Genomic DNA, 72,089 nt, shown 5'->3' on the forward strand with positions numbered 1-72,089 from the left:
TCATACTAACAAATTAAATTAAAATTGTATGGGTCTGCATGGTACACTGACCAAGATATTGTGATTTGCTTTTCCAAAAAGGTAAAAATATGCACAATATCAGCATTCCTTGCCAAATATTTAATAATGACTTTGCTATGCACTATCAACAGCTACACTGCTGGAAAGGTCAGTGTATGCTGAACAACTTTTGTGTTTACATTTTTAGTCTAGCTCTTATAGTTAAAGAGTTATGAACATTTGTTTTCTGTATGGTATTACAATTGGATTTTCTGAAAATGAGCTCAGGCTGCACTGTTGTTCCTGTCGTAGAATTAAGCAGGGAGCTTTTTCTGAGCTGCTCCAGAGTGAATGAGTTAAAGGAATACTGCAACAGTGATGTAAGGAAGGACATCTTGAAAAGTACCATTAGGTCTCCTAAAGCTAACCAAGAACTTTGCTTCAGATGCTAACCCAAGGACAATTACAAATCCTTCTTTAACAATATTAAAAAAACTAAGAAATAACACCAAACTCTGCTCAGAACTAGTTCAAAATGGCACCATCTGCTCTGAGCTGATACTGCCAACATACTAGAAAATACATCTAGTACAAATTTTATCGCATAGAAGGCTATCCAAAGTCTATTTATCCCTGAAGTACATGTACTGAATGTGCTTTCCAAGACCAAAAATACTTCTCTGGGACCTGCTAATATACCTGGCACTTCTACTGAACCCGAGTAAAGCCACAGGCTTTACATCTGAGGTTTGGTGAACAGCAGTGGTAATGCCACTCCAAAAGGATGGGCCTGTCACTGACCTCAGGAATTATAGGTCCATAAGCCTGACAAGTTATTTGCAAAGCCATGGCATGTATAAATTTATCTGATAAAATAGGATAGCAGAAACCTCATCAAACTAGAATTGCAGCAGTTTAGCTTTGCCAGTAATAGATCCTGCCTGATGAATGCATACAATGTCTTTGAAAGGGTAACACAGGCTGTAAACAGCAATCACACAGTCCACAGTGTACCTTCACCTTTGCCAAAGCATCTGACATTCCTCATGCTAACATACTTAGCAAGCTTAAACATTAAAAAGAGATCCTCCATGTGGTAAGATTGATAGCAAACTGGCTGAAAACACATACCCCATCAGAACATATCAAGGTGACCACTGCTTTCCTGAAGGGCAAGGGCTCAGCATTTAATTAATTTTTCCAATCTCCAGAACATGGCAAAGTCTGCTCAATTTCTCCCTTATCTCTCCAAGTTCTCTCCTCTCCTGCACTTTTACTAGTTTATTAGTCTAGCACTTTACCAGACTTCTAATAGCACTTATTGTAGCAACAAAAGTGGTGCCAGCACTACACGTTCTACAAGGAAAAGGCTCCAGTACTTATTATTAATGCAAACCCCTTCAGTCATGTCTACAGGTCAGTTCCCTGTGCTTTCTCCTATTAACCTGGTGAACTTGGGCATTCTGAGGCAATGTAGCAACTACCTCATGTACACAGACAACCCTCTCCTCTTACCTCCCAACACTCAGACTTGCGAGAGATGCACTTAAATATCTGAATTGGAAGCCACGCACTCTCCAGCCAAGACAGGAACAGCTGGTCAAGAGGAGAAGGTCAACACTTGCACCACACCACATGGAACACATTGCCCTCCAGAACACACACCAGCACTGTCTTCACATAAAAACAGAAACCACACATCCACCTTTGCAGAGGCTCTCAATACAAGCCTACCCAAACAGCTGAGACCTCCAAGGCAGAAACAATCACCACAACACAACACTAATCACGAGACACATAACTCTGCTAAACAGTGTGCCACTCAACCAAAGTCTCTAAGGCAAAACAGCATGCCCAACACACTAGTCACAGGTGACTTGATAGTGAGGCACACTGATGTCCCACTCACTAGGCTGAATAAGGAGAAAGTAATAGTTAGCTGCCTGTCAGGTGCCAGGCTCCACCACATAACGCACGCATTCAGGTCCCTCAACAACAGGTACAAATATGACTCGGTCAATGTACATGTGGGTGTGAATGACCTAAGACATAACTCCCTGGACAACATGAAAAGAGACATGGAGGAGCTCTGAGCAGCATCCTACCATCACCCAGAAGGATACCACAGTACAAGCAGAAAATTATTGATTTCAACAATTGGCTAAGTTTCTGGTGTCATTCTAAGGGGATCCAGTATCTGCCTGGGATGACATGACTGACAGTCCTCGATGCTTTGCCAGAGATGGCCTGCATCTGTCACCCCTGGGTTTCCGGATACTGGCCAAGGCTCTTACCACCCCTATAGTGCCCTTTTTAGGTCCTATTCCAAAGACCAAATTACCACCATAACAGCTAAAAACAAATGCAATCTGAGGGTCATGCTGTCAACGCTAGAAGTCTAAATATCAAAATATACTCGCTCAAAGCACTCCTTAAAATGGAAAACATCGACATTTGTGCTGTAACAGAGGCCTGGTTCAAGGCAGCAGAAAGCACCCCTGCACTACCAGGTTATAACTCATTCCACACCTTTCGCCCCAGAACTTGGACCGAAGCTCCAAAGGCAGTGGTGTTTCCATATTCATAAATGATGCACACACCTCCAGAATGGTAGTCCAACATAATGCATTAGAGATACTTCAGGTGCAGCTAACATTGGGTGAGACAGCGATTCACATTGTAGCTTGCTATAGGTCCCCAACCATGTCCCAAGACTCACACTCCATGTTCCTAAGTACCCTGGAGAATATTAGGGTCCAACCTAACACTCTCATACTGGGTGACTTCAACTACCGCTCCATTAACTTGGAAAACTACTCACGTACCAATACACTTGCCCAACGTTTCCTGGAATTCATTAATTCCAATGCCCTGGACCAGCTCGTTCTTACCCCCACTAGAGGTAGCAAAATCCTTGACCTGGTCATTAATAACATGGGCGACCATTGCTCTACACCAATAGTCAACTCCTCCCTGGTTAGATCCAACCACAAACTAATCACCTTGGAAATCCACATCCCTCCCACTCCTCCCCTGCAAAAATAACCACCATGAAACATTTCTCCAAAGCTAATTCTGGGATCCAAAAACAAAGGTGGCTAACTTCACGGCACCCATGCAAATGGAGAACAGTTGCATGACTGCCGAATCATACACCAATACACTGTACAAACACATACACAAATGCATGGACCTCACCATACCCAATAGAGCCAAGATGTTCCCCTTCAAAAAAAGGAAGCCAATCTGGTGGTCCCCTGCCATAAACAAACTACAATAGAAAGAGGAAACTGATAAGGTGAAGTCCCAAGACTGGAAAAACTCTCTTATCAGCCTCAACAAAAAGTTGAGATCCCTCATCAAATCCTCTAAAGCTAGCTACGAAAACAGAAATGCAGCAGATAGTAAAGACACCCACAAGGCCTTCTATAGTTATGTAAAGAATCTCCACAGCAATATCCAGATTTGCTCTGAGCTACTGCACAATGATACCTCCTATACCAAGCCAACAGATGCCAATATACTGGCTGACAGATTCAGTGCTAACTTTACCCCTCCCCCCAAAGGACCAATCACAATACCAGTAGATTGCCAGGCACCCAGTATTACTGCTGCCCAGGTTAAAACAGCACTATCCAAGGCCAAGAATACAGCGTCTATTGGACCTGACAATATCCCTGGCTGTGTTCTACATGAACTACAGAGTGAACTGGCACCTCACCTGTGTGCCCTGTTTAATCACAGGCTCACTTCAGGCTTTGCCCCTACCGAATGGTGCACTTCTACAATCATCCCTCTCTACAAGGAGGAGCGACTACAGACCCTGGGAACTATTGCCCCATTAGCCTGACGAGTCTGATATGCAGAGCTATGGAATGCATCATGGACCTAATAAACAAGGACATAGGGAATCTCCAAACTCTGGATCCCACACAGTTTGGTTCTGTGAAGGGTAGATCATGCCTGCTGAACTTGGTCGACTTCTTTGAGTCAGTCACCAGAGCTGTGGATGAAGGCAAGGAAATTCATACAGCCTACCTTGATCTGGCCAAGGCCTCTGATACCATTCCCCACTCAGGAATCATAGAAAAACACACTAAGCTAGGCATCAACCCCTATATCACTAGGTGAGTTGCAAAGTGGCTGACAGAACCCACAGTATGAAAGTAGCTGACTCCAAGTCAGACTGCTGACCAGCACGAGTGGAGTCCCACAGGGTTCGGTCCAGTGTCCTCTCCTGTTTGGTATCTAATTCTCTGAAGTCTGGGACAACACGAAGGGACTTTGGCTGACAACGTTTGCAGACGATTGCAGGTTGGGAGCTATTACTAACTCCCCAAGTGATGTTGGCATCCTATAGAAGGGCCTCACTGAGACCAACAATGGTGTCAGAAGCATGCCCTTAAACTCAATGCCAAAAAATGTGTCATCATCCCATTTGGGAAAAACTCGGTTCCCATGAATTACTACATTGATGGTAGTTCACTGAACACAGAAGGTGTTATTGACAGCAACCTCTCTTTTGACCATTACATTGCCACTGTGGTCAGAAAGTCCTTCTATGTGGCACATCAAATTACTAAGAGTTGTGCATCCAGAAAGAAAGAGGTCATTGTCTCCCTCTACACTTCCCTCACTAGGCCAGTCATCGAGTACAATGCCCCATTTGGCATGTACCTCACTAGACACCTGCAACAACTGGAGAGGCCGTAAAAGTACCTCTCAAAGAGGATCCTAGGCCTTAAACACTTGCCTACATGGATAGACTCAAAAAACTCCCAACTATTCTCTGTCTCATATTGCCTACTTAGAGGCTATCTTTGCTTGACTTACAAAGCCATGTCTGACCCAGCTCTGTTAGAAATGCTCCATCTAAAGAAATCCCAATCCCTCCACATCATATGCTCCAGAGAACTCAACCTCATTACCACAATCAGCAGAACATGCTGGAGGTACAGGTTCAAAACCCAGAGACTGCCCATGCTCTGGAACAGACTTCCCATACATGTCAAACAGAGCACCTCACTGGCTCTCTTCAAGAGAAATCTTGATGAGTGGATGGGAAATAGAAATTTCACCCCAGGGATCACTCCAGTGGCTCTATTCGACAGAGGCACTGGGAACTAAGGTAGGTGGCATGATGCCTGGGTAATCCTATGGGCTAGGCTTGTAAAGGCTCCAGGGCCATTAGCCTAGAACACACCTATGAACCAAGTCCTATGGTTAATGAAGTATCAAGATGACTGCAAACTGGGAATCATTTTAAATCCCCCTCCCCCAGTGACACTAACATTTCAGCAAGAACTTGAATTTGTATACTTGGAGTGTTAAAATGGGTGCAAATTAAATGCAAAAAAGTGATATATTGTTACATTTGGCAGACAATTCCACAGCATAATGAGAATGTTGTTAGGGACGTTCAAACTTGTGGTGATAATTACTTTTCATTTGAATATCAGGCAATGGCATTAGGTCAAGAAGTCCTTCCACTTAGTATGGCTAATTGCTAGGGGAATATCCTCTATATCTAAACAGGCCATTTTTTTCCTTATTTACACCATTATTTAGGCCAACTACTGAATACAACATCCCCTTTGTGATTAGATATTTCAAATGACTGGAAAGAACCCAAAAATTCTTACCCAAGATCATCACTGGCCCAACCCCCCCCCCCCAAAGCTATTAGAAAAAGAGTGGAACCACTGTCACATTATTCAGTATCTGCAAGGGAAGACCTACACCTTGCCCTCTGAACCACTGGAAACCCAGTGGTCATGAATGTCTTATATCTCTACAAATTAAATAGTACCAATAATACCAGAAACAGGGATCTAAATCTTAGACAAATAAAACGCGGCAGAAAGATTCATCACTCATTGTCTCCCCCACTTCTGGAACAGACTACCCCATGCAGATTAATAAATCAAAGAATATTTGGATGATTTGATGAGTATTCACAAATTCACCCCAGGCTTGGCTTGACAAACCCAGCATTACTCAGACTGGAGGTGGGGTGGGTAGGATATGGTCTAAGGGTAGGTACTGGCAAGATGTAAATGTTCACAAGACTCAAGTAACCTTTAATTTCCTACAATACTATGAAGAAGAGATGCCAACTGTCAGACAGCTAGTTCAGACAGAGAATGGATAAGCCTGATAATCATATTTCCCAAGGAGAGGAAGGGTTAATAGGGTGATTAAAAAAACAAAAGGTACAGTTGTGTACCTACCATAAATGTAGATGTTCGAGTGTATTCACTGTTGCAGTCATTACACTTGGGTTATCCTGCTGGCAGGCGACCCGCAGTCGGCCCGAGTTCCAAAGTCTTGGTCCGGTGTCGGTTGCTGTCGCATCTTCCCTGACGTCAGTGTGCCAGGGGTATAAAAGTTGCAACCGACACCATTTTCTTCAGTTTTTCTTGCCCCAGATGTCAGGTGCCCCCAGATAGGAAGGCTGAAAAGATAAAAATATGCCAAACAACCATGCATATATTAATATAAACATTTCCTTCATCTACAAGCAAATACACTGCATAGGTTGTATACAGTTGAAAAGTACAGAATAGTCCTAGCAAAGAGGGGGATGGTGGGTGGGTAACCTGGACTACAACATTGAATACACTCGAACATCTACATTTATGGTAGGTGCACAACTGTACTATGTTCATCGTGTTTCACTGTTGCAGTCATTACACTTGGGTAGAATTCCAAAGCTGAGGTAGGGTGGCTGGGTCTAGATTGGATTTGTGAGGCTAACAAGCCCTGCAGAACTGCAGTGGCAAAGCCTGCTCTGGAATTGGAGTAGAGAGGTAGGTGGTAGTGCTTGGTAAAAGTGTGCACTGAGCTCCAGGTTGCAGCTTCTAAAATGTCTTTGGTTGGAACCCCTCTGAGGAAAGCTGCTGAGGTGGCTGCTGCTCTGGTGGAATGAGGTCTAATGCCCTTAGGCACAGATTTGCCATGTTGTGCATAACAGATGTGGATGCAGTGTCCTATCCATTTGGAGATTGTCTGCTTTGTAATAGGCTTTCCTTGTGATCCTGCAGCATATGCTACAAACAGTTGCTCAGTTTTTCTGAAAGCTTTTGTTTTGTCCAAGTAAAAACGTAGCTGCCTGTGTATATCCAAAGCATGCAGAAGTCTTTCCCCTTTATTCTGGGGATTTGGGTAGAAAGTAGGTAAATGAATGGGTTGATTTAAGGCCACATTGGAAACCACTTTTGGCATGAATGTTGGGTTTGTCCTGAGAGAAACCCTGTCCTGATGAAAGATGAGGAAAGGTTCCACAGCTATCAATGCCTGTAACTCTGACACACTTCTTGCTGAAGTTATTGCTAAGAGCAGAGCAGTTTTCCATGACAAGTATTTTAGATCAGCTGTGCTGGCTGGTTCAAATGGAGGCAGTGTTAGGTTTTCTAAAACAAAATTGAGGTCCCAAGTTGATACTGGTGCTCTCCTAGGGGGTCTTATATTCTTTGCCCCTCTGAGGTACTGTCGTAGTAGAGGATGTAAAAAATAGGAGGATCCATATTGTAATCAGCTGAAATGGCAGAGACATGGATTTTAATAGACAAAAAAAAAATAGGCCTTTGTACAACATTTCAGTCAGGTATTGCAAAATCTGAGGTATATTAGGGACCAGTGGGTCGAGCCCTTGTGCCTGGTTCCAAGCACAGAATCTCTTCCATTTTTCTGCATAAGATTTCCTAGTGCTGGGCCTCCTGGCTTCCAAGATTACATCCATAACAGCTTTAGAGAGAGGTGCAGTCTGAGTGGCTACATTATCTGCCATGCTGCCAGGTTTAAGGTTCTGAGTTGACTGTGCAGAATCTGATTGTTCTGCTGTGTCAGAAGATGAGGAATTTGAGGTAGAGGCCAAGGTGGTCCTTGGGATAAAGTCTTTAGGATTGGGTACCAGCACTGGTGTGGCCAGTCTGGTGCAATCAGGATCATTTTTGGCCTCTCTTGTCTGACTTTTAGAAGAAAAAAAAATTAGGTTGTTTTTACAATCTAATTAAATATATTTTAAACTGCTGTCTTCGAGTGCTGGTCCCTTCATTTTTGTTCATTGATGTGGTTTGGACCGAGCACCAACAGTCCTACGTGCGTGCCTTGTATGCTGGATGACTTTTAGAAGCACCTTGGTGAGAAGAGGCATCGGAGGGAAGGCATAGACTGTCAGGTTTTTCCAGCTGAATGATAGAGCATCCACTTTCCATGCTTGAGAGTGACAAGCCCTTGTGCAAAATTTCTGTATTTGGCAATTGTGAGGGGAGGCAAAAAGATCTATGTCTGGCCGTCCCCATTCCCTTGCTATCATGTTGAACAACTGTGGATTTAGCTTCCATTCGTGAGGATCCATGAAATTTCTGCTTAGTTCGTCTGCCAGTGTATTTTTTGTTCTTGGCAGGAATTGTGCTTGTAGATGTACCTGGTAGGTCAGTGCTGTGTTCCACAAAGTCATGGCTTGTCTGCATAGGGGGTAGGAATGTGTGCCCCCTTGCTTATGTACCACATAACTGTGGTAGTGTCCATCTTTATTAATAGTTGTCCTGGATGTATTAGGTCCTTGAAGGCTGTCAGGGCATTCTGTACAGCTAGCATCTCTTTTTTGATTGATGTGAAGATGCATTTGTTCCTTGGGCCATGTGCCCTGAATACATTTTCCTGCCATATGTGCTCCCCAGGCATAACCCGATGCATCTGTTGCTATTGTCTGCCTGGCTGTAGGTAAGGTGAAAGGCTGTCCCTTGTTGTGGTGACAGGCCTGGGACCACCATCGAACCTCCTGTTGTAGGCAGGGAATTAAGGTTATGATTGTCTCTAGGCTGTGACAATGATGAGTCCAAACACTTTTAAGACACCATTGTAGTTTCCTCATATGCAGTTTTATATATGGAATTAGTAGAATGCAGGGTGCCATGAAACCCAGGGCTTGCAGAATTTTTCTTGCAGGGAGCTGGGTCTTTGATGTCATCATTTGAAAGTAATGAGTCAGTTGCCTTTGTTTGTTTGGCGTGAGATAAGCCATCTGGGCAGTTGTATTTAAGCTTGCACCCAGGAATATTATCTCTCGAGAGGGCACTAGTTTTGATTTCTTTTTGTTTACTGTGTACCCTAGGCAAATTAGCAATCTTTTTACAAACACCAGGTGCTGTAGAAGAATGTCTTTGCTCTCTGCTTGAATAAGGCAGTCGTCCAAGTAGGGATATATTTGAATTCCTTTTTGTCTGCAAAATGCAATTACTGGTGCCAGGCACTTTGTGAAGACCCTGGGCACAGTAGATAAGCCAAGGGGCAGTGCAGAGAATTGGTAATGCATTGAACCTGCTACAAATCTGAGGTATCTTCTGCACAACTGTCTGATTGGGACGTGCAGGTATGCCTCCTTGAGATCCAAAGTAACTAGCCAAGCCTCCTTGCCCAGCATGGGCAGAAGTTGTTGTAGTGTTAACATTTTGAATTTTGGAACATCAAGGAAAGTATTTAGAATTGACAGGTCCAGTATTGGTCTCCAGGCTTTGTCTTTTCTGGGTACTAAGAAAAGTCTTGAGTAAAATCCTTGTCCCTGTTCTTCTTGTGGAACTTTTTGAATAGCTCCCATATCCATAAGAGCAGCAATCTGTTTTTGTGCCTCTGCCCATTGGTTTTGTGGCAGGTTTGGCATACCTTTTGGTTTTGGAAGAGTGTGGAAGTGGAACCTGTACCCCTGAGAAACTATATTCAGCACCCATTGATCTTGGGTGATCATGTGCCAATTTTTTGAGAAAAGTGCTAGCTTTCCCCCTAGGGGTGCTGTCAACTGGTAAGAGCTTGGCATTTACAGAGGGAAGTTATTGTGATGGTTTCCTATAAGGTTGTGATTTGTCTTCTCCTCCTTTGGGGGCTGAAGCACCCCATTGTTTAGGTCTGTAGGAGCCTTGGGGCTGAGATCTGCCTCTTGTGAGTCTGTATCTGCCTCTTTGTGGCCTGTCTGACACTGAAAAGGACCAATTTTTTGAAGGCCAGTTCCTTCTAAATCTAGGTGGTTGAACCTGTAAGAAATATTTCACCGTTTGCATTGACTTTGTTTTGTCCTCCATTTTCTTTAACACCTCTTCTGCCTTAACACCAAACAAAGTATCATGCTGTAGTGGAGCATCCAATAATTTTGCTTTAACATGGGCAGGTAATCTTTGTTCTTTCAACCAAGCATATCTTCGAATAACTGAGCCTGTAACTGTGGCTCTACAAGAAGCCTCTATTGAATCAAAACCACATTGCAAAGTATGCTTCCCCACTTGTTCAACAGCATGCAACAAATCCTGCATTTCTTTACTGTCAGGACTTTGTATATTTGTAACCATTTTCTGCTTTAACAATGACATGAGGTACTGTTGATATTTAAGCATGTGGAATTGACAGTTTAAAGCTCTTACAGCTAAAGTAGCAGAAGTGTAAACTTTTTCCCCCATCTGTCCAGAGCTCTGGAATCCCTATCTGAGGGGACTGGATTTTTGGCAGTGGAAGCCTTAACCCCCTTAGGACCCTGTGAAATTGTTTCTGGGTCTGCAGCACGGTTTTTGTAAAGAAATGTATGAGAGTCAGGGACCCTGTAGTACCTGTCTGGCTTTACTGGTGCAGGGGATAAAGAATCTGGAGACAGACTGGATTCAGAAAAAACATCATCTACAATATCAAGCACAGGGGGGATAGCCAGGGGCCTGTGCTGAGGCAATAAAAGGAAATCTCTGAGCCTTTTCTTGGATTCTGAGTAATCCTGGCTCTCCAATGGAAATGCTCCCTCGTGGTGTGCAGGGTTTCCCCAAAGGAATAATCCTGAGGCGGTGAGGCTGAAGGAATGGACTCTTCAGCATCAGAGTCCTCACAGGGAGGGAGAGAATAGCCCTGATCATAAGAAGAATGTGAGGAAATGGAAACCTGATCAGAGGAATCATAGTCAGTGTCTTGCTTAGGCCTTTTGTCAGGAGGGGGATGGGAGCCCCTGATTAAAGTAATAAGGTCTTTGGCCATTTTAAGCATCTGTTTCTTTGGCATGGATGACTGTTCTGGAGAATGCTGCACTTGTTTCCTTGTCTTTAATGGTGTTCTGGACTTTGCCTTTGCTGCTGTAGTAGCCTTAATTGTAAGCTGTGAAGGTCTGGAAACACCCTCAGAAGCCGGTGCCTGCTCAGCGGCTTTGGACCCATCTGAGGGTATAGTTTCCATAGGCCCAATACCCTGAGCTTCCACAGGCGTCGATGTCTCCGCGTGGCTGTCGGTTATGGCCTGTGGCTCTGAGGTACCGGGTGTCAGGGGCTGTGAAAGCGCCTCACTGAGAACCGGCGACTGGCCTAGAAGAGGCTTCGTCGTCAGTTTTGGACCTCAGATGCCTGTCTTTTTCTTTGTCTTTTTTATACATTCCGGTCGTCGGTTGTTCAGATGGCATTATATAATTAAATCGTCGTCCAAAATAATGTAAGGGAAAATCAAACCGACGTTTAACAGTGCGTTTATTGAATCTAGCACAAAACCGACAACTAGTAATGTCGTGGTCAGGGCCTAGGCAAGGAATGCAGTAAGAGTGAAAGTCCTTATGAGGTATTTGCTTCCCACATGAAATACAATTATTAACTTTTACTGACATCGGTCTGGAGTAAGAAAAAGTTTCTCCAACAGGGTACTTAGCTTTATTGAAGACTTCGGTTCTGAAATCCAATTTTGAAAATCTCAGGAGTCGGCCGACTGGCACTTGCGAACTGCTTTTGCATCGGGCACCGCACAGCAAGAAAGACTGAAGAAAATGGCGTCGGTTGCAACTTTTATACCCCTGGTGCACTGACATCAGGGAAGATGCGACAGTAATCGATGCCGGACCAAGACTTTGGAACTCAGTCCGACTACGGGTCGCCTGCCAGCAGGATAACCCAAGTGTAATGACTGCAACAGTGAAACACGATGAACATCCCATTTTAAGCAACTGCTTACTCATTTGGTGCCAGACTTCAGTTCTACCTTCCACAAGACTATGATATTCAGAGACTTTTAGAACATGCATCATAACCATGGAATAATCTAACTCAAGTCATGAAGGTGTCAGAAATAAGGATCACATGCACGCAGACAGACTGAGGTGGCAAACAGTAACCCTTCCACTAACAGCTCATCTGAAAATAGGTTTCCTGGCTATTTCCAACATCTGAGTCTCCTTCCAAATCATCATGTGGAAGGAGAGTGGCTATACTCTATGGTAGAGATGGGTATTACCCCGACTCAGAAGGGACTCCTTAGCTTTTATAGTGACAGTTTCTTGTACTGCCAGGCATAGACAGCATGAAATCAAACCTTCATGGCCTCCATGAGCCAAAGGAGAATTTTTTTTTAACTTCTCTGCATGCTGTGATAAGGCACAGAACTGTAAGAAAAGCGAATAGGAATCTTGTTTAGAAAGGGATGAAGAACATGTGCACTATTAATTCCCTTCCTTCTTGAATCAAGTAAAACATGGGGAAGTCAGCAATCTTCCAAATGATGACCAGTTCAGTCTCCTGAGTGCTCTACCACAAAGTATCTGGACCAGACGCTTCCTTCGTCTTCATGTTCAACAAATGAATTTAGCTGTAACTGAAGGTAACACCTATATGACTACTTCCCTTAGGTTGTGAATAGCTGTTAAGATGTTGCCTCGATCAGCCTATGGCACACTGCAAGACACACTATCTACCTAAACAAAGGTTAACTACTTGCCAGTATACTCAAACTACATCAAGGCATGTAAGTCTTTCCAAAGCAGCAGGGGCTCTAATTTCAATTTCTCCAAAACTTTTTTAGAGTTAAAAGCAATGCCTTCAATTCCATTAGATATATGTATATTTCCCCTTCTTCTTGGGGCATCTACAATATGAGAAGGGGGGTTCCAAATCTGGAAGCTATAATCCCAGCGTCAGGACTTACGATGGATTCTGCTGTTGGAAGAAGTCAACACCAAGAATTTCAGGGACCATTAACTACTGTACATCTTCATGCCAGTGATGTAGGAGAAGCCACCCTGCGCCAGTGAGGAGGGTTATGCTTTAGTTCTGGAAAGTCTTATGGGAGCATGGTAATTATGGATGCGCAGGAAGGTAGTATTAAAAAATTCAACTGCGTCATCAAGACTGAGGTACTTTAGGGGATGCCAGTTACATTCTTTGAGGGATGAGATGAATGTGAGTGGGTTAAAGTTTAGTTTTTTACATATTTGACAGTAGATGACCGGTTTAGCTTGGTATAGGTATTTTTTGAGTAGGAACGTTGGGGAGTGATCACTGAGGCTATCTGATAAGCAGCCTGTTGTATATGACTGGGGGCTCTTATTGACTAGTATCCAATCCAGGGTAGTGTGCTTGCTGGAGTTTTTATTTATCCTGGTTGTCGACTGGACTAGTTGGGTGATGCCATGAAGGTTTATATGATGGGTTGGATTGTTGCCAGAACAGGATTGCCAGTCAATATTGAAATCACTTAAAATGATAGTTTCTTGGGGGAGATGATGGGTAGACCAGCTGAGGAGGTTTTCTTGTGGAGGGATGTTTTGGCCCGGTGGGAAGTAGCATCCAATTATGTTGATGGTTTTGTTTTTGTTTATTTTGAGGTTGGTATGCATTTCTTCATTGCTTATTTGTGGAGCTGATGATTTTAAGATTTGGATGTTTAGATGCTGTTTAAATATTATAGCTACACTGCCTCCTTTCTTGTTTAGCCAGTCTACTACTTAGTATGCCATAACCAGTAGGGAGTATTTGCTCACTGGTAATGTGAGGTTTTAGCCAGGTTTCTGTCAGGATGACTATATCTGGGGAGTACAAGTCTATGGTGGCATGGAGTTCATGGACTACTTTGGATATACTTCTAATATTTAGGCTTAGTCTTATGAGGATTGGGGTTGGAGATGGTAGGGCTAGGGTTGGGGTGGATGTCTCCACTTAGGGCTAGTTATGATATGCATGAGGTTATTAGTTTTCTCAGTTTTTGAATGTGTTTATTAGGGAAACTTTGTGCTCTGTGGGTAATTGGTATGGTGGGAGGGTTGCTATGTTAAGTTGTAGGGATGCTTTATGTTTGAGTAGTATAGTTGGTAGAATATGCGGGGGATGCATAGGGATGGTTCTTGAGTTGGTGGGAGGGGTGCTAAGTGAGGGTGAAACATGAGTGGTGGTGTGAGTAGTACAGTGGTAGTGGTTGAGTGGGGGAGTGATGGAGCTTTGGTAGGATGTAAGATGCAAGGAGAGTGCATGCAGTGAGCATAGGTAAGGTATTCTTGTACATGTTAGTTGAGGAGGTGTGATAGTGGGAAAATGGATGAGGTAGTGTTGGGTTAGCGCTGTGGTTGGCTATTGGAAAGATGAGAGGGGTTTGAGAGTGTAATAAAGGTAGGACCACTGGGGGTGGGAGTGAATAGGGGGCAGGGTGGGGAGCAAAGCGGGTAGAGACCTTGTTTCCAGCCCCCTCATAAGAGCAACTAACAGGTAACAGAGTAAACTGATAAATGAACATATAGTGACTAAGGGTGGTCTTTCAGCTGATATAATTTAGCTAGTGCTGTGTCTCCTTTTAATTAACAACCTGTATTCAAACTGGAACCTTAGTTTGAGAGACAGCCTTACAGAACTATCTTCAAGTTTATAGAGCTGAGTATATTTTCTGTTCTGTATTATACAGCTAAATTGTTTGCTTGATATCTGTGTCTTACTGCTCTGCAAATATATAGTAAACAGTATATATATTTTTTTATAATTTGCACATTCCTTACATCTGTGTTGAAACTGTTCCCCCCCTCCAATTTTGGTTGTAGTTTAAATTTGGTGGTGCTTGCAGTGCCCGCCCCACTGTAGATTTGATCTAAGACACTCCCCCAGGACATCTCTTTACCGTATTCTACCTAATAAACCCTTTCTGCACTTGCTTTTAGTCCTTTTTAATTTAATTACATTTTTTCAAACTGTGTGGACTAATATTGCTACATATTCAAGTGTGCCAGCTTGCACTGCATGAGAATTGTATTTACTACTGCTTTTGCTACTTTTCAAAAAAAAAAAAAAATTCTTCTGCTTTTACTGTACTTGTGTTTCTTCTTACTTTATTTTGCTTTTGCGTCATCTTAAAAGTTTTCAATTGTATTTATTACTGCTTGGTGTAACTCATTCTAAGCCTTTTAGTTTAAACACTTGGGCTTCAGACCAGTTGTTTTACATTGAGAGGGGTTTGTGGTCTGCACTGTAGTGGCAGAACAGGTAGCTTACATCCTTCTAAGTTGGGAACTGCTGAGTGAGGGCTCAGTGTCTGTTATTCTAAAAGTATATTAATTCTGGTTTAAGCACTTGGGCTTTCAGGCCAGTTATTTTACATTAAGAGGGTTCGTGGTCTGCACTCTTGTGGGAGGAGAGGCTGGACTCTGCCCTTCTGAGCTGGGAATTTCTGGTTGAAGGCTTATAGTGCATGCATATCTGAATTTCTTCTTACTGAAGTTGGTACACCTTGTTTGCTGTAGCATACACTAGATCCAGGCCTGCTGAATCTAGCTTTGTTTGTATAACTTGAGCACTAATCCAGGCATTATTTAAAGTATTCAGTTGTATTTATTACTGCTTGGTAGTAACTTGGTTAAAGTGTAGCTATCATTCTAAGTCTTTTGGATTAAGCACTTGGGCTTCAGACCAGTTGTTCTACATTAGGAAGGTTTGTGGCATGCAATGTGGTGGCAGGACAGGTAGCTTTCATCCTTCTAAGTTGGGAACTGCTGATTGAGAGTTCAGTGTCTGTTATTCTTAAAGTGTATTAGCTCTGGTTTAAGCACTTGGGCTTCAGGCCAGTTATTTTACATTAAGAAGGTTCGTGGTCTGCACTCTTGTAGGAGGAGAGGCTGGACTCTGCCCTTCTGAGCTGGGAATTTCTGGTAAAAGGTTTATAGTGCCTGAATATTTGAACTGTATCTTACTGAAATTGGTACACCTTGTTTGCTGTAGCATAGACTAGATCCAGGCCTGCTGAATCTAGCTTTGTTTGTATGCTTATTTCCCTGGAACGCTAATTCCACCTAAAATGTGGCTTCTCAGCGCTTCTGTGGATCCCTAGTGATATCTGCATTGCTTACTGTACTTATTTCCTTGCTTCCCTTGAAAGAAAGTTACTGTTTGTCATGTTTGCATTTAAGTTACCAGTAACACATTGCACTTGTTACCTGGCACTTGCTCTTGCTCACTAAAGCAATTATAAGTCAGCACTAAAAATTAAAAGCACTACACCCTCGCTCCCCATTGGCCCTTGTTTTCAATTATAAAGGAATTCCCAATATTATTCTAGCATGTCCAAAGGTCAGTTGTCAATCTCCTCTCCGGTCCAGCTGGTGAATATGGGAATCTTGAGGCAATGTTACAACTGCCTCATGTACACAGACAACCCTCTCCTCCTCCCAACAAATTCCAACACATGTGAGAGATGCAACCATATTGCCAAACTGGAGGCTAAGCTCTCTCAACTCTGTACTGGCATAACCAGTCAGGAGGAGAAGGAAACCACACTCACTACAATTCCAGTCTCACATAGACCTACCAGGACAGCAAACCAAACACATAATCACACAAAAACATACTCGGAGGCTCTAAATAAAGATCTGCCTAAGCAGCAGAGACCTCCAAAGCAGACACCCAAGCAGCCGCTATCCCAAAACAAAACACGTGCAACACATATCTCACAAAGCCAGTGTGCCGAACAGTCACAGCCCTTGAGGCTAAACACACCTGATACACTTGTAATAGGTGACTCTATCGTCGGGCACACTGACGTCCCGCTCACCAGGCTGAACAAGAAGGTCACGGTGAGCAGCCTGTCTGGTGCTAGGATCCGCCACATAACACAAGCACTCGGGTCACTCCAAGGCAAGTACAAATATGACTCTGTCATTGTCCATGCTGGTGTGAATGACCTGAGACGTACCTCCCTGGACTACATGAAAAGAGACACAGAGGAGCTCTCTGAGCATGTAGCCCAGGCTGGTATGACCCTGACCTTGAGCAGCATCTTACCCTCACCAAGAATGATGCCACAATATGAAGACAAGATGATCAATTTCAACAATTGGCTTAAGTATTGGTGTCATTTAAAGGGGATCCAATGCCTGTCAACTTGGGATGATATGCACGACAAGCCACGATGCTTTGCTAGGGACGGCTTGCACCCGTCACCCCTGGGCTTTCGGATATTGGCAAAGGCTCTTGCTACCCCCATAGTGCCTTTTTTAGGCAAGGCTCAAAAGATAAACCCACCTCCATAGGTATCACAAGGGATAAGAAACTAAGAGTAATGCTACTCAATGCCAGAATTCTAAACCTCAAGATGTACGCACTCGAAACTCTCCTTAGCATGGAGAACATCGATATCTGTGCAGTAACAGAAACCTGGTTCAGGACTCCCGAGAGCACCCCAGCACTGCCAGGTTATACCTCATACCATGCTTTTCGGCCCCAAAACTTGGACCGAATCACAAAAGGAGGCGGAGTATCGATATTCATCAAAGATACCCACACCTCCAGGTTGGTGGCAAAGCACGAAGCATCAGAGACTATCCATGTGCAACTAACAGTGGGTAAAACTGCCTTCCAGTTTATAGCCTGCTACAGACCACCCTCCCAAACCCAGGAACCCCACTCGGCCTTCCTGAGAACACTGGAAAATATGAAGGTCTCTCCGAACACCATTATATTGGGCGACTTCAACTACCCAAACATAGATTGGGAGCATTACTCTAGCTCCAACACCCTTGCTCAAAGGTTCCTAGAATTCATAAACTCAAATGCTATGGAACAACTTGTTACCACTCCCACAAGAGGGGAAAACATACTGGACCTGATCATTACCAACATGGGGACTATATGCTCCAGACCAGAAGTGTATCCCTCACTGGTAAGATCAGACCATAAACTTATCTCACTGGATATTCACATCCCGACCCCACCCCCTGCCCAGAAAACCACAGTGAAAAAATTCTCTAAAGCAAATTTCACACTCCTCAAAATCGAGGTGGAATCCTTCAAAGCCCCCGGGCCTGTGGAAAATACGGCCCAGACTGCAGAATCCTTTATAAATGCATTCTATGAACACCTTCAGGAATGCATGGATCATGCAATCCCAAATAAAACCAAGACCCAATCCTCCAAAGGCAGACTACCTGTCTGGTGGACCCCAGCCATAAACAAACTATACAATAGGAGGAGGAAGCTACTACATGATAGAGCAAAATCCCATAAAGGGAAGGCATCTCTGATCAGTATTAGCAAAAAACTAAGGGCACTCATAAAATCGTCAAAGGCCAGCTTCGATAGAAAAATTGCACAGGACACTAAGGATAATCGCAAGGCTTTCTTTAGTTATGTTAGGAACCTGGGTGGGAATTCCCAGATATGCTCAGAATTAGTCCAAAATGACAAAAAATACACCGATCCCACAGACATTGCCAACATCCTAGCTGACAGGTTCAGCGCAAACTACTCCCCCCCCCTCCCCACCAAAAGGGCAAATATCTATCCCAGGAGAGTGCTGCTCCCCTGACATCTCAGATGCTCAGTTTGAAGCCGCCCTCTCCAAAGCAAAAAACACAGCATCAATGGGACCAGACAGTGTCCCAGGCTGCGTCCTACATGAACTCCAAGAAGAGCTAAACCCAAACATAAAACTACTGTTCAATCTCTGCCTTACTACAGGATATGTACCCAAAGAGTGGCGTACAGCAACAGTGGTCCCTCTCCACAAAGGTGGTGCCTCAACGGACCCTGGAAACTATAGCCCCATAAGACTGACTAGCTTGGTCTGCAAAGCTATGGAAAGGATCATCATGGACCTCATAAATAAAGATATTGGGGACCTACAGACACTGGATCCTACCCAGTTCGGCTTTAAGGGCAGATCCTGCCTCTTAAACCTGGTTGACTTCTTTGAAACAGTCACCAAGGCCATTGACGAAGGGAAGGTGGTCCACACAGCCTATCTGGACCTCACAAAAGCCTTCGATACAATACCCCACTCGGGCATTATAGATAAGCTCACCAGCTTAAATATAAACCCCTATGTCACTAGATGGGTTGCAAACTGGCTCAAGGACAGAACCCACATGTTAGAATTGCTGGAGCCATGTCAGACTCCAAACCAGTTACAAGTGGCGTCCCACAAGGCTCAGTCCTGGGACCTCTCTTGTTTGGTATATATTTCTCGGAGGTACAGGCCAACACGGAAGGACTGTGGCTGACCAAGTTCGCAGATGACTGCAAACTGGGTGCCATAATCGACTCCAGCCGACACAAGCATCCTACAAAAGGGCCTCATAGAAACAGACAACTGGTGCCAGAGCCATGGCCTCAAGCTAAACGCCAAAAAGTGTATAGTCATCCCCTTTGGCAAAACAAAGTGCCCACAAATTACCACATAGGTGGTAATCCATTAAGTACAGAAGAAGTAATTAGGGACCTGGGGACCCAAGTTGATAGCAATCTCTCATTTGACAACCACGTGGCCAAAGTGGTTAGAAAAACATTTTATATAGCCCACCTAATCATGAAGGGATTCACATGTAGATTAGGGGAGGTCATCGTGCCTCTTTACTCATCCCTCATCAGGCCCATAATAGAGTACAATGCCCCTTTTGGGATGTACCTTACCAAACACCTGCAGCAACTGGAAAGACCCCAAAAGTACCTCACTAAGAGGATCAAAGGGCTCAAAGAGATGCCATATGCTGCCCGGTTAAAGAAACTCCAGCTCTACTCAGTGGCATACCGCCTGCTCAGAGGTGACCTGTGCCTGACGTATAAGGCCATGTCCAACCCGGAATTAAGGGACATGCACCTCAAAAAATCCAAATCCCATCGAGCTACACGCTCGAGAGACTTGAACCTCAGCACTGAAATAAATAGGACATGCTGGAGGGACAGATTCATAACCCAGAGGCTCCCTTCACTCTGGAATAAAATCCCAGTCCAGGTTAGGCAGAGTCCCTCATTGACTCTCTTCAAGAGGAATCTTGATGAGTGGATGGGAGATCGTAGGTTTACCCCGGGTATCACTTCTGTGTCACTGTTAGACAGAGGCACAGTATACTAACCTCGAAAAAGGGCATAGCAAAATTAATTTAAAATGGGTGGCGAAAGCCAAACACATTCTGGCTAGGCTTATAAATGCCCTAGGGCAGATAGCCTAGTATGAACCTATGAAAAGAATCTTCTGTTTCAGAATTAACAGTTCTACAACTCGAATCACCGTAGTTTATTTCTCAACTTCATGAAAATGAGAAGTTATATACCTACCATAACGTTCCATGTTAGTTGTCTTCTCTCGCCTTCTTTCTTGCTTGATGGGTTCGGAGCCGATCCTCGGCTCGGCACTTGCTAAGCTCGAGAGTCACTTTTACCAGCTCGAGGCAGCCCCATATCCCATGATGCAAGGCGGTAAGTACTCAGATCTCGTTTGATGACAAAAGGGCAATAGCACCTAGCATAAACACTTCCCAAAGGAAGAAGGAAAAAAGAAAAACCTGCAGGATGGAAGAAGGACCAGCTCTGTATGGTCTTCAGCATCATAATTCCTTGTAGAGAAAGGTCTGTCCAGGCCTGGGGGAAGGAGGGAGGGTCGCATGAAAGAAGGCGAGAGAAGACAACTAACTTTTAGTTATGTACTCACCATAACTTCAGATGTTTGGGATCCATCTCGCCTACATTCTGAATGATGGGTTCGGAGCCGATCCCTCGGCTCCGACTCGGCACGCTTATGCCAAAGAGCGAAGTCTCTTATTGGCTGAGCTTACTATATCCCAGGATGCACCACCACCAGTCCCCCAGATCTAGTTTGTCCGCATACATGCACACATGCATACCCTGCTTATATAACATCGTCAGATGAAACAAGATAAAAACAGTGGAGCTCAAAACCGTTCAATCTCTTCTGATCTGCAAGGCAGGGGGAAGGAGGGTGGGTATCAGGAATGTAGGCGAGATGGATCCCAAACATCTGAAGTTATGGTGAGTACATAACTAAAAGATGTTATGTGATCCTATCTCGCCTACATTCTGAATGATGGGACAGCGTCCCTAGCACCTGAATCCTGGGTGGCTCACTGGAAAACACTCCTGAGTACTGTGGAACCAAATGAAGCTCGTCCTTTAGATGCCACATCCAATTTGTAGTGGGAAATGAAAGTGTGCGGGTTGGACCAAGTAGCCGCAGCACAAATTTCGAAATAGCGAGCTTGGAATGAAAAGCTATAGAAGTAGCCATAGCTCTGGTAGAATGAGCTTTGATAGATGATGCAAGTTGCTTATTCAAGAAGAATAGGCCTGAGTTATGCAATCTCTGATCCATTTTGAGATTGTAGCTTTTGTGATGGTTTGGCCCAATTTATTATCTGAGAAGGACACAAACAACTGGTCTGACTTACGAAGTTGCTGAGTCCTGTCTAAATAGAAGCGTAATTGCCTGTGAACATCCAATTTATGGAGAGTGTATTCTGCTTCATTAGAGAATTTTGGAAAGAAAACTGGTAGTTCTAGAGATTGTTGAAGACAGAAACTAGAGCAGACCTTTGGGACAAAGGATGGATTAGGCCTAAGTGATACTCTATCTTTGTGGAAAATCAAATACGGTGGTTTAATAGACAGGGCTTGAAGCTCTGAGACTCTTCTTGCCGGAGTAATAGCCACTAAGAATGCCGTTTTCCATGACAGATATTTTAACTCGCATGTAGCAGCCGGTTCAAAGGGGGGAGATGTTAATGCGCAGCACCAAATCAAGATCCCACGGAGGTGCAGGATGAAAAACTGGTGGTCTTAACAGGCTCGCACCTTTAATGAATGTTTTGCATAGTCTGCTGCTCATCAAAGGAGGATCCGTGGATTCATGGAATTTAGAGATAGCAGCTAGTTGAACTTTAATAGTTGAGACAGAAGATCCCTGATTAAATAGGGATGTTAAGAATTTCAAAACCTCTGGGACAGGAACAGTGATAGGGTCTAAGCCCTTGAGTTGAGCCCAGATAGCAAACCTCTTCCACTTACTGAGGTACAATTTGTTAGTGGTGGGTTTGTGGGTCAAGATAAAATGTGAACAACTTCCGGGTCTAGTGTGTGACTTCTAACTAAGGTTGGAAGTGGAGGAGCCAAGCTGTCAATTTCAGAGATTGAAGGGACTGATGCCAATGTCCCGACTGATGGATTAGCAAATCCGGGATCAGGTCTAAGGTCCACGGATCGTCCACTGCATGCTTTTCAGGTAAGGAAACCATATCTGACGAGGCCAGTATGGGGCAATCAGAATCATTGAAGACCCTAGCTGAGAAGCTTTTGAATAACTTTGGGAAGGAGTGGAATTGGAGGAAAAGCATAAAGCAACCCTGTTGGCCAAGGTTGTGCTAGAGCATCCATGGCTGGTACTTCCTGATGTGGAATCAAGGAGAAGAACCTTTGGCACTTGGTGTTTTGTGGAGTCGCAAATAGGTCGCAGCACGCGTCCCCATCTCTTGAAAACCTGGGCTGCTACTGTGCGGTTTAGAGACCATTCGTGAGGAGAGAGAATTGTCCTGCTTAATTTGTCCGCCAATACATTTGACTTTCCCGGGATGTGGGTCGCTACCAAGAAGCGGTTGGTAGCTACAGCCCATTCCCACACTCTCATGGCCTCTCTGCAAAGGGGATACGATCTGGTCCCTCCTTGTTTGTTCAGATACCAAACCACCGACATGTTGTCTGTGTGGATGGCGATGATGCCCTGAGGAAGGAACTTGTGTAAGGCCTGTAGGGATAGAAGTACAGCCCTCATCTCCAACACGTTGATGTGGAGAAGAGCTTCGTCCTGAAGCCAGGAGCCCTGAACTAGCCTGCCCAGACAATGCCCCCCCCACCCTATCTGGGAGGCATCTGTCGTCAGGGTAACCACTGGAGGGGGGAGAACAAAGGGTTTTCCCTGATCCAAGTTGGATGTCTGAAGCCACCAGCGAAGGTCCCTTTTGCATATTTCCGTAATCATGATGTGATGATTGAGGGGAAGATCTTGAAAGGACCATTGAGTTGATAAGAGCCACTGAAGAATCCTCATGTGTAACCTTGCTAGAGGAACTAAAAGTACCGTGGCAGACATTGAGCCTAGAACCTGTAGGACCATCCTGGCTGGGGCTTTGGATCTCGAGATCAGAGCTTGAACTTGGCCCTGTAAAGTTCGGATCCTTTCTGCAGGAAGAAAGACACGCATCAATCTTGAGTCTATCTCTGCTCCTATAAACTTTATGCGCTGAGAGGGCAGCAAGACAGACTTTGACCAATTGAATGTAATCCCTAGGGAAACACCCAGGGAGATGGTGGCTTTGAGGTTGTCCATAAGTAGATGCCTGGTGGTGGCAGTCAGGAGCCAGTCGTCGAGATAGGGAAACACTTGGAATCCAAGACTCCTCAGGTGAGCCGTCACTACTGCCAAACACTTGGTGAACACCCTGGGGGCTGTGGTGAGACCAAAGGGCAGAGCACAAAATTGGTAATGACTGGCTCCCAGGCTGAAGCGCAGATACCTTCTGGACGCCTGATGTATCGGTATGTGATAATAGGCGTCCTTGAGGTCTATGGAGCACATCCAAACATCCTTTTCCAACAACGGGAGAATGGATTGCAACGTGACCATTCGAATTTGGATTTCGTGACGGATAGGTTCAGTCTGCTGAGATCCAATATTGGTCTCAGGTCCCCTGTCTTTTTTGGCACTAAAAAGAACCTGGAGTAATTTCCTGATCCGATTTGGTCTGTGGGGACCGGTTGGATGACTCCTTTTCTAGCAGCTTTGAAGCTTCTGCGGCTGCTATTTCCCTTTGACTGGGTGGTGGGTCCGGGATTCTCTTGGACGGAGGGGTGAGTATTTGAATGGGATGGTGTAACCTCCGGCAATTATCCGAAGCACCCATCTGTCCTGAGTGATTGACTCCCAGGCTTTTAGGTGCTTGGCAAAGCGACACCCGACTGGCTCCGAGCAGCACAGCCGGGCAATCCCTCATGTCGTGTGGGAGGCTGAAGAGCCACGAAAGGACTCGCGGTCTCCAGAATTGCGGGGCCCTCTGCCGCCTCTGGGACGGCGTCACCCTGAAAAATTTCCCGCCCTCTGCCTCTGGACGGGAATCTTCCTGCTGTTGGGAGAAAAACTTGCGAGATTTTCGAACCACATTTTCCCTCCTTTGGCCTTGGGGTAAGGCCGAAGGAGTGGAATAACGGGCCCCTCGGCAGATAACGTTTTCCCTCTTGCTCACAGCGGTAAGGGTGTCTTTCACCTTGGGTCCAAACAATGAGGACCCAACAAAGGGAGCGTCGAAAAAGGAAGACTTGAAGGCCTCCGCAAACTGACACAAGCGGAGCCAGGCTTGTCTACGAGAGCCACGCCTGTGCCTGCCGCTCTACCGCCCTTCGGCCGCATAGGAAATGAGCCTCATGGACGAGTTAGCAATTGGCGTAAGGATAGCCAACTGAGAGCTAACGGACTGGGCTAGCTGCTCAGGTAGGTTACCGAGAGGAGTCTGACAACTCCTTGACCAGATCCCTCTGAAGCCTGGTAAAATGTGCCAAATAATTCAGAGACCTTAAGGTAAAGGCCGCTGAAGTCAGGGTGCTTCCGTACCTATCCATACTCCTAGACTCCTTATTAGGAGGATGGATGGACGTTGAAGCCTCTGCCACGTCCTGTTGTGTAGCAGATGCCACCACCATGGCATCTACAGCCACGCCTTTAGTAAGGAACTCCTTCTCGGGGAGCAGATAAGAATTTGTTTGGACGAGAAGGGACTGGTTCCACGGTATCCGGGTGTTCCCCGCCTTCGACAAACTAAATCCAGAAGCTCGTCAAGGGCGGAGACACCCAGGAGGCGGAGGGCTGAGCCCCAAAGGCCTTGAGGAGCACTGATTCGTCCGCAGAGGGGGTTTGGACATCCAGCCGCCTCGTTGTTTGAGGATCTCTAAGATGTCTGCAAAGGAGACATCATCCGAGGACGACTTAGGGACCCCTCCGCATCATCCATATCCGTGTCCGATGTAATAGACTCGGGAGTCCACGTGCTTCCTCTTGCACGATCTCTTCCTTGGGGGTTCCTCTGAAGACGACTCCGAAGAACCCTCAGGAGGAGGGAACCCCACTGGGGTAACCTCAGGCCTCGGGGCTCCGCTGGCTACGGACAGGGAACTGCCAAAGACCCAGTCTCCACGCCCAGGGAAGGTGCTGGTAGAACCGGAGAGATGGCCGAAGAGGATTTGGCCAAGGCACTCCTCATGGCCCTGAAAGCCGGACCCCAGAATCCTGGGAGAGTCCGGTCTCCGGGCCATGATGGTAGACGGAAGTCCCAGTCAGCACCGAGAGGGAGGCTCGAACCGAAAGCATAGGTCCCGAAACATCACCCTCGGGTCCAGCCGAAGAAGTCCAGTACCAAACTCGGACCCGAGGGCCGGGTTGGAGTAAGGGTCGGAGCCGACCCTGAGATCTCCACCGGCTCCAAGAGCACCTGCTCCACGGAGCCGAAGCAGTCGGAGGAGGAATGGCAATGGGTGGGTCATGGTCATCGGCTCCGAGGCCAACTGGGTCGGAACCGAAACAAATTTTGGAAGACTGGGGACTGGAAAAGTCTTTGGAGCACCCTGTCTATATCAGAATCCGACATTCTCAAGACCGAGAGGAAACAGAACGGGTTCGAAGACCTCTCCTCGGCCCCAAGGGACTAGGGGACCGGCTCGAGGCGACTCGATGAGAATCGGCGCCGAGGAAACACACACCAGATTCCATCGGTGCGAGGTAGACTTCGCCGAGGAGGAAGTGTCTGAGCGGCGACCCTTGTCGGCTCCGAGAGCAGTGGAGCCGACGAAGGTGACCCGCCTCTCGATGCCCCAGCCATCGGCTCCGAAGCCCGAGGAGTCGATACTGGAGGCATCGAGGCAGACCGTTCCCCCCTCGCCTCCGAAGTCTTTGGAGCCGAAGGAGAGGCCTGCCTAGGTCTCTTGGCAGTCGGATCCGACGGACTGGTCGGAGCCGAAGCCCTTTTCTTTTTGGCAGGAGTCGGAGAGGAAGACAAGGCTTCTTCAAAAGAGGGTTTAATCAACCCTTTGAGAATCAATTTATTTTTCCTCTCCTGGAGGACCCTTGAGGAAAAAGCGTGACATACGCTGCATGACTCCTGCAAGTGCTTTGCCCCTAAACTTTTAGTTATGTACTCACCATAACTTCAGATGTTTGGGATCCATCTCGCCTACATTCTGAATGATGGGTTCGGAGCCGATCCCTCGGCTCCGACTCGGCACGCTTATGCCAAAGAGCGAAGTCTCTTATTGGCTGAGCTTACTATATCCCAGGATGCACCACCACCAGTCCCCCAGATCTAGTTTGTCCGCATACATGCACACATGCATACCCTGCTTATATAACATCGTCAGATGAAACAAGATAAAAACAGTGGAGCTCAAAACCGTTCAATCTCTTCTGATCTGCAAGGCAGGGGAAGGAGGTGGGTATCAGGAATGTGGCGAGATGGATCCCAAACATCTGAAGTTATGGTGAGTACATAACTAAAAGATGTTGTGTGATCCTATCTCGCCTATATTCTCAATCATGGGAAAGCGAACCAAGCACCTGAATCCTGGGTGGCTCACTGGAAAACACTCCTGAGTACCGTGGAACCAAATGAAGCTCGTCCTTTAGATGCCACATCCAATTTGTAGTGGGAAATGAAAGTGTGCGGGTTGGACCAAGTAGCCGCAGCACAAATTTCGAAATAGCGAGCTTGGAATGAAAAGCTATAGAAGTAGCCATAGCTCTGGTAGAATGAGCTTTGATAGATGATGCAAGTTGCTTATTCGAAGAAGAATAGGCCTGAGTTATGCAATCTCTGATCCATTTTGAGATTGTAGCTTTTGTGATGGTTTGGCCCAATTTATTATCTGAGAAGGACACAAACAACTGGTCTGACTTACGAAGTTGCTGAGTCCTGTCTAAATAGAAGCGTAATTGCCTGTGAACATCCAATTTATGGAGAGTGTATTCTGCTTCATTAGAGAATTTTGGAAAGAAAACTGGTAGTTCTAGAGATTGTTGAAGACAGAAACTAGAGCAGACCTTTGGGACAAAGGATGGATTAGGCCTAAGTGATACTCTATCTTTGTGGAAAATCAAATACGGTGGTTTAATAGACAGGGCTTGAAGCTCTGAGACTCTTCTTGTCGAAGTAATAGCCACTAAGAATGCCGTTTTCCATGACAGATATTTTAACTCGCATGTAGCAGCCGGTTCAAAGGGGGGAGATGTTAATGCGCAGCACCAAATCAAGATCCACGGAGGTGCAGGATGAAAAACTGGTGGTCTTAACAGGCTCGCACCTTTAATGAATGTTTTGCATAGTCTGCTGCTCATCAAAGGAGGATCCGTGGATTCATGGAATTTAGAGATAGCAGCTAGTTGAACTTTAATAGTTGAGACAGAAGATCCCTGATTAAATAGGGATGTTAAGAATTTCAAAACCTCTGGGACAGGAACAGTGATAGGGTCTAAGCCCTTGAGTTGAGCCCAGATAGCAAACCTCTTCCACTTACTGAGGTACAATTTGTTAGTGGTGGGTTTGTGGGCCGAAGATAAAATGTGAACAACTTCCGGGTCTAGTGTGTGACTTCTAACTAAGGTTGGAAGTGGAGGAGCCAAGCTGTCAATTTCAGAGATTGAAGGGACTGATGCCAATGTCCCGACTGATGGATTAGCAAATCCGGGATCAGGTCTAAGGTCCACGGATCGTCCACTGCATGCTTTTTCAGGTAAGGAAACCATATCTGACGAGGCCAGTATGGGGCAATCAGAATCATTGAAGACCCTAGCTGAGAAGCTTTTGAATAACTTTGGGAAGGAGTGGAATTGGAGGAAAAGCATAAAGCAACCCTGTTGGCCAAGGTTGTGCTAGAGCATCCATGGCTGGTACTTCCTGATGTGGAATCAAGGAGAAGAACCTTTGGCACTTGGTGTTTTGTGGAGTCGCAAATAGGTCGCAGCACGTCCCCATCTCTTGAAAACCTGGGCTGCTACTGTGCGGTTTAGAGACCATTCGTGAGGAGAGAGAATTGTCCTGCTTAATTTGTCCGCCAATACATTTGACTTTCCGGGATGTGGGTCGCTACCAAGAAGCGGTTGGTAGCTACAGCCCATTCCCACACTCTCATGGCCTCTCTGCAAAGGGGATACGATCTGGTCCCTCCTTGTTTGTTCAGATACCAAACCACCGACATGTTGTCTGTGTGGATGGCGATGATGCCCTGAGGAAGGAACTTGTGTAAGGCCTGTAGGGATAGAAGTACAGCCCTCATCTCCAACACGTTGATGTGGAGAAGAGCTTAGTCCTGAAGCCAGGAGCCCTGAACTAGCCTGCCCAGACAATGCCCCCACCCTATCTGGGAGGCATCTGTCGTCAGGGTAACCACTGGAGGGGGGAGAACAAAGGGTTTTCCCTGATCCAAGTTGGATGTCTGAAGCCACCAGCGAAGGTCCCTTTTGCATATTTCCGTAATCATGATGTGATGATTGAGGGGAAGATCTTGAAAGGACCATTGAGTTGATAAGAGCCACTGAAGAATCCTCATGTGTAACCTTGCTAGAGGAACTAAAAGTACCGTGGCAGACATTGAGCCTAGAGCCTGTAGGACCATCCTGGCTGGGGCTTTGGATCTCGAGATCAGAGCTTGAACTTGGCCCTGTAAAGTTCGGATCCTTTCTGCAGGAAGAAAGACACGCATCAATCTTGAGTCTATCTCTGCTCCTATAAACTTTATGCGCTGAGAGGGCAGCAAGACAGACTTTGACCAATTGAATGTAATCCCTAGGGAAACACCCAGGGAGATGGTGGCTTTGAGGTTGTCCATAAGTAGATGCCTGGTGGTGGCAGTCAGGAGCCAGTCGTCGAGATAGGGAAACACTTGGAATCCAAGACTCCTCAGGTGAGCCGTCACTACTGCCAAACACTTGGTGAACACCCTGGGGCTGTGGTGAGACCAAAGGGCAGAGCACAAAATTGGTAATGACTGGCTCCCAGGCTGAAGCGCAGATACCTTCTGGACGCCTGATGTATCGGTATGTGATAATAGGCGTCCTTGAGGTCTATGGAGCACATCCAAACATCCTTCTCCAACAACGGGAGAATGGATTGCAACGTGACCATTGAATTTGGATTTCGTGACGGATAGGTTCAGTCTGCTGAGATCCAATATTGGTCTCAGGTCCCCTGTCTTTTGGCACTAAAAGAACCTGGAGTAATTTCCTGATCCGATTTGGTCTGTGGGGACGGTTGGATGACTCCTTTTCTAGCAGCTTTGAAGCTTCTGCGGCTGCTATTTCCCTTTGACTGGGTGGTGGGTCCGGGATTCTCTTGGACGGAGGGGTGAGTATTTGAATGGGATGGTGTAACCTCCGGCAATTATCCGAAGCACCCATCTGTCCTGAGTGATTGACTCCCAGGCTTTGAGGTGCTTGGCAAACGACACCCGACTGGCTCGAGCAGCACAGCCGGGCAATCCCTCATGTCGTGTGGGAGGCTGAAGAGCCACGAAAGGACTCGGTCTCCAGAATTGCGGGCCCTCTGCCGCCTCTGGGACGGCGTCTCCCTGAAAAATTTCCCGCCCTCTGCCTCTGGACGGGAATCTTCCTGCTGTTGGGAGAAAAACTTGCGAGATTTTGAACCACATTTCCCCTCCTTGGCCTTGGGGTAAGGCCGAAGGGAGTGGAATAACGGCCCCTCGGCAGATAACGTTTTCCCTCTTGCTCACAGCGGTAAGGGTGTCTTTCACCTTGGGTCCAAACAATGAGGACCCATCAAAGGGAGCGTCGTGAAGGAAGACTTGAAGGCCTCCAAACTGACACAAGCGGAGCCAGGCTTGTTCACGTAGAGCCACGCCTGTGCCTGCCGCTCTACCCGCCTTGCCGCATAGGAAATGAGCCTCATGGACGAGTTAGCAATTGGCGTAAGGATAGCCAACTGAGAGCTAACGGACTGGGCTAGCTGCTCAGGTAGGTTACCCGAGAGGAGTCTGACAACTCCTTGACCAGATCCCTCTGAAGCCTGGTAAAATGTGCCAAATAATTCAGAGACCTTAAGGTAAAGGCCGCTGAAGTCAGGGTGCGCTTCCGTACCTATCCATACTCCTAGACTCCTTATTAGGAGGATGGATGGACGTTGAAGCCTCTGCCACGTCCTGTTGTGTAGCAGATGCCACCACCATGGCATCTACAGCCACGCCTTTAGTAAGGAACTCCTTCTCGGGGAGCAGATAAGAATTTGTTTGGACGAGAAGGGACTGGTTCCACGGTATCCGGTTCCCGCCCTTGACAAACTAAATCCAGAAGCTCGTCGAGGGCGGAGACACCCAGGAGGCGGAGGGCTGAGCCCCAAAGGCCTTGAGGAGCACTGATTCGTCCGCAGAGGGGTTTGGACATCCAGCCGCCTCGTTGTTTGAGGATCTCTAAGATGTCTGCAAAGGAGACATCATCCGAGGACGACTTAGGGACCCCTCCGCATCATCCATATCCGTGTCCGATGTAATAGACTCGGGGAGTCCACGTGCTTCCTCTTGCACGATCTCTTCCTTGGGGTTCCTCTGAAGACGACTCGAAGAACCCTCAGGAGGAGGAACCCCACTGGGGTAACCTCAGGCCTCGGGGCTCCGCTGGCTACGGACAGGGAACTGCCAAAGACCCAGTCTCCACGCCCAGGGAAGGTGCTGGTAGAACCGGAGAGATGGCCAAGAGGATTTGGCCAAGGCACTCCTCATGGCCCTGAAAGCCGGACCCCAGAATCCTGGGAGAGTCCGGTCTCGGGCCATGATGGTAGACGGAAGTCCCGCAGCCAGCACCGAGAGGGAGGCTCGGAACAAAGCATAGGTCCCAAACATCACCCTCGGGTCCAGCCGAAGAAGTCCAGTACCAAACTCGGACCCGAGGCCGGGTTGGAGTAAGGGTCGGAGCCGACCCTGAGATCTCCACCGGCTCCAAGAGCACCTGCTCCGGAGCCAAGCAGTCGGAGCAGGAATGGCAATGGGGTGGGTCATGGTCATCGGCTCCGAGGCCAACTGGGTCGGAACCGAAACAAATTTTGGAAGACTGGGGACTGGAAAAGTCTTTGGAGCACCCTGTCTATATCAGAATCCGACATTTTCGAAGACCGAGAGGAAACAGAACGGGTTCGAGAAGACCTCTCGGCCCCAAGGGACTAGGGGACCCGGCTCGAGGCGACTCGATGAGAATCGGCCGAGGAAACACACACCAGATTCCATCGGTGCCGAGGTGACTTGGCGCCGAGGAGGAAGTGTCTGAGCGGCGACCTTGTCGGCTCCGAGAGCAGTGGAGCCGGCGGTGACCCGCCTCTCGATGCCCCAGCCATCGGCTCCGAAGCCTGAGGAGTCAATACTGGAGGCATCGAGGCAGACCGTTCCGACCTCGGCTCCGAAGTCTTTGGAGCCGAAGGAGAGGCCTGCCTAGGTCTCTTGGCAGTCGGATCCGACGGACTGGTCGGAGCCGAAGCCCTTTTCTTTTTGGCAGGAGTCGGAGAGGAAGACAAGGCTTCTTCAAAAGAGGGTTTAATCAACCCTTTGAGAATCAATTTATTTTTCCTCTCCTGGAGGACCCTTGAGGAAAAAGCGTGACATACGCTGCATGACTCCTGCAAGTGCTTTGCCCCTAAACAATAAACACAAAGTAGATGGTCATCAGTAACAGACATCTTAAAAGCACATTTAGAACATTTTTTAAAGCCCGAAGGCCTAGGGGGTTGAGACATGTTGATACACAAATCTAGTCACTCTGACAGGAAAGTACACTAAATTTTTACTGCTGATATAAAAGCTTACAGTAATAATTAATGCCAACTCTTCCTGTAAAAGGAACAGGTAACTCTAACCAATTTGTACAATTACTAGAGACCCTGTAAGTATAAAGATTAACAGTCCGGGAAGGCCCTGGATGGAGGGGGGGCCGAAAACAAACTGAACCCAATCACACACAACAATTCCAAATCCAAATCGTACACAAAGTTAGCGATAGCCGTTAAAACAGCTTTTGTGAGCAAAAACAGCAAAAAACTGACAGAAAAGTTAGTTTAATAAACTACTTAGCCCAGCCAGCTCGAGACCACGTCTTCGCAGGGAAGCGGCAAACGAGATCTGGGGGACTGGTGGTGGTGCATCCTGGGATATAGTAAGCTCAGCCAATAAGAGACTTCGCTCTTTGGCATAAGCGTGCCGAGTCGGAGCCGAGGGATCGGCTCCGAACCCATCATTCAGAATGTAGGCGAGATAGGATCACATAACATCAATAAACACAAAGAAGATGGTCATCAGTAACAGACATCTTAAAAGCACATTTAGAACATTTTTTAAAGCCCGAAGGCCTAGGGGGTTGAGACATGTTGATACACAAATCTAGTCACTCTGACAGGAAAGTACACTAAATTTTTACTGCTGATATAAAAGCTTACAGTAATAATTAATGCCAACTCTTCCTGTAAAAGGAACAGGTAACTCTAACCAATTTGTACAATTACTAGAGACCCTGTAAGTATAAAGATTAACAGTCCGGGAAGGCCCTGGATGGAGGGGGGGCCGAAAACAAACTGAACCCAATCACACACAACAATTCCAAATCCAAATCGTACACAAAGTTAGCGATAGCCGTTAAAACAGCTTTTGTGAGCAAAAACAGCAAAAAACTGACAGAAAAGTTAGTTTGATAAACTACTTAGCCCAGCCAGCTCGAGACCACGTCTTCGCAGGGAAGCGGCAAACGAGATCTGGGGGACTGGTGGTGGTGCATCCTGGGATATAGTAAGCTCAGCCAATAAGAGACTTCGCTCTTTGGCATAAGCGTGCCGAGTCGGAGCCGAGGGATCGGCTCCGAACCCATCATTCAGAATGTAGGCGAGATAGGATCACATAACATCATGGAACGTTATGGTAGGTACATAACTTCTCAATGTTAAGTTGTCAATCTCGCCTTCATTCTTGCTTGATGGGACCGCGTCCCTAGCACCTCTATCCTGGGTGGCTCAATGGAACAGACTCTTGAGGACTGTAGAGCCAAAACTGGCTCTGTCCCTGGAGGCCAAGTCCAATTTGTAATGGGAAACAAAAGTATGAGGAGTGGCCCAAGTGGCTGCTGCACAAATAGTGTCTAAAGGAAGTCTAGCTTGAAAGGCTGTAGAAGTAGCTAAGCTTCTGGTTGAATGTGCTTTAGGTTTTGAGCACAGCTGTTTTCCCCTGAGCCGATAAATTTCAGAGATGACAGAAGAAAGCCATCTAGATAAGGTCAGTTTTGAGACAGGAAGGCCTTTCTTGTTATCAGCATAGGAAACAAAGAGTTGATCGGATTTCCTAAATTGTTTAGTTCTGTCCAAATAATATCTGAGTTGTCGGTGGACATCAAGATAATGTAGTTTTTGTTCCGATCTGTTTGAATAGTTTGGAAAAAATACAGGGAGATCAATGGTTTGATTCAAATTAGTCTTTGAGGCGACCTTAGGCAAAAAGGTCTGATTAGTTCTCAGTGAATCTCTGTCTTTGTGAAAGACCAAATAGGGGGGGCGAACAGATAGAGCATGAAGTTCAGACACCCTCCTGGCCGATGTAATAGCTACCAGGAATAAGGTTTTCCATGAAAGAAATTTCAGAGAGCAAGAAACAGCTGGCTCGAAGGGAGGAAGAATCAAGGATGTCAGCACTAAATTTAGATCCCATTGAGGAGGAGGACTCCTGACTGGAGGCTTCAGGAGGAAAATTCCTTTCAAGAAGGCTCTACAAAGCCTGTGGGACATAATGTTGTGATCTGCGAACCCGACATGAAAGTTCGAGATAGCAGCCAATTGAACTCTAACTGTGGAAGAAGAGGAGCCTGCATGAAAAATCTCCGCTAAGAAATCCAAAACTGCCTGAACTGGAGCAGTGAAGGGATCAATATTCTTGGCTTTAGCCCAATAAGAGAAACGCTTCCATTTGCTTGTATAAATCCTCCTGGTAGAGGATTTTAAAGAAGCTACTAGAATGTCTCTAACGGGGTTAGAGATCAAAGGAAGCCTGGCTAAGGAAGGAAGTGGAGCAACCATGCTGTGAGGTTGAGAGAAGGGATAGACCGGTGCAGCTGACCGGATTGGTGAATCAGAAGATCTGGCACTGGGTCCAGATGCCACGGCTGCACCAAAAGGTGACGATGAAGGAACGGAAACCAAATTTGTCGAGGCCAATAAGGAGCAATGAGAATCAATTTGGCTCTCAAAACGGTTGCTTTCTGGATAACTTGAGGGATCAGAGGAAATGGAGGAAAGGCATAAAGAAGTCCCTGGGGCCAATCCTGGGTCAGAGCGTCTCTGGGGGGATGGCCTGGCAATGGGAAGAGAGAGAAGAAGTCTGGGCATTTGCTGTTTTGGGGAGTAGCAAAAAGATCGCAACATGGGCGACCCCATTCCAGAAAAATCTCTTCCACTATAGATTGTTTGAGAGACCACTCGTGAGGCATGAGAATAGCTCTGCTCAATCTGTCCGCTAAAATGTTGGTTTTCCCAGGGATATGTGTTGCTACCAGAAACCGATGAGAGGAGATCGCCCATTGCCAAAGTCTGTGCGCTTCTCGACACAAGGGGTAGGACTTGGTTCCGCCCTGTTTGTTGATATACCAAACTACAGACATGTTGTCTGTGTGGACTGCAATTGTCCCTACGGGAAGAAAGTCGTTGAGGGCTTGCAACGTTAAAAGCACTGCTCTCATCTCTAGGACATTTATGTGCAGGTGGTATTCGAACGGTTGCCATGTCCCATGAACCATCCTGCCCTGATAATGACCCCCCCACCCGATCAGGGAGGCATCCGTGGTGACAGTGGCTACCGGGGATGGGGGTACAAAGTGTCTGCCTTGGTGAATTTGGGGAGAAGTGATCCACCAAGCAAGATGATTCTTGCAAATCTGTGTCACCAGTATTTGGTGACGCATTGGAAGTTGTTGGTAAGACCACTGAGTGAACAACATCCACTGAAGAAGGCGCATGTAGAAGCGAGCCAGGGGAAGAAGAGTAATGGCTGCAGCCATGAGGCCTAATACCTTTAGAACCATTCTGGCCTGTACTTTCTTGTTGGCTAGAATGATCCTGACATGACTTTGAATGTCTGAAACTCTTTGATCTGTAAGGGTAGCTGACATCCGAACAGTGTTTAAGTTTGCGCCTATGAAAGTAATAGACTGGCAGGGCAACAAGGATGACTTTTCAAAGTTGATCGAGATGCCCAAATGAGAACAAAGATTTATTGTGTAATCCCTGGCTTGAACAAGCTGATGCCTGGTGGTGGCTGAAAGGAGCCAGTCGTCGAGATACGGAAACACCTGGAATCCTTGACGTCTCAGGTGAGCCGTGACCACTGCCATGCATTTGGTGAACACTCTGGGGGCTGTAGTGAGACCAAAGGGCAGGGCTCTGAACTGGAAATGACTGGACCCCAGCCGAAAGCGGAGGAATCTCCTGGAGCGTCTGTGGATTTTTATGTGATAGTACGCATCCTGAAGATCTATTGAGCACATCCAGTTGTCCTTCTGTAAGAAGGGCAGAATTGACTGAAGAGTGACCATTCGGAATCTTGTCTTCCTCACAGACTTGTTGAGTCTGCTGAGATCCAATATTGGTCTCCAGTCTCCCGTCTTTTTGGGGACCAAAAAGAATCTTGAGTAGATTCCGGGCTCTGAATGATCTGTTGTAACTGGCTGAATGGCTCTTTTTTGCAGTAGTTTTAAGACTTCTAACTCTGCAATTTCCCTTAGACCAGGTGGTACATCTGGAAGGGAATTTGAGGGATAGAAAGGACTTTCCTCGAAAGGAATTTTGTAACCCTCGGATATGATCGACTGTACCCATCTGTCTTGAGTGAGGGAACGCCAGGCTTCTGGGTACAGCGATAGTCTTCCCCCGACTGCCTCCAAGGCGGGACAGCCAGGCAACATCTCAGGGATGCTGAAAGGGCTTGTCAGAGAGAGACTCTCTGTTTCCCTGGTTTTGTGGACCCCCTCTGCCTCTAGAGCGGCGTCTGTTGTTGTTACCCCCTCTGCCTCTAGGGGTAAACTGACCACGTGAATCCGGCGTGACTCCTTGGGATTTGCGTAACCACATTTTGCCACCCTTCTGTCCTTTGGGGTAAGGTCTAGAAGGGGTGGAAAAACGTACTCCTATGGCAGAAAGAGTTTTGCCATCCTGCTCACACCTGGTCAACGTTTCCTTCACTTGAGGGCCAAACAAAGCTGACCCATCAAAGGGAGAGTTTGTGAAGGACGCCTTAAAGGGATCTGCAAAATTACAGAGCCGCATCCAGGCTTGGCGTCTAAGAGCCACACCTGTACCTGCGGCTCTACTCGCTCCATCAGCAGCATAAGATATCAGTCGCATGGAGGAGTTAGCAATGGAGTTAAGGGTTCCTAGCTGCGAAGCAATTTTTTCTTGAGCCCCTGCAGCTGTAGGATCCTGTACTACTTCACCTAGCTCCTTAAGGATATCCCTCTGGAGTCTGGTGAAGTGACATAGGTAGTTCAGCGAACGCATAGCAAAGGTCGCTGAAGAAAACATCCGCTTACCATATCTATCCATGGTCCTAGAGTCCTTATTAGGAGGATGGACAGGTACGGAAGGATCTGCAAGTTCCTTCTTAGTGGCAGCCGCCACCACCATGGCATCAGCGGGAACACCTTTTGTGAGGAATTGCTTGTCCGACGGGGCAGTAATAAATTTAGAAGGCCTCCTAGGGACTGGCTCTACAGAGTCAGGAGCAGTCCACGCCTTTCGAGCAATAACCTGCATAAGGGGTCGAAAGGCGGAGACACCCAGGAGGTGGAGGGCCGAGATCCAAACGCCTCCGGGTATACTGACTCATCCTCAGAGGGATTATTTGTGGGCCAGTTTCCCTCTGTCTAAGGAGTTCTAGGATGTCTGAGAAGGAGACATCCTCAGAGGGGGATCTTGGGGATCCCTCTGACTCATCTAAGTCAGTATCCAGTGATAGACTCGGGGAGTCTACGTGTTTCCTCTTACAGGTCCTCTTCCGCGGAGGATCTCCCGACAAATCAGGAGAATCCTTGGAAGAGGGGATATTCCCAGTGGGGAAACCTGAGGCGGAGGATCTCTGGGTCCGGGAGCAAGAGAAGTGGCAGAGATGTCAACAGGCACTATAGAGGGAGGAGCTAAGGGAACAGACTGCTGGCTGAGTCCAGTGGCCAGCACACTCTTCATCACCTCAAGGCTCCTCCCAGGAGGTCCGAGAGAACCCGCTCAAGAGCTAGGAACTCCAGGACCCACCGAAGGAAGGCTCGAGGCAGATGTCGGAGCCGAGCTCACCAAGGCCGAGGCTCCAAGGGGAAGAGCGGGGTCGGACAAGGGTCTGATGCCACTCACCCCCTCGGAGGAGACCAGGGAAGCCTGGCCACCGAATCCCTCTAAGGAAGGTCTCGAAGAGGAGATAAGAGTAGAGGCTGAAGGAGCAGAAGGGGGTATCTGTCCCTCAGCCGTAGCAGAAACTATTCCCGAAGACTCCAACTCCAAACTCTGGGGTAGAGTCGAAGGAGGAACTGCAATGGGGTGTGGACTAATAGTCATCTGCTGAGACGGACTATGTAGCATTTGGACCAGTGCCTGTGATTTTAGTAATCTACTGACCACTCTCTCTAAATCATGGTCAGAAAGCCTGGATGACCTTGAAGATCGGCTCTGATGGCTCCGTTCCGAGAGGAGAGGCGAAGCCGGAGCCGAGAGTATCGGCTCCAAGGAAGGGGACCTAGACCTCTTCCTCGAAGGAACCATCGGAGCCGATGAAACCACAGAAACTGTTGGAGCCGACAACTTATCGGCACCGACAGGTAGCTTCAATGCATCGGCTCCAGCCGGAGCCGATACAGCCATAAAAGTAAGGGTGTCGGAGCCGATCGGAGCCGACACCGATGCCTGAGCCACATGGTGGTCAGAACCGATCGGAGCCGACACCGAAGAGGTCGAACCAGAATCGGCACTGATAGCCATCGGTGCCGAAGGTTTGAGTAAACCAGAATCGGCTCCAGCCGGAGCCGATCTCGACTCTGAACGAGTCGGAGCCAAGGCCACAGGCTTGGACACAGAAGCCTGGGCCTTGGAAGACTTTGAAGTCTTAGATGGAGCCAACTTGGCCGGAGAGCCCTCCGGCTTAAGAAGGCCCCTCAAAATCAATTTATTTCTTCTCTCCTGCAGGACGCTCTGGCTAAAAGAGTGACATATAGCACAGGAGTCCTGCAGGTGAAGAGGCCCCAGGCAGTAAAGGCAAGAAGTGTGACCGTCTGTCAGAGACATCTTCTGACAGCACGAGTCACACTTCTTAAAGCCTGAGACCCTTTCCTTAGACATGGTGAATAATACACACACACACCAGTCCAAGAAAATAAATTATATATCCCAAAAAAAAACTATCAATAACACACACACACACACACACACACACACACACACACACACACACACACACACACACACACCCTAACAAGGGGGGGGGGGGATGGGATGGGAGAAGTCTGACTAAAAGTTTTAAGGAGATAGGGAAAATCTAGTCAAAAAGGGACTACAACTGTGTTAAAACTATAAATTTTAAAGTTTTAGAAGAAAAAGGGGCAAAAATAGTAATGTAAAAATTACTTACCAGGAGCTGGTAAAAGGAGGACCTCATCAGCGAAGCGGCAAACGAGATCTGGGTACTTACCGCCTTGCATCATGGGATATGGGGCTGCCTCGAGCTGGTAAAAGTGACTCTCGAGCTTAGCAAGTGCCGAGTCGGAGCCGAGGATCGGCTCCGAACCCATCAAGCAAGAATGAAGGCGAGATTGACAACTTAACATATGTTTTTTCAGGACACCTTCATATACACCATACCAACTTATGAAGTATTCATCACAAACTACCTTAGGTGCATGCATGGATAGGACTACATACTCCATCTTAGCTGCCACAGAAACCTGGCTCCATCAGGAAACAAACAAAAGAAAATTGCCCCACCAGGCTATAACATTAGCAGGTTACACAGAACCAAGAAAAAAGCCAATGGTGTTGCTAATGTCTACAAAAACATACTAGATATCCCCCCCCCCACACACACACACACTACCAACTTTCTCAAACTCAGAAAACGTGTTAGCCATGCTAAAAAACTAAACAATCAAGGCAATCACTGTCTTGGGTATATACAAGCAATGAAGGGTATTCCCTGCTGAGCCTCTTCAAAAAACCCTCACAAAATCATAATATTGGGTGATAGACTGGCAAACCATACAATCTAAAAATCCAGCCAATAATATGTATATGTACAAATTCACTAAATTTACAACCACAACAACTAGATGTAACAAAGTAACAGCCAGAAAACTAGCCCTCAAATGGATCTTACATCCTCTCCAAATAAAATGTCATGGAACTCTGTCAGACAACCTATATTATATGACATCCTATTGTTTCGGAGACTAATTATTTTTTGCATAAAGTGGGGTTAGTGTTACATAAGGATTTGTTAACATCAATGGTTAAGTTGAATTCTTATATTCGTGACAGTTTTGATTTTTTAGTTAAAATCAAATTAGTGAAATGGTCTGAAGGAAAATATTGGTTGGTATTGGATGTAAAGAGTCTTAATACCAATATTCAGCATTGTTGGGGCACTGAAGAATTAACTGCTTTTTTTTGGTGAGAGTCCCGTCAAGTTATATAACAGAGTAAGTTTACTTTTGTTTAACGAATAACTTTTTTGAATTTAATCATAAAATATATATCATCAAATTAAAAGGACAGCAATGGAGGCTCCTTTTGCCCCATGCATGCAAACCTTTTCATGGGTTTGAGATTAGATATTTATATAATTTGGATTTTTAAAAAAAATATGTAGTTAAATATTTTAGGTTTATTGATTATCTTCTGTGAACGTGAAGCATTTGTTGACTTTTTTCAAGAGTTACAGGGGAATGTTTTTGGGGTACAATTTCATGAAATACAATGTAAGAAGATTTGGATGTGGAACTGGAAGGTAAGGTGGGTGGTGGAATTATAACAAAGGTACACAGAAAGTTTGAAAATAACCATTTTTTGGATGGCAGAAGTTGCCATCCACTACACCTGATTAAACCACTGCCATACGGCGAGTTGTTGTACATTAGTAGGTTATGCAATGATGAAGACATTTTGGAAGAGGAACTGCTTAGAACTTGTATCTCATTTAAACATAGAGGTTATGAGCCACAAGTTATCAGGGATGCTATTTTAAGGTTGGTACTGAGGTGTCAGTATAATGGGATGACCCATCATTATGACAATAATCAGTTTATAAGTGATAAGGAGATGGATTCTGTAAATAGTATTTATTTTGTTACTGTATATAATATTTTCACTGAAAGGGTTTTGGATATTATTAAGTTTTGAATAAAGATTTAGTTACATTTTTACCAAAGAAACCATGTTTTTCCTGTAACAGGGGGCATAGGATAAAAGTTATGATGTGCACAGCTACTATTCTACACCTGATGTGAGGTTAGGAGCTGAGGTCCAGATTGATGGTACTTTTCATGTGGAAGTTGTTCAGTTTGTAAATATACTGTTAGATCTTTTAATAGAATTAATAATATTATGTATACACCTAGGGTGCTTTTAGTTGTAATACTGAAGGTGTTATTTATGCTTTGAGATACTCTTGTGGTCTTTTGTATGTGGGAGATAGCAAGAGAGCTTTTAAAATTAGACTACACGAGCATCTGAGGGACATTAAAAAAAAAATGACCGAGAGTCCTTTGGCAATGCATTTTATTGCTCAGCATGGGGGATAGTAGTTGTTTACAGGGTACTATTTTAGAAAAGGTTAGAATTCATAATGCTCTATGATCGTGAAGAATACGCTGCTTTACGAAGAAACATTTTTTTATTTTAAAGTATGGAACTCTGACACAGCTGGACTAAATGTAGAATGCAACTAGAAAACTTAATCTAATGCATTGATTGGGTACGTTTCAACTGTATAATTGTTTAACTGTTTTAATTATTTAATTGGTGTGAGTATTTAAATAAGAGGTTTGTTGTGTGCCTTTGAACTCTTGAAAGGCCGTTGGCCGAGGCGCTAGAGATTGTTTCACATGTTTTATAATAAAGTGGATATTCTTCTGGCCATTTGCAGTTTATAACTATAACCAACTCAAATAACCTTCAACATTTCTCCATCCAACCACTTCTCATAGATACACTCAAAAAAATTTAAGCCTACTGCAGCTGCCCCTGACAATCTACCTGGTGAATATCTTAAAATAGCAGCTGAGGCTATTGGATATCCAGTTTCAATTCGATAAATCTATCTATATCTGACAATGCCCTTCTCACTATGAGAAAATCTCCACTGTAAATGAGTGGAATCAATACAGGTCTTTCAGACTCTAGGCCAAATGCCATTTTTATCTCCCCTATGAAAATTATTAGAAAAATGAACTAATATGCAAGTTGTCAAATACATAATCAGCTTAAGACTTCAACCCAAAATGGCTTCTGTTCTCATTACAGGACAGCTACTTTTAACACCCACAGAAATGCCAGAAGCCTTGTCTCCATATTAAAAGACTTATCAAAAGCTTTTGATACGATCTCCTATCAGAAATTCTTACATAAACTCGCATCTTTATGATTCATCAATTCTTCACTGCAATGTTTCCACAGCGACTTCTCAAAACAGATCATAAATAATGAAATAGAAAAATTCTCTCTCTACCTTCTTGTCAGTTAGTATTGATGTCGGAAAGGATCTGTACTCAGCCCCATACGTTAACATATTCATCTATGACCTACCTCTACACTGTACAAAAAATGCTACTCTAGTTCAATACACTGGATGACTCAACCCCAAACTACTCTGCCAAATCTCTTTCTATTCATGAAGACCTTGCACAACAATCCTATTTATTGACAGAAGCCTGGTTAAATAATTCATAGCTGCTTCTAAACCCAATATTATAATTTTCTGCCCTCATTAAGTTCCTAACCTCAATTCTGTTTATTTGAATATTTAAGCATTAATTACATGACCTACTGTCTAACAAACCCAATGTACCTCTTCAAATGCTAAATTTTTAACATCTACTAATGCATAAATATCTTTTAAATGATAATAGTTGCCTGTATTTTCACAAGAATGTAATCTGAGACATATGCATAGTAGTTAATGTATGCTGCTTAAAGTCTGTTTATGTATATTAACTGAATGTATTTTTAAAAATGTTTGTAATATGTTCAGCTTTTCTCCCTGGGCCTCCGTTGAAAATGTTTTTTTTTTGTTTAAATCCAGTTGGACAAACCCAGTGGGGGGGGGGGGGGACAAATACATTCCAAAACAGTGACAGAGAAGCCTTTCCTCTATCCCTTACTCCAACAAGGGGCAAACTACAGTTATGCCAATAAACCAACCATAACAATAGATTTTGAAATAGATCACTGTTGCAGTAGCTTAAGGTATATGGGTTACATTCTGCCAAGGATATGATAACCAACCAGCATCCAAAGCTTTAGGGCATCTTCCACGTACTCTAACCATTGAAGGACTTGAGCAGAAATATGACTAGGGAGCCAGACCTAAAGCGCTTCCTTGCCTCAAGAGTATGGGAAACTAAAACGATTAGCTTTATACCAGAAAAAAAGGATAAGTACACACACACACACACACACACACACACATATATATATACATATAATATATATTTTATATATATATATATATATATATATATATATATATATATATATATATATGAGGGTGTGACGATAGGAGGTACTGCCAGCTATGCCAGGAGAAATATGGCAGTGGATTTGTCATAGCCAGCTAGAATTTTGTAAGTAATTATATGTCATTTGCATATCAACCTGTGCTGTACAGATGCTTGGGCTGAAAATGTATTTGTGAGGTTTACTTGTGTTAAAATGTATCAACAGTGTGCCCTGCTGGAAGGAAAAGAGATGTACATGCATTATTGTAACTGTTGAAATGTATACATTGTAATAGCATATACTGGAAGTGAAGAGGTTAATCTTAATCTACCTGACTGTAAAATATTCTTGAAATTAAATTATTTCATGGGTTAAGCCATAAAGTTATTATCTCACAGTTTTGAATGGAGCCAGAGACCCAATGTCTGTGCTAGAGAATAATTGGTAGCTCCTGTAGGAAGAAGGGAAGTGTTTTATGTTTTTTGACTTCCAGGAGATTTAAGCAAAGCTCTGTGTGTATGGTAACACACAGGTGCTAACATCCTGTCATCTTCTAGTGTTGGTGGGTGTGGGAAACACAGTCAGATGATCAGATGTGTGTGATTTCATTCTGTAAACCAAAACTAATATTTACATATAAGTAACAGTTTGCTCTCAGCATTCTGTCTTGGATCTGACAAAAAGGACCCCTCATCTACATTATCTTACCTTGCTCTATTCAGTAAGTAACTTAACTAGGGAACAGTAATTCTCTTTATATTTGTCAGCAAAATATAGTGCGATTAGAAATACTGTTTTTCTGTAACTGTGTGAAACATTCCACCGGTGTTTTTTTTTTTTTTTTAAATATTCCCTGTGACTGAAACTGGTATGCCACGGAGGTACGGCGGTAGCATTGTTACCTCACAGCAAGAGGTTCTCCCGTTCGATTCTGGGCTTGGCTTGGGAGTGCTCCCTGTGGTTGGGTAGCATTCGAGAGACATGCGTGTGTAAATGGGTGTGCCTTCGTTGAAGGTTGGGTGTCGATCTGGCACCTCGGCGTTTCGTAAAAAAATTACTGCCAATCATTAGCGGACCGGAGTTCCACTGTGGCGACCCCTTACCGGGAAAAAGCCGAAAGACAAACAACATTCCCTGTGACAAACTCTGGTGCTTACTGTAAATATTTAGTATTTTCATGTTCTTCTATTATTTATTATTAAATATATTTAAACTTCCCACTGTGGCTGATCTTTTTTAGAAAAATATGCTTTGAGAGTATTTGCACATATTTATTTGGTGATAACTCTGGCCACTCCTGAAAGTCTTGCTGTTTGGTCAACATTACCATTTGCATTAATATTAACTTCACTCAGTATAACTGGATACCCTTTTAAGAGCCTTATAGTAACTGACTGGTGGCAGTGAATCTGGGCAAAGTTGGTACAGCGGGTAATCTGTGCCAGCCTTTCCCAGGAGTGTGTGTGTCAGCTACCTGGGGCAGGGATATGAAGCACTGGTTTGACAGAGAGGATGATGGAAAACCTGGCTTGGACACTCAGCTGAGGACTGAACTCTGCAGCTGTACCAGTGGGGAATCTTACTGGGGACCTGGAGGTAGAGAAAGAGAGCACCCAGACCCTGGGCTGAGTATGTTCTATGTGAGCTCTTAAGGGAAACTGTGCTTGATGCAGAGAGGTCTGCATCTGGAAATACTGAGTGTATCCATTTGTATTACAAATGAATGTCCCTCTCCAATGTCAGTGGTGAGGATTCAGGCTCCTTGATTACTGGCCCAGAGTGGGGACATCACAAGGTGTCTGGGCCGGACGTCCCACTCATTAAAGGAAAGTAAAGCATCTCTCTTAGCCTCTCCTTTCCAGGTGTAGTGATCACTGTGAGACTAATCTCTGGTTCGCTAGACAGGAGGTCCCTGCATATGGCCTCTCCTGCACTGTGTCCACAGCAAAACCTTCTTTTGGGGCCCCTGTTTTACACAGTCTGCTGTGTGATGTAACCAAGTTCCTGGCTGTATAACTAGCTAGGCAGGCTGGGCTCATTAGCCTTGGTTGGCAGACAGCCTAGGAGAAGGTAAACAGACTCCAAACGCAGGCAGATGGAGCTCTTTAGCCTTGTCAGGTAATTCATCTAAGAGAAGGCAATGCAGAATTGAAAGCCAAAATCTAACCACTGGATGATGGCTCTTCTACCTTGTGGATATCATCTGGAGAAGAAAAGGCTATGGGAGTACCCCAGACAAAAAAAAAAATTCAGAGTGGAGCCCCCAAGGTGTCCGGTTGTCAACTCTGACTTTCTTCCGGAAGCTCCTGCAGCCAAGCTGATGCAAAACATATCACTCCATGTTCCTCTGGACCACAATCAGGGAGGCTGAGATGGGGATTCTGTCGACTGGTCATCTCAGGATCTCTATATACTATGCCTAGGCTTGTGTCCTGGAGAGGTCACTTCAGTGCCACTGCTCAGAGCGTCGGAAACAGCAGTTATAAAGTTACAAGTCCAGAGTGACTGGCATAAACTCGGATGCTACAGGCTATTTCTGACAGTGGGTGGGATCATCATAGTCCCACTGGTCAGCTATCACCCACCTCAAGCTCGGCAGCCACCAGCCAGTAAGATGCTGACCCATCACAGTCTGCCTGCTTCAATGGGTGCTTGGAGCTAGGGTAAATACTGAAGGGCAATGCAATAAAGTAAAACTACCAATATTGTCACTGGCAAGCTGGAATATCAGGATATTATGCCCCATCCTCTCTGATGATCTTCACCAGGTTGACAACTTCAGGAAAACAGCCATCACCGATCATGAACTCAAGAGGCTCCACCATCGACAATTGCTGCACTGCAGGAGACTAGACTTCTAGCAAATAGTAGCCTCAGAGAACGGGACTACACATTCTTCTGGCAGGGGAAGGAACCAGAGGAGCAGCGATTGCATGGTGTCAGTTTTGCAGTTAGAAATTCCCTGCTGTCCTTAATTGTCCTGCCATCAAAAGGCACAGTTCATAGCCTCTCTCTTCGCCTCTCAACATCTTCAGGCCGAGTGACCATCCTGAGCATCTACACTCCCAGACTCTGCTTTTCAGCTGAGACCAAAGACGAGGTTTACATGGTGCTTCACATACCACAGAACACCTGTTCGTGCTTGGAGACCTCAACACAAAGCTTGGAGTTGACAATGATTCCTGGCCCAGCAACATTGGACAGTTTGGCGTTGGCAAGCTCAACGAGAATGGGGGAGAGACTGCTATAGTTTTGGTTTTACCACAACCTATGCATGACTAACACATTCTTTGCCACCGAGCCTACCCAAGAGTATCCTGGTGACACCCGAGGTCCCATCACTGGCACCAGCTAGTTCTCGTCATCACTAGAAGACACCTACTAAACTGTGTCCTTGTCACCCATAGCTATCACAGTGCTGACTGTGACAACGATCACTCCCTGGCTGGCAGCAAGCTGCATCTCCAGTCCAAACAAACCCATCGCTCAAAGCAGAAAGTACACCCTCATATCAACACTGCTAGGACATCAATGTCAGATATGCGTGAGCATTTCACCAACTGTATTGCAGAGGTCCTCAAGGACTGCCCACAAAGCAGTGTCGAAGCAAGGTGGAACCATACCCAGAACACTATCTACAATTCTGCCTGTGGTAAAAAAAAAAAAAAAAAAGACACAGAACTAGACAGGTTTGAAAGCAGGAGTCGCTCAGCTTGAACCAGCACTCACAGTCAAGCGAACAGCACTGCTCAACTACAAGAGGGACCCTTCAAAGGAACTCTAGCTGCACTCAGGAAGGCCAGAAATGACTGACAGTGAATCACTCAACAATGTGTCAATGACTACTGGCTGAATCTCTGTCACAGCATCCAACTCGCCACTGACTGTGGCAAAATCCGCACCATGTATGAGGGCATGAAGAAAGCATTCCGCCCCAGTACAGTCAAGATTATGCCCCTAAAGTCTGCATCACGTGAGGTCATTACAGACAGGCAGAGAGATGGGCAGAGGATTACCAGGAGCTCTACTCAAAGGAGATCACTGTCCCAGATGCAGCAGTCAAAAACACTCCCCCTTCCCTATCATGGAAAAGCTAGGTGATCCATCCCTGTGTAGAAGAGCTCAGTAAAGCTACTGACTCCCTTACGTGTGGTAAAGCACCAGAAAAGGATTGCATTTCCCCCACAGGTCATTAAGGTTACAAAGAAGTGTGTTCTCCTCGACTACCTGCAAGAGCTCCTGCTACAGTGCTGGCAGGAAGGAAGAGCGCAGAAAAAAAGTCCGCCAAGAAAACTTCTTTATTCACAAAGCAAAGCTTTCAGGTCTACGCCCTTCTTCAATACTAAAAAACGATTAACATCAAGACATTAGAATTTAAATAGGAGCCAACTCTACCACATGACTACAGCCAGCCAACCATGTCATAGTCAAAACATTATACATATAAAAAAAACTTTCTATATATAATAAAATATATATCAATATATATATATATATACACACACATTCTTAAGATCAGAAAAAAAAATTTAACCAGTATAAAATAATTTAAAAACTTTAAAATGTACTATGCTGTAGTTTTACTAAAATAGGTTTCAAGGTTACAGCAGTATTAAGAGCAGGTGGAGCATCTGCAGCTAATCATAGTATCCATTCATACTCCTTAATCTCTAATAAATTGTTCAAATCACTCCCCCTGGCAGAATTATAAAATACATCTATCGCTCTAAATTTAAACCTATGACTGCTGTCAGTGTTCAAAATATGCTTACTTAGCATGTTTTTTTCATTGTTCCTCCATATATCCGACTTATGTTCTATAATACATTCTTTTAATTTTCTTGTGGTTTTACCCACATAAAATGAAAGACATTTAACGCAAGTGGCCAAATATACCACATTAACGCTAGTAAAATTTGCTGTCTTCTTAAAATTATAACTCACACTATTAGTGAGGTGGTGAAAAATTTCACTGCCTTTACCCAATATATCACCACATCATGTACAATTCATACAATTAAATGTACCAAATCTCGTTTCCGTTTCTGGTATAGACAGAGTTAAAATCATTGTAGCACAATTTACTCTTCAAGTTTCTCAAATTTCTATATGAGAAATATGGTCTTGAGTCTAAAACATTCCTAACATCAGGTGAGGCCATTAGAATCAACCAATTTTTTTCTATAATCTGTTTTACTGAATGAGTTCTAACATTATAAGTTGTAACATATCTAACTTTTTCTATTCCTGATGCGTTGTTCATCATAAGCCTATTCTGTTCATCTGTTGACCTGAAAATAGGTTTAAGTGACATATTCCTCTCCTTTATAGCTTTGTCGCTTAACTCTAACACTTGTTCATAATCATAACCACTTGTTAAAAATTCTGTCTTCATATCTTCCAATTGTGCTAAGAAGAAAGATTCATCTGTATTTAACCTGCTAGCCCTATTAAATTGTGCTGTCATTATTCACTTAAAGACATGTGGGGCATGCATACTCCGTCTATGTATATATCCCCCAGCATGTACCTGCATCTTATCAATACTAGTCTCTAAAACACCATGTCTCAACTCTAATTGCAAATCCAAGAACACAATAGTGCTTTCAGAATATTCTATCTTAAACTTTAAAAAGGTGGTAGTAGTATTTAAATAATCCACATCCTCATGTAATTCATTAGCCGTTCATTTCCAAATAATAAAGCAGTCAACAAAACGTTGATATAGACAAACTTTCTGGTTCAAAACATTCAAATTACTGGATATATATTTAGTTTCCCATTGGTGAAGGACAAGGTTAGCATGGGTATTAGCTACCGATGTCCCCATTGCTACCCCAGTTAGCTGAAGATAGAAGTCATTGTTGAAAAGAAATACATTCCTAGTTAGAACTATATCCAATAGGGAACAAATATTTTCCACTTCCCTTGCAGACATCACAGCCTTGCTAACTAAAAATAGAAGTTATGTACTCACCATAACGTTCCATCTGAGTAGATACTTCATTTGTCTGCAACCTGTGGGATTCGGATCCGACCTCGGATCCGACCGGTAGCTTTCCAAGCTTCAAGATCCGAGCTCCTAGCTCCTCCCACTACCCATAATCCTTTGCTACCAACCACATTACCTCAGATCGGTTATTTTGCCCTATAAGCTAAAGATGGAGAGAATTCTCCCCAGGACAATATTTTACCGAGGTTCGGGGGATGGCAGGGGGGGGTCGGTTGCAGACAAATGAAGTATCTACTCAGATGGAACGTTATGGTGAGTACATAACTTCTATATCTGAAGTAGTTACTTAATTTGATCTGCAACCTGTGGGACAGAGTCTCCAGCTTACCTAAAGGCCCTGGGTGGTCCCTACGGAAGGATATTCCGAAGCACCGCGGAGCCAAAGGAAGCCCTACTTCTGGAGATCATGTCCAGTTTGTAATGAGAAATGAACGTATGGGAAGAGGACCAGGTAGCCGCTGAACAAATATCGTCAACTGGAACTCTAGACCAAAATGCTGTTGAGGTAGCCACAGACCTGGTAGAGTGTGCCCGGATGGCAACCGGAGCTGGTCTCCCAATTGAAATGTATGCCTGTCTGATACATTGAGAAATCCAATTCGCTACTGTCACCTTAGAAATTGGTTTGCCCATGGCTGATTTAGCATAAGAAACAAACAACTGGTCTGACTTGCGGAAATCTTTAGTCCTGTGCAGGTAAAAACGCAGTTGCCTGTGTACATCCAATTTGTGAAATGTGTATTCACCTTTGTTTTGGAAGCTAGGAAAGAAAACAGGGAGGTTAATAGATTGATTAATGTTAGATTCTGTGGCTACCTTAGGAAGAAAGGAAGGATTAGTCCTGAGGGCAACCCTATCTTTGTGAAAAATAAGGTATGGATACTTAATGCACAAGGCTTGTAGCTCTGATACCCGCTTGGCGGAGGTAATTGCTACCAAGAAGGCTGTCTTCCAAGATAAGAACTTTAATGGCGCAGAGGCCGCAGGTTCGAAAGGTGGTCCTGTTAATGCTTGTAATACCAGGGTAAGATCCCATGGAGGCATAGCTGGTTTAATGGGAGGCTTTAAGAGGAACATGCCTTTTAGGAAGGCTTTGCATATTTTAACTGAAGCCAAAGAACTTATGCCATCTCCCACATGATAATGGGAGATGGCAGCAAGTTGAACTTTAATGGTGGACGCGCTAGCTCCCTGCTCAAAAAAGAGGGATAGAAAGTCCAGAATGTTGGGAATAGGAACCGTAAAAGGATCTAATCCCTTACCCTTTGCCCAGATGGAAAAACGTTTCCATTTACTGTTGTAGAGTTTTCTGGTGGATGGCTTATGAGCTGCCACGAGAATAGCCTTGACTGGGGAAGAGATACCGGGAGTCCTTGCCATTAATGGAACTGGATCAGCCAGGCTGTGAGCCGGAGGCTGACCAGGATTGGAGTGTGGCATCTCGTCGGATGCGAGATTAGGTCTGGTTTGGGATCCAGAATCCAAGGGGGAGCCACACTGTGAGACTGCAGAAAGGGGAACCAGACTTGTTGAGGCCAGAATGGGGCAATGAGAATCACTTTGCTTCCCAACCGACAGGCTTTCTGGATGAATTTCATCATCAGAGGAAGAGGAGGATATGCATAAAGAAGACCGGGCGGCCAAGCATGAACCAAGGCGTCCCTGGGAGATTCCCCTTTGGGGGGAACTATCGCGAAGTACTCGCTGCATTTTGCGTTTAGGGGAGAAGCAAAAAGGTCGCAGCGAGGTTGACCCCATTTGTGGAATATCTGTTTCGCGACCGAGGGATTCAGAGACCACTCGTAAGGGCTGAGAAACACCCGACTTAGGCTGTCTGCTAATATGTTGGTCCGTCCCGTCCCGGAATGTGCGTTGCTATCAGAAAGCGGTTGGTGGAAATCGCTCATTCCCACACTCTCATGGCTTCTCGACACAGGGGGTAAGACCTGGTCCCTCCCTGTTTGTTTATGTACCAGACCACGGACATGTCCGTGTGGATTGCAATAGTCCCCAGAGGTAGAAGGTGATGGAGAGCTTGCAACGCCAATAGCACTGCCCTCATCTCTAGGACACTGATATGCAATGCAGTCTCCAGAGGAGTCCACGTTCCTTGGACCGACTTCCCTGCATAATGCCCGCCCCACCCGAGGCAGGAAGCGTCCGTGGTCAACGTGGCTTCAACTGGGGGAATCACAAAGGGTCTCCCTTCTTTGAGATCTTCTGCCTGCAGCCACCAAAGTAGGGAGTCCCTGCATGCCCTGCTCAGAGGGATCGGCATGTCCAAAGGTTGGGTCAACAGAGACCATTGGACCTGGAGAGTCCACTGTAATACACGCATCCGCAGACGGGCATGGAGAGAAAGGCCGATTGTCACGACATAGATCCTAACGCCCTCAGGACTAATTCTGCTGGGGGGGTTGGGATCTGAAGAATATCCAAGACTTGGCGGTACAAACTGTTTATTCTGGTTGGTGTGAGGACCACTCTGGAGATTCGAGTATCCAACCTGGCCCCTATGAAATCCAGGGCTTGAGATGGGCACAGGCAGGACTTCTTCAAATTGACTGAAATGCCCAATTGAGCAAACAGAGATAGGGCATAGTCTCTCGCTGTAACCAGAAGATGCTTGTTGGGGGCGGTGAGGAGCCAATCGTCCAGGTAAGGGAACACCTGAATGCCCTGGAGTCTCAGGTGGGCTGCTACCACTGCCATGACTTTGGTAAACACTCTGGGGGCTGGGGTTAGGCCAAATGGAAGAACCCTGAACTGATAATGACTGGCTCCTAGCCGGAAGTGGAGAAATCTCCTGGACCGTCTGTCCATTAGTATATGGTAGTACGCGTCCTTGAGATCCAACGAACACATCCAGTCGTTCTCCTGTAGAAGGGGGAGAATAGAATGGAGAGTGACCATCCGGAACTTTTCCTTGGGTATAAACAGGTTCAGGGACGAAAGGTCTAGAATGGATCTGAGGTCCCCCGTTTTCTTTGGCACCAAGAAGAACCTGGAGTAATAACCCGATCCGGACTGATCTGGGGGGACGGGCTGGATGGCTCTTTTTCTTAGTAACTCTGAAATTTCTTGAGTTGCGGACTCCCTTTGATGGGGTGGAGCATCAGGGAGATGTTTGGGCTTGGGGGGGGTTGCAAGAACGGTATTGTGTAACCTCTGGATATTATCTGGAGCACCCATCGATCGTTTGTAATTGACTCCCAGCTTGATAGGTGCTCCGATAGTCACCCCCCGACTGCCTCCAGAGAGGGACAGTCGGGCAAGCCCTCAGGGCTGTTGCGCGGGTCCCTCCGAGAAGGGTTCTCCAGATCCGAAGTTACGTGGGCCCCCTCTGCCTCTGGGCCGGCGTCCACCTTGTCCTCCTCTGCCTCTAGAGGACAAGTTGTCCGCAGCAGGACAGGATTGCTGAGATTTCCGGAACCACAGCTTCTTTTGCCCCCTCTGATTCCTGGAGAAGGATCTTTGGGGGTTCGAAAAGTGGACTCCGACGGCCGACAGCGTCTTCCCATCCTTCTCGCTTTGGACTAGCGTGTCGCGAACCGATGAGCCAAATAAGGCCGAACCATCGTAAGGGGCATTCGCGAAGGACACCTTGAAGGGATCCGTGAAATCGCAAAGGCGGAGCCAGGAGTGCCATCGCAAAACTACTCCCGCTCCGCTAGCTCTAGCGGCTCCTTCCATGGCATGAGAAAGAAGCCACATAGATGTGTTTGATATGGACTTTAGAGTGGCCATTCGGGTCTCAAAAACCTTTTTGTCTGAGACCGAGATGGACTCCGGAGGGGCTGCAGCATATTCCTTAATTAAGTCACGCTGTAGCCTGATAGTGTGTGCCATGTAGTTCAGCGACCTCATAGCAAAGGTTGCTGAAGCAAACATCCGCTTCCCAATATGGTCCAAAGCTCGGGACTCCTTGTCTGGCGGATGGACCGAAGAACTTTCTTGAGCAAGTTCTTTCTTAGTGGCAGCCGCCACCAACATAGCATCCACTGGTGCGCCTTTGGACCAAGAAGGTCTATCAGAGGGAGGGCTGAGGACCTTATCCGGGTGTCTAGGGATAGGTTCCATGGTGTCAGGCTCCTTCCAAGCCCTGGTGGTAATTAGGTCCACCAAGGGGTCGGCTGGGGGGGACACCCAGGAGGTACATGGGCCTGCCTCAAAGGCCTCCAGAAATACGGACTCGTCCAAGGAGGGCTTTTGGGCCGACCACCCCCCTCTTATACGCAACATCTCCATGATGTCTCCAAATGAGACATCTTCAGGGGTGACCTTGGGGAACCCTCCGTATCCTCCAAATCCGTATCCGTGGTAATGGACTCGGGGGAGTCCAGGTGCCTCCTTTTGCACTGGTGCTTCCGAGGCACCTCTTTGGCGGGGCTGTCCGAAGAGGGCTCGTCCACCGGTTGGTGTTCCTCCCTGGGAACTAACTGGAGGCTTTGGGCAGGCTGTCCCAATGGACGGATGAGCGAAGACAGACCCTGATACAGTGGGGGCACGGGTGGATCCGAAGGCCCGGTCGGGGACCTGGATGACCTCAACAGTACCCTCTCCACTACCTCAAAAGCCGAGGGAGATTCACCATCACCAGCCTGAGAAAGTAACCTCCTCGGCTCCGAGGAAAGGATTGGGGTCGGTGCCGAAGCAATCGGATCCGAGGTAGCGGTGCGCTCCGGCCCCATCGGCGCCGAAGACACAACCACTCCCTCGGATCCGATGCTCAACCCTCGGCCCCGAGAGCTTGGATCCGACAAGCTCGAAGGTATAGTCGGCGAAGACACTATCCTTGTCGGCGCCGACGTATCCCCGGATCCGAAAGGGCCTGGATCCGAAAACTCCGAGACCCGATAACGGGTCGGAGAAGGAGCTATCGGGGCAAAAATGGGGGCTGCACTCCCTCCCAAAGGGGGGGGGGGCAAGAGCATCCCCATCTGCATCTGGGTCTGTAAAAATCTTCGCATCATCCGATCCATGTCTGCTTCGGAGATGCTTCTGGTGGACCGTGAAGAGGTAGTCGAAGCAGGCCGGGAAGGCCACCTCGAAGACCTCGAGGGAGACCTATCCTCCTCCTCCGGCTCCGGAGAAAAGGAAGGTGAACGGAGCCGAGAGGACAAGGATCCGGAGACCCTCTCAGGAGATTTCAAAATCTTTTCAGGTGGAGTCGAGGGATGAGACACGGCCCGCCTCTTAGAAGTATGACCCTCTCCCTCTCTGTGTTTCTTCTTCTCCCTGTGGGAAGAAGAACCAGACTCCACAGAGCTAGTACCCGATAAGGGAGGTTGAGCCCCGGGTACAGCTGCGGGAGTAGCCGGCGCCGAAGCTACCAGAATAGCCTGGATCAGGCTAGGAGAGGAAGAAGAAGCTGACTCCTGAGGGAGTTTTCCCGCCAGGATCAGCTTGTTCTTCCTGTCCCTAAGTGCCCGAGGATTAAAGGCCGCACAAATCTGGCAGGCCTCTGACAAATGTGCTGCCCCCAGACACAAAACACACTGAGTGTGGCCATCAGCTGGGGAAAGCTTATGGCCACACTCAGTACACTTAGAAAATATAGCTTTAGATTCAGCCATAATTCTCTCACACACACACCCAAACACTAAGGGGGGGGAGGGGAGAGACAAAATTTAAACTAAGGAGAAAAGTTTTTTTTTTTTTTTTTTTTTAACGTGGGTAAGATAGATAAACACTAAAAACAACACACACACAAATTTAAACTAGAAACTAGCTTTTAGAAAAGGAACAATCTCACCAGGCCAGGAGCTCTTCACTGAGAAGCAACTGTCTTTAGCCACGGCAAAAAACGATCTGAGGTAATGTGGTAGGTAGCAAGGGGTTATGGGTAGGGGGAGAAGCTAGGAGCTCGGATCTTGAAGCTTGGAAAGCTGCCGGTCGGATCCGAATCCCACAGGTTGCAGATCAAATGAAGTAACTACTTCAGATCATCCCTTATGGCTTGTACCCCATAATCATTGGGAATAACGGTGAATAGTAACATTATGTCCAATGTCACAAATAAATATTCACCTTGATATAACTGTTTCATATAACGTGTCATACCAATTTTGCAGCTTTACAATGAAGTCTATTGTATCTTTCAATACATTGGTGCAACCAGATAAAAAAACGGTACAATTTTTTCTGCAAGTACATGGAGATAGGCTTGGTCACCCAGCCTTTACCAGACACTATAGGTCTCATAGGGGGATTAATGAGTGATTTATGTATTTTAGGGAGCCCGTATAGCTGTGGAATTATGGGACAAGGGACAGTGAAGAAATTAAGTAAATCCAAATCTGTATCTCCATTTATTTGTAGATCATAAACTAACATATTTACTTCACTTATGTATCTCTTAACATCCATAGGGGTGATACATTTAAAAGTATTCCCTTCTCCTAAAAACAACTTCATGGATTGTATATAGTCATCACAATCCATGATTACCACAGAACCTCCCTTTATCGGCTTGTCTTATGACCAAACTATCATCCTTTTCTAATGTTTTTAGAGCCAATGACTCCTCATATGTTAAATTATACTTTTTCTTTTTGTCATTCACAGAATACAATTTTCTCAATTCAACCTCACAAATATCAAGAAAAGCTGTTAAGACTAGCAGACTCGCATGTAGTTCTTATTTTACAGTCTGCTAACTGCCCGGATATAGTACCTTTAAAAAATACTTTCAGGTTCACTGTTCTAACGAACTGTTTTAAATCAGTTAGAGCAGTCACCAGATCGTCCATAGCCGTCCGTATAAAATTCAGACCTTATTGTAGTAGAGAAAAGCACAATGCTGTTAAAACAGCAGATGATAGATTTACAGTACCTTGAATTATCGTCGGACCAACTTGCCCTGACCCATTGGGCTCTCGTTCTTCCATTTGGTCCTGTTTGGGGTCTGTCTCTGTAACGACCTTCCCCTTGAAGTGCTCCACTCCTGCACCTTCTCTGGATGTTCTAATTGAAATTGTTTCGGTGGTCCAAGCACAGAAAAGTTTAAAATCAGCTGCTGGCTTTTTTTCTTTTCTTTTCTATTCTCCATTGTCTCAGAGTTGCATCATACACTGGAGCTAACTTCCGCCGCCATATTGGCCACTGGAATAGTGGAAGCTCTGGGTGTGTCTTTAGCAGAATTGCCCGATGTAATTGTAGAGGCCAGAGAGACCATATGCTGATAGGCTGCTGCTAACAATTCTCTTCTCTGGGAAAGCATCTAACTCATTTACAGAGTTATACTTGCTAAAACTCATGGGCCAAGAGAATATATGTCCCTTTTGAAAGTCAGTCATGTCCCTCAAGAGTTTTCGTTTTTTGGCTGCCTCAAGCCTTTCATCTAGTTGCTGTAATCAATCGAGCATTTTCTGATAGATAGTGAGCATACCAGAAAAGCAAGGCATTTCCATCAGAGCATTTTCTATATTTAATATTTCTTCCTACAGTGCTGGCAGGTAGGAACAGCGCCCCAGGATATGCATGATACCAACATTATCACACTGTATAAGAACAAAGGAGGCCGAAATGACTGCAACAGCTACTGTGGAATATCCCTCTTCAGCATTGTTTAGAAGGCCTTCTCCTGTGCAGTTCTGAACAGGTTGCAATCACTCGCAGAACGTGTTTACCCTAAGGTGCAGTGTGGATTCAGAGCAGGAAGGTCTACGATCGACATGAGGCAGCTGTTAAAATAAGTGTTGCGAGCAAAGGAAACCATTGTACATCTCCTTCATTGATCTAACTAATGCATTCAACTTGGTCAGCAAGAAAGGCCTCTTAACCCTGCTACAGAGGATTGGATGTCCCTCCAAACTCCTGAGGATGATTACATCCTTCCACAAGGACATCATGGTGTTGTACAATATGATGGCTTCTATTCAGGCCCTTTCCCAATCAGGAGTGGAGTGAAGCAAGGGTGTATACTTCAACACTCTTCGGCATCTTTGTCTCTCAGTTACTATCCCATGTCTTTAACAAGTCTGAAGATAGTGTATATCTCCACACTACAAGCGCTGGCAATCTCTTCAACCTCGTATGCCTTTGAGCGAAGACCAGGGTGTTGACAGTACTGATCAAAGTGATGCTGTTTGCAGATGATGCTGCATTGATTGCTGACACTGAGGAAGCACTACAGTGCCTCATAAGTTCCTTCACTGGTGCTTGCAGAGAGTTCAGACTCACAATCAGCCTTAAGATGACCAACATCATGGGGCAGGATGTCAACAGCACCCCCCCCACATCTTCATCAGCGATCACACTCTAGAGATGGTGAAGGACTTCACTTACCTGGGCTCCACCATCACCAGCAACCTCTCCCTGGATGTTGAGCTGAACACCCGGATTGGTAAGACGGCAACAGCAATGTTAACCCTAACAGGAAAGGTCTGGCACAACTCCAAACTGACTATCCACACCAAGATGAAGATGCTTAGCACTCTGCTCTGTGGTAGTGAAACATGGACCCTGTGCTCCTGCAAAGAATGCAGGCTCAACATGTTTCATATATGCTGCCTCAGAAGGATCCTGGGCATCACCTGGCAGAACCGCATCCCAAACAAGAACATGTACAGCAGGCAGGGATATCAAGCATGTTTGCCCTGCTCTTCCAAAGGCATTTGTGCTGGCTTGGTCATATCAGCTGTATGGGGGACAATCGAATCCTCAAAGGTCCTCTGTATGGCGAGCTTGCCACCAGCTCCAGACCCATGGGAATGCCCATTCTATGCTTCAAAGATGTCTGCAAGAATGACAAGAAGGCAGGCAACATCAGTCCAACAGGCTGTTAATGCCATAGCTGTAGACCGCATTAACTTGGAGACTGGCTGTCAAAACAGGTAGCCAAACGAGCAAGAAGGAGAAAGAGAGGAGCTGTGGGAGGAGAAGCGTGAGCACAGACAGCAGAGGACAGCTTTGGTACCTACACTGCCAGGCATCAACTACACTTGCAGAAACTGTAATAGAGTCTGACTGTCAAAAAACAGACCTTACAGTCACAGCAGGCACTGCTTTTCAACCGACTGATTTAGTGACACAAACTTTATTGTCTTTTGACAGAGAAAGGCCATAAATAATAGGGTGTGTGTGTATGTGTGTATATTTGTGTGTGTATATCCTAACACTCTGGCAAAAAATATAACACAAAAAAGGGGTGATGGAGGGAGTTTGTCCCTACTGCAAGAGTGATCTACTTAAACATCTGTTATGGTAAGTATACTTACACAAATGTACATTGTTCACTGTTAGATCACTGTTGCAGTAACCTAAGGCCTAAGCTATATTGGTAGATTACCAGAGCTTAGAAAGACAGGTAAGAGAGGAACAGGATGGCAGTCCAGAAGTCCTTGGAGAATAGTCCAAGCAAAATCTATGCTGAAGGTGGAAAAGGACACTAGTCTGCAATGTTTTGTAAAAGTAGGCATAGAGGACTAAGTTGTTGCCTCTAGAATACTTACAAGCCCAACTGTTTCCAAAAAAAGAGACAGAAAAAGCCAAAGCCCTGGTAGAATGGGCCCTGCCTTTGCTTGGAAGTGGCTTGTCACAGACAGAATAGCAGAAAACAAACAATAGATAACTTTGGAAACTGGCTGCTTTGGTACAGACTGTCCCTATTTTTTTACCTTCACAAGAAATAAACAGTCTATTCAAGCTCCTGAAAGTTTTAGTCCTGTCAAACATAGTATCAGAGTTGTATCTGAACAATCAGGGTATGTAAAATCCTATTCTTCTCATTTTGGGGGGGGGGGGGGACCCGGAAACAGGGAGATTAACAGCTTGACTCAAGGTAAACTCTGAAACCACTTCAGGCATAAATGAAGGATTTGTTCCTATCCTTACAAAAAATGAGAAGGTCAATTCCCAATAGGAGCTTGTAACTCAAGACACTTTTCTTGGAAAGGTCAAAGCAATGAGTAGCACTGTTTTCAAAATTATGAACTTTAATGCAGCCTGATGAGCTGGTTCAAAGGGAAAAATTGCAGGCTGCTCTAAAACAAAATTGTGATTCCATGGAGACACCTGCTTTCTAGGTGAACAGATATGAAGAATTCTTCAAAAACTCTTCAACTTTAGGTTTGGTAGAAAAGGGGGGATTCTAAAGGCAGGCAATCAGCAATGGCTAAAAGGAAACTAACAAAAGAATAGGAACAAGACAGGCCCAGACGATCTCTCATAAACACTAGAGAAATGGGGCATCTGGGCCTTAATAGGGCCTGGTACCAACAAAATAAATCTCTTCCTCTTAGCCATATATGATTTGCAGGTTTCTTGTCCTCCTTTAATACTTGCTGCACATTCTCAGAAAAAAGATACTTAAAAGGTGTTTATATTCTAAATGGCAGTCAACTGAAGACAATTCAGGTTACGTTTTATCAAACACCGTTCTTGTGTCATTAAGTCCCGCCTGTGAGGAAACTCCTGGTAACTGTCCTTGGCCATTTTCAAAAGAAGGGAGAATCACTGTTGCCTTGGTCAAAAGGAAGTCAGCACAAACATCTTTAGAGAATTCACCCAACTTGTAGAGCATATGCACTAACAACATTCAGTATTACATCATCAATTTCCAGCTTCATAAACATCACTCTGGCTGACACTCTTTTCACCTCCAAAACACTCTTAGCATACTGTTCCTTCAGGATAACTCCTACGCCATTTCTCCTCCCATCCACACCATGATAAAACAATTTGAACCCACCTCCGATATACCTAGCCTTACTCCCCTTCCATCTGGTCTCTTGCACACACAATATACCAACCTTCCTTCTGTCCACCATATCAGCTAGCTCTCTCCCTATACCAAGTCATACTGCCAATATTCAAAGTTCCAACCCTCACTACCACAGTCCTAGCCATTCTCCTCTCTTCCCGCCTTCAGCCATGCCTTCCCCCTCTTCTCCTCCTTTGGCCAACAGTAGCCCAATTTCTGCCAGCACCCTGTTTGCTAACAGTACTGGTGACGGTCGTTAACCCGGTCCTCGACCGATCCGGTATGTACATTTTTACTATTGTCCACATGAATGATTTGGCAAAATTTTACGCCGGATGCCCTTCCTGATGCAACCCTCCCCATTTACCCGGGCTTGGGACCGGCACAAAGAAATGCACTGGCTTGTGCATCCCCAGTGGCTGGGTGTTGATCCTCCAGGAAATAATATTCTGAAAATAGCTGGATACAGCAGCTTGAATCTCATGGCTGCTTCTCGACATTCCCTAATTACTGAAATAAATTTACTCCTCTTCTGCCTGGTGTACAGTAAATAATAATTTTCCACAAATGCTCTACAGTCTCCCACTTTTAGTACTATGTCCTGCTACAGTTTTGTCAGAGTCATCTGATATGAAGTTGTTATATCTTGCCTTCATTCTTACTGATGGGTTCGGAACCGATCCTCAGCTCCAACCTGGCCAAAAGCTTGAGGTCTTCAACAAGCTCGTGGCTTACTCCCTATCCCATGGTGCACTGGTGCTTCCCACAGATCTCGTTTGCTACTGCAACAGACTGGGCGATTCACCAACTCTGGCCAGTGAAAATTAGTTTTTTTGCTCATTACTACTTAGAATTGTATGGTTCTAGATAAGATTTGTTTAGTTAGGATAGTTGTTACTTCTTGTATTGCCTTTCTCACTTTGCGTTTTCCGCTAGTGTGCTGTTTTTCTTGTAGTTCTTGGTGACCTGTTTGAAGGCTTTTGTTAATCTCCCTATTCCTCTTAACAGAGTGATAGTTTGTTTGGTATTTCAAATAACCAATGTACCACATCATGTCTCTGATTTACAATGTAATTTAATCTTTTATTTTAATTTGTTGTAACTTAATGTTTACTATGTAATGTGGAGCTTTTCTCCCTGGGCCTCCACAAAAAACGGGCTCCTGAGCCCAGTGAACCTCCCCGGTCATCAAACTGAAATAAATAAATAAATCTTTCTGAATCTTTAAAATGACCCTGGACATCAGCTGAAAGGCATACAAGAACATTCTCATCCATGGGAATGAAAAGGCACCTATCTTCCAGTTTGTGAGAAATCCTGCAGCAGAATTTTTTAACTGTCATAAATGGAGGCAAACAGATCTATAGGAAGAGTTCCCCATAATTGGATCAATTCCAGAAAGACTCTAGGATGAAATCTGAATTTGTGATGGCCTGTCCTGGTCTTGCTGAGCTCGTCTGCAATAAAGTTTTTCTCTAAAGTCTGAAGTCAAATTCAGCCAAGTTGCTATTGCTCTGGCTATCACAGCAAGCCTTGCCAACAACTGGTACAGATCCACTACTGAAAAATATGGATATGATGTGTGAGTTAAGAACAATAATTTAGTCATGAATTGTTGGGTTGCGAGTTACTGGAAGAACAGTATTCTGTTTTGAACTTGGGGTTAAAGTTTATCCCTACTGTATTCCTAGATATTATGTATTAAAACAAGAAATGTTTTGTTTTATTCGCAAACTTCATCTAAAAGTTTATTTTGCAATTGTGCCACTTGTAATACAAGTAAGCCAGGAACAGGATTCATGTGACAGTTTTTTCTCTTGTGGTGATGATTTTGAAACAGAATCTGAGTTGTTAACAAATAATGCATACTGTCTTAATACATCATGTGTACCATATAAAAGTAAGTTCATGCCTCCATTTTATAATGAAAGTGTTGCACATTTTAATTCTATGATCAATTCTGCTTTTGATACTAAGTGTAAAAATTTGAATAGGGACAGGCGGAATATTCAGTACAACTTAACATCTAAAGAGTGAAGTCTCAACAGTAACTTAGGAACAGAAAAGATTTAATCATTAAACCGTCCGATAAGAGCAATAAGATCATTGCCTTGCACGTAGTGCAGTATTATAAAATGTGTTTAGATCTGGAAGATAAAGAAATATATGAGTTAAGTGATAGTAGGTCAATATGAAAGAGCAAAAGTGAATTATCATAATTTATTGAACAAGGGTGTTCATTTTAAATTACTTTTCTAAGGAAGATGCACAGAAGAAATTTGATATAGAAAACAGAGTTAGCTAACTTCTTTTGTCTTCCTAAGTTACATAAAAATTTGTATAATCCACCCGGGAAGCCAATCATTTCAGCATGTAAATATTTCACACATAATATAGGTTTATTATTACGTGGTTTCCTTCTCCTTTATACTCAGAAGAATTCATGTTAGATTTTTTGAGCAAGATCTCATCAGTAGCTTGGAATAGCAATAAATACTGGATAGTACTGGATGTTAAAAGTCTTTATACTTCAATAAGACATGAAGATGGCATACATGCTTTGTTATATTTTATGGGAGACAATCCACTCTCTAATTACATTGGGGAATTGGTGTATTTCTGCCTAAAAATACCTATTTCATTTTTGATAATCAGATTTACAGACAGAAACAAGGTACAGCCATGGGGGGCTCCTTTTGCCCCCATGTATGCAAACCTTTTTATGGCATTTTTTGAAATACATTGTTTATACAAATACAATTTTATGAAGGAACAAAATCAAAAGAATATAGTTCCTGGTTACAAGCCGAAGGCACGCTTGCTGATTAAAATAACTAGAGCATAAGAATAAACTGTTCAAGCAAGCGGTGATCGAGTGAGTGATACTATTCCTTCGATAAAACAAACTTCCACTGGATTCAAATCAAAGTAGTGCACGAAACAGGTTTATTAGTTAAAATAATAATAGTACGATAAGCGCTTTCACTAACTTGTAGCTTCTTCAGATCTTAGACAGCAAACATGGGATTCATGCGCCTTATATAGCTAATAACAGCCATAGTTATTTGTTAATTATTAATTAGAGAACCACAATAATAATTAGATCCTGACTGAAAATGCATATAATAATATGTTTTAAATAAAAATAACTAATTTACCAACATTACATCTGATCTTAAACAGCAGCATAAAACTCATCCGAAACGAAGCATATAATAATGTGATGTATACAAAAATATCCAGTCTACCAACATTGCATCTGATACTAAACAACAACATAAAATTCATCCCAGACTAAATATTACAATATATAAAATTCTAATGTGTATAGGCTCTATTGATTAAGCCAATCATTAGAAAAATGACAGTTGGTATATTATAAAATATCAGATGATATCATTAAAACATAATCATTAAAAAACATATTCTTCTAGGAATATCTTACAATTTAAGAATAGCAGCATAGAATTTATCATGTATTAAAATATTATAGAATATTATTATAGGCATAAAAACAATATAAATGATAGAATCAGTCTAAATAGTGTTTATTGTTCTAAGATAATTAGCTAAAAATGGATAACTATTATATGTTTATATCAAATATATCTGTATATATATATATTTGTGTAAATAAAAATATTCTAATCTTATGAATAGATTCAATTCATGTAGATAAATATTGTATATAAAATCTAATAAATATATATATATATATATAGTAAATATGTGTAAATAAATAAATAAATATAAAATCTAACCAAATAAATATATATATATGTGTGTATATAAAAAATTATTATATATAATATAGCAATTCATCTGTCAACATATATACATCTACGATCACTATATATATGTGTATAGCTTGTATTATCCAAGGATTGTATATTATAATATATATATATAGTATATATAGTAATGGTTGTATATGAATGGGGATATATATCCTAAATGTATTTAATAATTAATAATGTACTGAAATATTAAAACTTAATATGCCTACGTTTCTTTAAATGAGGTCTGATAGATGCTCTCTCATTTAGTCCATGACCTATCAGCTCTAAGCATAATAATCCATCTACTCTCTCTATCTTCTGTATGATTCATTATATCTCCTCCTCTTACATTCACGATGATTTTCTCTAAGACTCTAAACCTGAATGTATGTTGAGAATTTGTTTGCATCACATGCTTAGCTAAAGCGTTCTGTACATTGCCTTTCTTTATATTATAACAATGTTCCCTTATTCTATCTCGTAAGACCCTGTTGGTTTTTCCAACATAGAAACATGAGCATAATTCACAAACAGCAAGATATACAACATCTGGTGTCATACAATCAGCATTGACTTGAGTATATATTTCCTTATGTGTGTCTGGGTGTATGAAAACTATGCTAGAGTCTATCAGCGGGCAGAAGTTACAGTGCCCACAGGCTCTCGTATAATAATTATTATTCAGACATACATTCTTCTTTGATGGATAGCATAGCAATCTCTTAAGATTCTTTTTATTCTTATATGTAAAAGATGGAATATTACCTACGATCGTTGCTAATAGATCATCAGCTTGTAGAATATTCCAATTCTTAGAAATAATGTCTCTAATCTGTTTATTATCTGCTGTATATGAAGTCAGAAACTTGGTAGTTGCTTTAGATGTATCTTTATCATCACTGGTGACTTCAGGTTGAGGCCCAAAATATGGGGTACCTGTTGTTGAACGTAAGTTCAATACATTATTGATTTGTTTATTGAGCTCATCAGATTTATATACTCTTTCAACAAATTTTTCTTTTAAATCATTTAAATCTGTTAAAAAACCTCTATCATCTGAATTAAGCCTAGACATTCTTAATGTTTGTCCTTTCATTATATTGTTAAACACATGTCTGGGATGCATGCTAGTTCTGAATAGCAGTGTGTTCCTATAACATGATTTTCTAAAAATTCCTGTATTAAACATACCACAATCTAGTTTCTCTACATATAAATCTAAAAATGTAATCTTTGTTCGTGAATAATTCATCGTAAACTTTAAACATGGTGTTATATTATTCATAATCATAGTGAAACTATTCAGTTCATCTATTGTCCCATTCCATAAAATAAACACGTCATCTACAAAACGTCTGTAAAATTGCACATATTTCTTAAACATAGGTTCTTCAAACAATAAATGTTCTTCCCAATAGGCCAAAAACATGTTGGCGTAGCTATTGGCACATGGAGTGACCATAGCTACGCCATCTAATTGTTGATAAATGTTATCTCCAAATATAAAAATATTATTTTCTAAAACTAGTTCAAGAAAATGTACTAATAAGTCAATGAACATATTACTATATGTACTATGTTTCAAAAGATAATTATTGATGTAAGTTAAACCAAGCTCGTTAGGGATGACTGTGAATAAGGACTGTATGTCAAAAGTTACTAGAATCAGGTTTCCTATAGTTTCCACTTGATTAGTGGTATGATATAAATCTATTAGAAACTGCTTGGAATCCCGTAGCACAAAATTATTATTATTTAATATGCACCTCAAATGTTTCTCTATAAATGCTGAGAGATGCTCAGTAACCCATCCCTGCCCAGAGACTATAGGTCTCATGGGTGGTTTGGTTATACTTTTATGTATTTTGGGCAATCCGTGTATAACTGGAATGGTAGGCATCTTAATATATAAATATTCAAACTCATTCTTATTTATTAATTTACTTTTATAAATATCTGTCAAGATGTTATGTACATATATACACATATCATGAACCTTAGTAAAATCAATTCTTGTATAGAAAATATCATTCAACATATCAATCATTTCAGTATGGTAGTGTACGGTATCCATTACCACTATTCCTGAGCCTTTATCTGCAGGTCTTATTATAATATTTAAGTCATTTCTTAAATTGTAAATGCTCTTTCTTTCTTGATATGATAAGTTATTATAAGGTGTATACTTGGAATTCATTACACCATTGTTATAAAAATAACTATATATCTCAGAGCCTTTACAATTTAAGAAATGACTTAAATATTATAATAAGACCTGCAGATAAAGGCTCAGGAACAGTGGTAATGGATACCGTACACTACCATACTGAAATGATTGATATGTTGAATGATATTTTCTATACAAGAATTGATTTTACTAAGGTTCATGATATGTGTATATATGTACATAACATCTTGACAGATATTTATAAAAGTAAATTAATAAATAAGAATGAGTTTGAATATTTATATATTAAGATGCCTACCATTCCAGTTATACACGGATTGCCCAAAATACATAAAAGTATAACCAAACCACCCATGAGACCCATAGTCTCTGGGCAGGGATGGGTTACTGAGCATCTCTCAGTATTTATAGAGAAACATTTGAGGTGCATATTAAATAATAATAATTTTGTGCTACGGGATTCCAAGCAGTTTCTAATAGATTTATATCATACCACTAATCAAGTGGAAACTATAGGAAACCTGATTCTAGTAACTTTTGACATACAGTCCTTATTCACAGTCATCCCTAACGAGCTTGGTTTAACTTACATCAATAATTATCTTTTGAAACATAGTACATATAGTAATATGTTCATTGACTTATTAGTACATTTTCTTGAACTAGTTTTAGAAAATAATATTTTTATATTTGGAGATAACATTTATCAATTAGATGATGAGCTATGGGCACTACATGTGCCAATAGCTACGCCAACATGTTTTTGGCCTATTGGGAAGAACATTTATTGTTTGAAGAACCTATGTTTAAGAAATATGTGCAATTTTACAGACGTTTTGTAGATGATGTGTTTATTTTATGGAATGGGACAATAGATGAACTGAATAGTTTCACTATGATTATGAATAATATAACACCATGTTTAAAGTTTACGATGAATTATTCACGAACAAAGATTGAATTTTTAGATTTATATGTAGAGAAACTAGATTGTGGTATGTTTAATACAGGAATTTTTAGAAAATCATGTTATAGGAACACACTGCTATTCAGAACTAGCATGCATCCCAGACATGTGAAACAATATAATGAAAGGACAAACATTAAGAATGTCTAGGCTTAATTCAGATGATAGAGGTTTTTTAACAGATTTAAATGATTTAAAAGAAAAATTTGTTGAAAGAGGATATAAATCTGATGAGCTCAATAAACAAATCAATAATGTATTGAACTTACGTTCAACAACAGGTACCCCATATTTTGGGCCTCAACCTGAAGTCACCAGTGATGATAAAGATACATCTAAAGCAACTACCAAGTTTCTGACTTCATATACAGCAGATAATAAACAGATTAGAGACATTATTTCTAAGAATTGGAATATTCTACAAGCTGATGATCTATTAGCAACGATCGTAGGTAATATTCCATCTTTTACATATAAGAATAAAAAGAATCTTAAGAGATTGCTATGCTATCCATCAAAGAAGAATGTATGTCTGAATAATAATTATTATACGAGAGCCTGTGGGCACTGTAATTTCTGCCCGCTGATAGACTCTAGCATAGTTTTCATACACCCAGACACACATAAGGAAATATATACTCAAATCAATGCTGATTGTATGACACCAGATGTTGTATATCTTGCTGTTTGTGAATTATGCTCATGTTTCTATGTTGGAAAAACCAACAGGGTCTTACGAGATAGAATAAGGGAACATTGTTATAATATAAAGAAAGGCAATGTACAGAACGCTTTAGCTAAGCATGTGATGCAAACAAATTCTCAACATACATTCAGGTTTAGAGTCTTAGAGAAAATCAACGTGAATGTAAGAGGAGGAGATATAATGAATCATACAGAAGATAGAGAGAGTAGATGGATTATTATGCTTAGAGCTGATAAAGGTCATGGACTAAATGAGAGAGCATCTATCAGACCTCATTTAAAAAAACGTAGGCATATTAAGTTTTAATATTTCAGTACATTATTAATTATTAAATACATTTAGGATATATATCCCCATTCATATACAACCATTACTATATATACTATATATATATATATATTATAATATACAATCCTTGGATAATACAAGCTATACACATATATATAGTGATCTTAGATGTATATATGTTGACAGATGAATTGCTATATTATATATAATAATTTTTTATATACACACATATATATATTTATTTGGTTAGATTTTATATTTATTTATTTATTTACACATATTTACTATATATATATATTTATTAGATTTTATATACAATATTTATCTACATGAATTGAATCTATTCATAAGATTAGAATATTTTTATTTACACAAATATATATATATACAGATATATTTGATATAAACATATAATAGTTATCCATTTTTAGCTAATTATCTTAGAACAATAAACACTATTTAGACTGATTCTATCATTTATATTGTTTTTATGCCTATAATAATATTCTATAATATTTTAATACATGATAAATTCTATGCTGCTATTCTTAAATTGTAAGATATTCCTAGAAGAATATGTTTTTTAATGATTATGTTTTTAATGATATCATCTGATATTTTATAATATACCAACTGTCATTTTTCTAATGATTGGCTTAATCAATAGAGCCTATACACATTAGAATTTTATATATTGTAATATTCAGTCTGGGATGAATTTTATGTTGTTGTTTAGTATCAGATGCAATGTTGGTAGACTGGATATTTTTGTATACATCACATTATTATATGCTTCGTTTCGGATGAGTTTTATGCTGCTGTTTAAGATCAGATGTAATGTTGGTAATTTAGTTATTTTTATTTAAAACATATTATTATATGCATTTTCAGTCAGGATCTAATTATTATTGTGGTTCTCTAATTAATAATTAACAAATCACTATGGCTGTTATTAGCTATATAAGGCGCATGAATCCCATGTTTGCTGTTTAAGATCTGAAGAAGCTACAAGTTAGTGAAAGCGCGTATCGTACTATTATTATTTTAACTAATAAACCTGTTTCGTGCACTACTTTGATTTGAATCCAGTGGAAGTTTGTTTTATCGAAGGAATAGTATCACTCACTCGATCACCGCTTGCTTGAACAGTTTATGAAGGAACATGTTAAACTTTATTACAGGTACACTGACAATTTGATTTTTGTTTGGAGGGGGGTATGCCAAAGTTGAATATTTTGTTTTTGACCTACAAGAGAATTCCCTTAATTTATCACTTGATGGTTTACAATATGGTAATAAGGTCACATTGTTGGATTTGATCTTAGAAGGTTTAGAAGATGGCACCATTTCAACAGGGGTTCATAGAAAAGTTATGGATGGTAGCCAGTATCTCCATGCCTGTAGCTGCCACCCCCACACATGATAAGTTTGCTCCCATATGGGGAGTCTTGGAGGCTTTCTAAAATTTCAATAATCAGATAAATTTACAGGAAGAAAATACAGAATCAATGAAAATGTTTTTGGATAAAGGATATAGTTTTGATATCATAAGAGAAGCAAAAAAATAAATTTTAAATATTAATGACCGGGTTTTCTGTAGAGAAGGTTGCCCCTGGGATAAGATATGTTAGGAGGCAAAATAAGAAAAAGGAGAAGATATACTTTGTTTCAACTTATATTGTGTTAAGTGATGAGATTGTTGATAAAGTCAAATATTATTGGAGCTTTTTATTAAAAGATAGAGGTTTGGGTAATATACTTCCTTTACAGCCCAAAATTTCATACAAGAGAGGTAAAAACTTGAAAGATATGCTCATACATGGTAAGTTTACATTACCAAATCTGGACATTACTAGTAGTATAAATTCTATGGGCACTAAAAGATGTGGGACCTGTATGGTACACCAGCATATTATATGTTTTCTTGAATACATAAATGGAAATAAATACACACCTAAAGGTACCTTCTCCTGTAATAGCAATGGAGTAATTTATGCCTTGAGATGCCTCTGTAATTTATTTTATATACGGGAAACACAAAGATCTTTCAAGGCAAGATTTATGGAACATATTAGAGATATCAGGAATCAGAGAGTGGATAAAGCTATTGCTGCACATTTTAAAGATAAACACAGTAGTATTTTTTTATTACTTCAGGGAAGTGTTTTAGAATAAATCAAATTGTATCATGAAAATGAAGTTTTATTAAAGTAAAAACATTTGTATAAAGAATCTGTATATATTTTAAAGTATGAGACGTTGGTCCCTTTCGGACTGAATGCTGAAGTAAATTGGAAATGTTTGCTTTGATTGTATTAGCTTGCTTTCCAACTAGTTTTCTAATTGGTGACTGAAGGAGTGTTGTTTGATTACAAAATGTTCTGCTTGTGAATAAGAAGTTATGTACTCACCACAACATTCCATCTGAGTAGGTAAACTTCATTTGTCAGCAACCTATGGGTATCGGATCCATATCGCATCCGAGCCGGCAGCTTCAAACAGCTAAGATCCGATCTCCAAGCTCCTCCCCTTTACCCATAACCCCCTGCTATCCCTTCCTGACCTCAGATCGAGTTTGCTCATAAGCAGAAACATATAGATCCAAAGAACCACCTCCAAACTCCAACCTACAGACAATCCGCCAAGACAAGCAGTATTGCTTTGAGTATCCATATGGATCAGGGGGAAGCGGGGGGGGGGTCGGTTGCTGACAAATGAAGTTTACCTACTCAGATGGAACGTTATGGTGAGTACATGACTTCTTAATCTGAAGTAGTTAACTTCATTTGTGCATCAACCTATGGGACAGAGTCCCCAGCTACCTAATTCTTGGGAGGTCCTCATGGAAGGATGTTCTGCACTGCAGAGCCGAAGGATGCTCTCCCTCTAGAGACAATATCCAATTTGCAATGGTTTATGAATGTATTAGGTGAAGCCCAAGTGGCTGCTGAACAAATGTCATCCAACGACACCCTAGATCGAAAAAGCAGCAGAGGTAGAGATTGATCGAGTAGAATGGGCATGGACATCTTGAGGTGCAGACCGGCCCGAAGTCTCATAAGCCAGAAGAATACATTGTAAAATCCATCTGGACAAGGTGACTTTTGATGCAGGTTTTCCCAAAGTGGGTTTAGCAAAGGATACAAAAAGCTGGTCTGATTTCCTGTGATCAGCTGTCCTGTGCAAATAAAACCTCAGTTGCCTATGTACGTCTAGAGAGTGTAGCTTGTATTCACCTTTATTCTGGTAATTTGGAAAGAAAGAATACTGGTAAATTAATAGATTGGTTGATATTGGACTCCAAGCAATTTTGGGCAGAAAAGAGGAATTGGTCCTGAGTGAAACTCTATCTTTGTGAAATATTAAGTACGGTGGCTTGGCACAGAGGGCTTGAAGTTCCAAAACCCTTCTGGCCGAAGTGATGGCAACAAAAAAAACTGTCTTCCAAGATAAGTATTTCAGATCCACTGAAGATGCAGGCTCAAAAGGAGGAGCTGTCAGAGACTGAAGAACAAGGGTTAAGTCCCAAGGAGGGACTGCATGCTTAACTGGAGGCCTCAAAAGGAAAGTGCCTTTTAGGAAGGTTTTACATAATTTAGACGAAGTCAAAGGGCCGAGATCACTCCCGACATGATAGTGAGAGATTGCATCCAGCTGGACCTTGACCGTAGAAGAACTAGCACCTTGGTCAAATAAGCCTGATAGAAAATCTAACCCCGCTGGCAGTGGAGCTGTAAAGGTATCTAAGTTTTGACACTCCGCCCAAATAGAAAAACGCTTCCATTTGCTATTATAAATTCTTCTCGTAGATGGCTTGTGCGCGGCTACTAGGATAGCCTTGACAGGGGACGAGATACCGGGAGTCCTAGCTATCAGTGGAACTGGATCAACCAAGTTGTCAGCTTGAGGTTGTCCAGATTCGGAATTGAAAGGCCTGATGGGTGAGAGATCAGATCCGGGATGGGATCTAGAATCCATCGGGGATTCACTAGATGAGACCACAGAAAAGGGAACCAAGGTTGACGAGGCCAGAATGGGGCAATGAGGATTACTCTGCTCCCCAACCGTCTGGCTTTTTGTAAGAACTTTAGCATCAGGGGAAGAGGAGGGTAAGCATAAAGTAGACTGGGTGGCCAAACATGCACTAGAGCGTCTCTGGGGGATTCCCCGGGTGGGGGAATTAGAGCGAAGTAGTCGCTGCACTTTGCGTTTGAAGGCAAGGCGAAAAGATCGCAGCGAGGTTGACCCCACTTGGAGAAGATTAACTTCGCTATTCTGGGGTTTAGAGACCACTCGTACGGTGAGAGAATGGTTCGACTCAGCCTGTCTGCCAAGATGTTGGACCGGCCTGGAATGTGCGTCGCTATGAGAAAGCGGTTGTTGGATATCGCCCATTCCCACACTCTCATGGCCTCCCGACAAAGTGGATAGGACCTGGTTTCCCCCCTGTTTGTTGATATACCAGACAACTGACATATTGTCTGTTTGAATCGCAATTGTCCCCAAGGGAAGAAGACTGTGAAGTGCTTGCAACACCAAAAGCACCGCTCTCATCTCTAGGACATTGATATGCAAAAGGGTCTCCGAATGGGTCCACGTGCCTTGGACGGTCCTGCCCATGCAGTGCCCCCCCTCCACCCGAGGCGAGAGGCG

The sequence above is a fragment of the Protopterus annectens genome, chromosome 2.part0, assembly GCF_019279795.1.
Source record: "Protopterus annectens isolate FY-2018-M chromosome 2.part0, PAN1.0, whole genome shotgun sequence".
Taxonomy (NCBI): Eukaryota; Metazoa; Chordata; order Ceratodontiformes; family Protopteridae; genus Protopterus; species Protopterus annectens.